At 34.9% G+C, this 66,637-nt stretch overlaps 6 protein-coding genes across 8 annotated transcripts; all 6 read right to left on the bottom strand.

Moving 5' to 3' along the window:
- Nucleotides 1-7,437: 7,437 nt before the first annotated feature.
- LOC132314451 (nematode resistance protein-like HSPRO2) lies at nt 7,438-7,743 on the bottom strand. Its single transcript, XM_059813315.1, has one exon. It carries the CDS (start codon nt 7,741-7,743, stop codon nt 7,438-7,440), a length of 306 nt encoding a protein of 101 aa, XP_059669298.1.
- A 1,408-nt stretch (nt 7,744-9,151) lies between these two features.
- LOC132312421 (uncharacterized) lies at nt 9,152-11,596 on the bottom strand. Of its 3 annotated transcripts, XM_059810789.1 has the most exons (5): nt 11,337-11,594; nt 11,079-11,234; nt 10,745-10,778; nt 9,349-9,424; nt 9,152-9,229 (listed from the first exon to the last, which is right to left on the bottom strand). In XM_059810789.1, the coding sequence occupies exons 1-5, from the start codon at nt 11,526-11,528 to the stop codon at nt 9,202-9,204; spliced, it is 486 nt and encodes a 161-aa protein (XP_059666772.1). In that variant the 5' UTR covers nt 11,529-11,594; the 3' UTR covers nt 9,152-9,201. The 3 variants fall into 3 exon arrangements, with proteins under 3 accessions (XP_059666772.1, XP_059666774.1, XP_059666773.1); XM_059810791.1 differs by lacking the exon at nt 10,745-10,778 and having other exon boundaries at nt 11,337-11,596; XM_059810790.1 differs by lacking the exon at nt 10,745-10,778 and having other exon boundaries at nt 9,152-9,424; nt 11,337-11,596.
- Nucleotides 11,597-29,568: 17,972 nt separating this feature from the next.
- Nucleotides 29,569-30,821, bottom strand: LOC132312418 (transcription factor MYB77-like). Its single transcript, XM_059810787.1, has one exon. The coding sequence runs from the start codon at nt 30,640-30,642 to the stop codon at nt 29,740-29,742; it is 903 nt and encodes a 300-aa protein (XP_059666770.1). The 5' UTR covers nt 30,643-30,821; the 3' UTR covers nt 29,569-29,739.
- Nucleotides 30,822-33,600: 2,779 nt separating this feature from the next.
- On the bottom strand, nt 33,601-35,702 carry LOC132312419 (transcription factor bHLH51-like). The gene is made up of 2 exons (XM_059810788.1): nt 35,312-35,702; nt 33,601-34,707 (listed from the first exon to the last, which is right to left on the bottom strand). Exons 1-2 carry the CDS (start codon nt 35,606-35,608, stop codon nt 34,228-34,230), a joined length of 777 nt encoding a protein of 258 aa, XP_059666771.1. The 5' UTR covers nt 35,609-35,702; the 3' UTR covers nt 33,601-34,227.
- A 4,406-nt stretch (nt 35,703-40,108) lies between these two features.
- LOC132312417 (PHD finger protein ALFIN-LIKE 1-like) lies at nt 40,109-48,476 on the bottom strand. Its single transcript, XM_059810786.1, has 5 exons — nt 48,212-48,476; nt 48,084-48,116; nt 47,723-47,945; nt 40,770-40,890; nt 40,109-40,682 (listed from the first exon to the last, which is right to left on the bottom strand). Exons 1-5 carry the CDS (start codon nt 48,309-48,311, stop codon nt 40,443-40,445), a joined length of 717 nt encoding a protein of 238 aa, XP_059666769.1. The 5' UTR covers nt 48,312-48,476; the 3' UTR covers nt 40,109-40,442.
- A 902-nt stretch (nt 48,477-49,378) lies between these two features.
- On the bottom strand, nt 49,379-56,785 carry LOC132312416 (protein SMAX1-LIKE 8). Its single transcript, XM_059810785.1, has 3 exons — nt 55,321-56,785; nt 53,583-53,727; nt 49,379-51,559 (listed from the first exon to the last, which is right to left on the bottom strand). Exons 1-3 carry the CDS (start codon nt 56,514-56,516, stop codon nt 49,634-49,636), a joined length of 3,267 nt encoding a protein of 1,088 aa, XP_059666768.1. The 5' UTR covers nt 56,517-56,785; the 3' UTR covers nt 49,379-49,633.
- Between the last annotated feature and the right edge of the window lie 9,852 nt (nt 56,786-66,637).

Genomic DNA, 66,637 nt, shown 5'->3' with positions numbered 1-66,637 from the left:
TGAAAGATCACAAAATTTACAACAATAAAATGCGAAGAGGGCTGATTCTTACTTTTATTTTTCTTTTCAAAAAATAAAAAATAAAAAAATAAACAACCCAATAAGATTATTGATAATTCACTAAACAAACAAGCTGTGTCGCAGTCAATCATTGACAATGCACGGTCCGTTGATGGCATCAACATGCAACAAGAGTACCCTTTTGCTCGATGCAAAGTCCTTCCAATTTTATTCCTTGTTGGTCATGTAAAATATGAAGAAAAATAAATGAATTTGAAGTTGAAATATTTAATGTTTGATGATTGGACATCTTAAGAAAACTGAAATTTGCTGCTTATTTGAAGGTAAAATGCAAGAAATACTTTGCCTCAATTTTGGGCAATTCAAGTAGATAAGGGACAAAATAAAAATAAAAATAAAAAGAAGATTCGCTATATAACAAACAATATTTTCCATCTATAAATCAAAATATATCTTAAATATGGAGAAAAATAAATGAATTTGAAGATGAATGGGCAGCCACATTTTCAAACAAATAATGCAAGCGGTACAATTACTCATTTAGGAACTCCCGAGTTTCCATAAACTTCCATTACTACTTTTCCATAACAATTCACTTCACCAACAAGTAATAACCATTTAGCTACAAACAAAGAAATCCAACTAGGATATCGAATATTCATAGGCAAGCCCCTAGGAAAAAGCCAATATTATGTATCAATAGTGAATCCCAACAATTAATTCATCCTATATTCATTCTTATTTAACAAGTGAGTATTGATAGTCTCGATTTGAGTGTCACATGTGTTATGAGGGTCATTTTGAATATTTCTTTTAGTTTAGAATTCTTAAAAATATATTTTAGTTTGTCTCTCCATTTTTAGGGTTTCGAACTCAGGAGGACTCGTGTTGGCCTGAGGCCCGGTTTCCGTGCTCAAAAAATTTTCGGTTTGGTAGGCATTCCATTATTTTCTTTTATTGGTGTAATTATATTGCATATATGTATGACTAGATATTTCATGACATGAATATGGATTTAGTTACCTTGGATGGGTATTCTAGTAAACTTGGTGATCAAGGTGGGGACCACCAAATTGAGCGCGTTCCAAGCTTCAACCGCAGATTTTGAGTTACTTCTAGTCGGATTAGGCCAAGAGCATCACTTTGGTACCAAACTTGAAGGCATTTGGACAGTTTCGAATTTGTGGAAGCTAGGGTTTTGATCTCCATTTGAGGTACGGGTGTCTAACTCACTTCTCTTTGTTTTTTTAGTGAGTATTATTGGTTTAAATGCATGTACAAGTATGTTTAAATTGAAGGTTTCCATGTGTTTGTTCTAGGTTAAATAGTGCAGTTATGAATGCCATGACCCGTGCTTGTTAAGTTTGTGAGTTTTGGTGCTTGGTAGTTTATTTGCTTCATTATGTGATTATATGCCAAACTTGAGCCAATATAATCGTTGTATTCATAGATGAAGAAATATATGCTTCAGTTGCTAGCTTTTAACGTTAACCATTCCATCCTTATTCAAATGCAATTGTTATCTACCATGCTCACCAATTGTTTAATGAATCAACTCCATGAAGGTGTGTATTGATTTTTGAATAGAAATGCCATGATCCTTTGGTCTACCATGTTTATACATGTATAATAAATTCATGCAAACACTCATTTTAAATCATTAGCATTGGCATTGACATTGTTGTGGGAAATTGAGTTGAATGGCCAAAGTTGAGAATTGATTTTCAAAAGTTTTGATATAAAAACCTTGTAAGAAAAGAAGGGCTAAAAGTCGCGATCCGGTGGCAAATTCAACCAAGAGGGAGCACATTGGACCTGTAAAATTGAACTAATGAGGCCCTAAATGGTCGTCGCTTTTAAAGTCGGGGATAATTAGTCAATTTCGTCTCGGTAAAGTTGATTAGCGATTTTCGGTGTGAGCAGTGCGGGCTTGGATTGTATTTCATTTTCATCTTTCCTTGAGTGTTGGGCTCACAAAGTCCAACGTATGTTTTAGACATTTCTTACTGAGCGATTTCACTTACCCCTTATATTAAATATTTTCAGGGTACGGGAAGGAGATAATGGAGGACGCTCCTCCACAAGCTTGATGAGGCACAGTGACCATTCTTTTGGACTCCATTTTTGTAACAAGGCAAACATAAATGGAAGACTGTTTTGTAAATGCCATTATTTTGCAATTTAACGTAAGGACATTGTATATAGAACTAAGTTGGTCTCATCTTTATAATCATACTCCTTGGATACTCTTGGAAATTTTGCGACATGTAGATGATGGCAACCGTGTCATTTTGTATAAGAAATGTGAAAAGGATGGGTTGGACGAACTCTATGAATGTAAACGCATCTACTGTGGTATTCTCATGTATATAGACGTATATTGGCATTTCATTTATTCATTGCAATGTTTGGGGACAAATTTTGAGCTAATACATGACCAGAACTGGGTCCAAATGATTAAATTAGCATTTTGTGCCATTCTGCCACATTTACGATCGATCCTGATCATTTGCGATCGATCAAAATTTTATGCTCGAACGTGGAGCTCATTATGCTACCTTTGCGATTGATCCTAATTATTTGCAATCGATCACACTCCCGTTCTTAGCACCTGTTTGTTTTGAACATCATATTTCAAAAGGCCATAACTTGCTCATTTTAAATTTAAATTAGGTCATTCTTGTGCTCAAATTTACCTCCTTGAAACCAACACTCCAATGATATCAACCCCATTTTATAAATTCCCAGATTCTCGATCGTAACAGCCAACTTAGCCAAGCACACAGAGTTATGCCCTTTTAGTGTGACCTACCCATGAATTCTTCTATACCAAGAATGAGTAATTATGGGAAACCATGACCATAGCCACCGAAACCTTATGGAATGGGTTTAATGGGCTAATGTGAATAGAATGAACTGGCTCATTTAGAGCCAACTCGTCCTCCATCCTCGGTATTAAATGATCGTTTTATCCTAGTATGACCTCGAATTCAAGTAAGGACACAGAATCAGAGCACTGCCCGTTAATGATCCGAATCGACCGAACTTGGGTCGTTACAATTTCAACCAAATTAAGGATTAAGCAAATGCCAGAAGTATCATCTAGATGAAGTTGTTTCTGAACATCTCTGCTACTGAAACAGAAGCTTCGAAGAGATTCACCCCTTTCTCGTATTAGTTAGCATTCTTTTTTTGGTTGATTGGTAGTTTTCGGTTTCAAGTATATTGATTTTAATTATGTAAGAGATTGTTATGGGGGACGTTATAGACCCATTGAAACAACTCTTTCTTATGTATATTCTTCTTCTGAAATAGGACAGATAACCTAATTTGGTCAATTATTCAACTACTCTTTTATACATTTAGCTTGTTTTTATGCCTATAATGGCAAATTGTAATAATTTTTATTTATATTAAGTATATAAAAACTTCAAATAAAAAAAGAAAAAGAAAAAATAATAAATTAATTCAATCTCAAAAATGTGTGATTGCTTAATTTGTTACAACTAATAATCAAAGCATAACAAACAATTTAGGTGAAATTTCACCAAATGAACAATCAAGTCATCTAATTAGTAACTTTGCATTGGATAAAACAAGAGAATTATTTTCAAATAAAAATTATGAACTAATATATTATATTAATATTTTAAATATTAAAAGGCTATTTTTATATTATTGTCCAAATCTATAATATTTATAATATTTATTAAAGAGGTACGAGGACTCGGCACGCATCAAAAACAGTACCGGACACTTGTGAAGCTCCAAAAATTGTTTGTTAAACATACTGTTTTAGGTGGCGTGTCAAACATGATTTAATGGGGAGCGTTCTTAGAATTGCATTTATAATAAGATTCGAATATCGGACCAGAAAGAGGTTCTGAAACAAACTCCGACGAGAGTGATCTATGAGTGATTTTGCTAATAAACGTGCACGCACTAATCCTGGCCACAACATTGTCTTCCTCCGGTGTTACCGGATACCAAATTGGATAGTTACTTAGGTAACTATGGGTGTATTGTGTACTAGTGTGTATGGTAGGTCTAAGAGTACGAATCCTGCTGTTTGTTTTCCTCTTCCTCCCGCACATCAACCTAGTCATTGTGTTGCTTCCTTCACCACCACACCTTCACTAGTCATTCTGTGCCATCAACTCAATTAGTGATTATGCGCCTTCCTAACCGTCACCTAGTCTTCCCTCCCATGTAAGTCCATGATATTCATCTAAGGGTAAGCTACGGTAAGGTAACCTTTCTTCTCTCTTACTATACTCTCAACTCCTATCCTCTTTATGTGCGCAGTTAGTCTAGAGTGTTGTCTTATCCGGGGTAGAGGTAGGGCTGCAAACAAGCCGAGCCATTCGCGAACGGCTCGGGCTCGGCTCGATAATTATTCAACTCGTTAATAAGTGAACCAAATTCGGCTCAGTTTATAAACGAGCCGAGTCTGAACATCAGTAAACTCGACTCGTTTGTTTGTGAACCGTTCACGAATTGAGCTCGATAATATGTTCGCAAACATACTCAATTATACATACTCAATTATAATATATACAAAAGTTGGGGCCAGATTATATTTGTATGTAGCACATTTATATGTAGATATATATTTATATTGGGGTCAGATTGTAATTGTATATATAGTTTGTGGTTATTATACAAATAGGTCTTTCTTGTCTTTGTATATAAACATTTTTATGTTTAGGAGTTAGGGTTGATGGAATAATGAGGAGTATCGCCTCCATCTATTCTCTCTCTCATGTAACAGCAACAATACCCACCAACAATACCCATCTCGTTTCTCATGTAAATTTTCTTTATATACAAAAGTATGTTCTCACTTTTCTATCTACTCACTTTCATTCTTGCCTGTTTGTACGCAACAGCACTCCTCACCTACTTCAATGGCCACCAATGGACTATTTTTCCAATCACATTTCTCTGTCTCCCAAAAACTTCTTCAATTAATCGTCTTTCATCCAAACTGATTTTTAATATAAATTTTGAGATTTACTATTAATCTATGCATCTCTCAACTTCTTCCATCAAAACTAACTCTGGTAAGTTCAATTTTTGACCAAATTTATCACTTTCTTTCTCTTTTTCTCTCAAACTTTTCTCTTTTTATTGCTACACATTTATTTCTCTCAAACTTTTTTTTATTTTTTCTTCCGGATCTGTTAGAACTTGCGAAGTACCACCAACCAAAAAAAAAATTAAACGAGAGCTCAAAGCTCGTCAAACATTGCTTGAGCCGAGCTCGAACTAAATTTTCTAGGCTCGACTTGAGCCGAGCTTGAGCAGCCTATTACCTGACCAAGCCGAGCTCAAGCACACCATGGCTCGGCTCAGCTCATTTACAATCCTAGATAGAGGGGGAACCTCGCCATCGGCCCTTCGAGGTTTCTTTGCCCGACCACCCTTCTCCGAGTAAACATTCCTTCTTTTCGCCTGCAGTAACACCCTAAGGAAGTCACTACCTAACGAGGGAACAATAGAACGAGATGTGGCTGTCGTTCCAAGCCAATAGTGGATTTGTTCGTCTTTTGTTGAATCTTTTTCATGACTCAATAGAGAATTTGATAAGTCAATGATTTTTTTCCGTGTTTCAGAATACATCTAACCAATTTCAGAATATGGTTAACCAACATGTCGATTACATACGGAAGATGAAAACTTACATTTAGAGGACAATCAACACAAGGTTACTTTACCCACTTTTATCTAATAAATTAGCTAAACCAAGGAAAAACCCAAAAAAAAAAATCCGCGTCCAAAAAAGTACCATTATCATCCATATAACCAATACTGTAATTGTGACCGACTCGTGAGATTTGAGATCCTATTTCTCATTTTTTCCTAGATCAGATTTTATTAAGCCACCAAACAATTCAACAAACTCCAAGCACCAGGCTTGGAGGATTATAAATCAACTCATTAAAACCACCAATTATAAAATACAAATAGAAAGAACTAATTTCAAAAATCATAAGCAAGAAACAAGAGCAAGAGATCTGAACTCTCCAACTTAACGGACAGAAGAACAAACCCTGTTCAGAGAGGACTGCATCCCCAAACTATCTCGATTTTTTTTTTTTTTCGATAATTAAAACTATCTCGAATTTCCTCCTCTTATAATTCTAGAAATCCAGCAGGTATACAACGTTGGAGAAATTGTGTAAAGCAATATATCTTCACATATGTGAACAAACTGATGGTTTTAAGTTGAAGACAAAATAAAAAATATAATAAAGCCTAAAATGAAGTGAAGCACATTGGATTGATTGGAACCTACCTTATAAAACAAACAATAAAGGTGGTAGAACCTACCCTTATAAATATGTACATATCTCACTTCAATAATGAATTATATTAATATAAGAAGTGTTTAGACTTTTGGGTGAGAAATAAAAACAAGAATCAATTGATTTCAGGATACCAAATTCAATATCCAAGCATCTCTCTCTCTCTCTCTCTCTCTCTCTCTATATATATATATATATATACATACAGAGTGGGAAGTCATTAGTGTGATTACTAAGCATACAATTGTATTGATTGCTTAGTCATTTGGCATATACAAATGTGGCCTAGTGGGCACCATGATTATATAATAAAACCATAATAGATGTCACATGCTAAAAAATTATTCTCCCGGACAACAGCAAACCCAATACAAAAACCGTGATGGAAAATAATAATATATAATTGCTCATTATCCATATAATGATGAATCAAATAACTAATAGGGTAATTTGCACCCTTCCAAAGTTTGCCTTAAAGACATAGACACCACTTAAGTTAGCCATTTTTTGGACAATGACACCCCTCAAGTTTGATAAACTGAACAAAGACACCCCAAACATGATAAAAATAAATATTTACCCTTTGACAGCCTAAAATGACCAAAATAGCCTCAGCCAATATATATACCTCACATGTAAACTTCTTTTCTCTCTCTACTCACCGGTCATTACAGCAACCTCCACTACCACCCCAACTTAGGGTGAAGCCATGTTTTTTCTGTCTCCAAACCTTCTATCTACCCCCGGACCACCACTGTCTCGGATCCACGATTTAAAATCAAATGTGTTGGGTAGAACGTTTAATTTTCATGATTGTCAAAATTCATCTGATCCGATGGGGTTTTCTTCCAAGAACGAAGCTCCGACGTTTGCAGATCAGATCGTAATTGAGATTCGACTTGCCGATGAGGTTCGGTTCGGCTAAACCTAACCAAACCGAACGTTTGCAGATCAAATCAACTCCAACGGTTTGCAGATTAGATCGTCGAGATTCGGCTTGCCGGTGAGGTCCAGTTCGGCTAAACCTAGCGTGTACAGACACCTCATCATCTCACCGCCGTCGTCTCTCTGTCAAGCTTCCACACCTCCGCCAAGCTCCAACCACGAGCTATAATGCCTCCGACGAGCTGAGATCAACGATGGGTGCAATTCCTCCTGACTCACCATCGTCGCAGATGAGAGCTATAAGATGAACCTGGGTCAGCGAGACAGACTCAAGCCTCCGATTCCACTCTTGTCGATTCGCGTACAGTCTCGGATCAAAAAAACGATGGAGACGAATCAAAACATGATTTCGAGAGCACATCGAATTAGACACCGGTGACAAATCGGTGGCACAAAACGGATATGGTGCTGAAATTCTCAGCTTATCCAAAAGTTTGGGTGATTTATTAGGCAAATCGGAGTGCACCATCTTTGGTTTTCAAATCTAAATCCACCATATTGTGGGTGATAGATACAAAGGATGTATGTATGTGTAACTATTGTTGGTGTGTTTAATTTGGAAAGTGAAGATGCACAGAGATATGCATACATACACCATTGAGACGTCGTCGGTGCAGTTCATCTTCATCGTTGCCGGTGCAGTTCAAACCGACGGCGATTGCAATTGCGATCGCACAAACACGATCGAACGACCACTGGGCTAACATGATTTCAATCAACAAATCTGACTCTGATACCAAATACCAACGGCGAGGCCTTCACCTTCTTCTCTCCCCGTGACGCCAATCTCTTCTCTAGAATGGCCTCTGAGTTCTCACTTCTCGTAATGTTTAGATTTTGAGGAGTTGGGTTTATGTGTGCAAATATTTGTGGTGTGTACGTATATGCGTGCGTGTAAATGTATCTCAGAGTGATGCAAGCGACGAATGAAGAGTTTGTGGTGCTATGAGGTGGCGGCTGCGGCATTGTGAACCGAGCTATGGAATAATTGGGCAACAGAATTGTTGGGTAACCACGACACGATGGAGAGAGATAGACAAAAAAGAGTAAAGTTTTGAGTATACAAAATGTATACATGTATATTACTGAGGGCTGTTTGGTCATTTTAGGTGAGGATGAAAAAAAGGGCATATTAGACAATTCATGTCTCTAAAGGATGTGTTTGGCTCCTTATTTATAAAATGTGGTATCATTGTTCAAGTTTGCAAATTGGAGGGGTTGTTCAAACTCTCCCCAAGTTATATCTACCTGCCTTTAAGGCAAACCTGGGAGGTCAGTGCAATTTACCCTAACTAATAAGAAACTAACTAAAAGCTAAATTTTCATTAATTTTGTTTTCTTAAATTTTATATATGTTTTTAGTTAATCCATAATGTATTTTAAAAATTATATTGAATCCCATTTTTCAATAAAAAAAGAAATAATTAAAAGATCACACCGCCCGTAGCCGTAGCCGTAACCAGAACACGCTTGTTCGCCGCCGACACATGAAGTATCCGTGCTTTCCTAGGAACTGACTAACCTGAAGCCTTATTAATGGAAAGTCCAACAAGACTATGAAGCACAAGTTTAAAATTTTAAAAATAGAGCACTGTGTTAAGAAAACTATTCCTAGAAACAAAAACACATTAGCATGGGGAAAACCGTTGAACTAGTTTTGATGTCGTAATAGAGCTGGAGAATACTAGGATTGAACAAAAGTTAATAAGCTGGTGGAGACACTAACTTCTTAGATGGACAAACCAACGTCTACTAGAAAGATCAATTGTTCTAATGTGTTTTGATATAAACATCTTAAATATCTCATTGAAAAAGTAATCTTGAGAAAAAGAACTGCTTATAAATAATATCAAAAACTACTGAACCCACCCACCATATTGAGAAACAAGCCAAGTATTAAACACGCTCTAACAGGCAAATTCTACAATCAACTTCGACGAATCACAACGCAGGTGCTGCATTAAAATATCACAAGTTATTTTTGCAATTAAAGAGCTCACAATCCACAAGTATAAAAACAAGGTCTAATGTGCCATAATCAGAGGACTTGTACTCCAACCAACTAAAATTTTACCCTTGTGGCTCCCCATCTTTAGTAGCTGCAACAGAAGAAGAGCTAGAAGCCACAACTCCAGAAGAAGCAATATTCCCTGTCACGAACAAACACAATTTTTTTTTTTCAATATACAAGTATATGAGATAGATACCCATGAAAAAACAGATGGTCTCCTTATTCTGCTTAATGAACATAGTAACTCATTTTCCAAAGAAGATAAGAATACCAAAATATAACTTCATGTGAAAGGAAGACCTTGATAAAGTAATAAAAGCGTACAAATAATTTAAGATACTTGACCCTCAATAAAATAATACCCAAACGGTATTGCAATAATGAATAATAACATTAATAATAACTAGTCACTAGAAAATGAGAACAAAGCTATGCATACCTATAGAATTAGAACAGAGTAATATATCATCACATTAGGACTCACTGATGGTTTTAAAGTTGAAGACAATAAATTATTGAATAAAGCCTAAAAATGCTTAATATTTTACTGGAAAATTGAAAAATTGACTAAGTTCTATCAGAAAATTGCAAAATCCTTGCCCCCAAGTATTTTGAGGAAATTCACTGCAACCTCATATCAAGATTAACATGAATGATGCAAGTCCAAATTAAAGTCGGGTTAACCAAAAGAGGTTAATTACATGGTAAAGTTATAAAATATTTGTGCAATGAATACATTTAAAAAATATATATATATATATATATATATATATATATTAAAGCCACACAATGATTCAAAATTAAAGGCTTTTCAGAAGCCACCTAGAATTGAACATCTAGGAGGACAATGATGGCTCTTAAGATTAATTCACTGGAAATAACAAGAAAGGATGAAAAACTTCTAACAAATGTAGTTTTATAAAACCATTACTCTTCTCAATTCCAAACATAGCTACAAGGAAGACACGTCCACCACATAATCTGCATTATTGTACATTTTACACATATCATCCTATAAACTTGAGTAGTTCAACGAATAATCCAACTCAATGGTTGCAGAAAAGGAGCCTACATAAAGCAGGATCAACTAAATAACAGCTCCCCCCATCAAATAAACTAGATGACCTTCCAACGTCCATTTTGTATACAACTCGATAAATAATGTCATAAAAACAAAAGTTCAAGAGACATTAAACGACGAATCTCACAATACCTGCCCATCTAAATTTAATGTTTTTATCAACTTAAGAGACCTGAACATGGAAGAGGTTAATGGGAAAAACACGATATCTCAAATTGAATTCTCAAAAATAAAATAGAATTCAAAAATCAATTAACAATATTCATGACGGCAGTAACACAATGTTAGATATCTTGGAAAAAATAGTTCCACAAAAATCTATATATAAAACAAGATAAAGAAAACTTTGCCAGTGTTAAATAAATAAGTGATACATACTTTGATAGTTGCGGGGCATACGCGAATCCAATTTCTACATCAAAATAATAAATAAAAAAATTATTGAAATTATATATATATATATATATATATATATATATATATATTGAAATATATTGAAATTCTAAACAAACAGGAGCTTAAAAAAATTGTAAAAAAAAGTGTAAAAAAACTTTATATAAAATTTGGGTGTTGAACGATGCAAAACAAGAAACAAGTTAGACATAGAACAGAAATACTACACTATGAATAGTATTCCTTGTACAGAAAGTTTAATGGCTGATACAAATATATATAAATTGTGTGTGTGGGCAAATGAACATGGTGTTTATACCTCATCCTCCGGCCGGAAATACGGAGTTGCACCAGACTCAACAACGATTTCCATGCCCTTACGCTTTATCGTGATCTCAGCTAAACAATTTGGATTTGTGCAATCATGGAGGATCTTGGTCCAAGTTAAACCTAAAGTATGATTCCGTTTCTGTGCCTGTTATATCCAAAACCAAATTAATTAATTATTTTACATATAGAGAGAGAGGGGGGGACGATAATAAAATGATCTAATGAATCTTGTCTATAACGAACGTACTAAGATTGAATCATCTAGTATGAAGGAAATCATAGACCATTTGGGCATGCGGTTGCCACAAGAGTCGCACATGAGACTCATCCAAAGTTTGCCGGACCTTAGGTGCTGATTGGGAGCAAGCCTTCCCCTAGGTCGATGGGGAGGAACTCGGCGTCGCGGTCCGAGGTTCGCATCGGAAGCGGAGTCTGCCATTAGATTCTCCCCTTAGGAGGCTTCGTATTTATTCCTTTCTCCATCAAAACCCTAATCTATATATAGATATCTATATACCGTAATCCCTAATATTTACCTTGGTCGGTGGATGTAATGTATAGAATTCTCTCCCAGAGGCTTATTGCGTACAAAAAGCCCAAAGTAGTTAGCCCACTGCTTACTTCAAAAACAAACAGGCCCAATGGGAAAATAAAGAGCATTATAGCCCAAAACAACCCAACAACAGTTGTGTATGATCAAATGCATTAACGTAGCAATCCGGTGCTCATGGAGGATGATTCCAACAATGCTATGCATAGCTAACTTCTGAGGACGAATCACAGACTCAAGCAGCTCCCATTCATGTCTGTAGTTTGTTTTGTGATAGTCCTATAAAAATGGTTTCTCATAAATACTCCATCTCATTTTAAATAATTTCCCGATATTGTCTTACTAAAATATAAATATCTTAGTATAGGAACATAAAAATAGCATTGAGATCATTGGAAAGCTGACGAAAAATTCTTAAATTTGAGCTCAAGAATTACTCAATTTAAATTTAAAATGACTGAGTTATGGCAATTCCAATTTCGTGTCACAAAACAGGCAAAACAATAAGCTGAGCTGCAAACCGGATTAGAAGACTAAGTGTCAGACACGTGGCATACTCTCATTGGAAGAGGTGGCGCAATACCATTAAGACACGTGGCGCGTTTCTGTTGGCCAGAGCTCACATGTCCGCGTCACATTGGATCATTATTAACTTCATCATTCGCATCAGTAGTTCTTATTCTGCACGCACCGTAACGAACTATACCGCACCGCACCACACCAGATTCTATAGCCCACCTTCTCCTGAATGGCGCAGAAATTCTAAAAAAAAAATTCTAAAAATTTCGGAAATCTTAAATAACATTCCTAGACCATAAATGAAGCATATAATTCACTAACAACATATACTACACATTTAAAATTAAAAATCCAAATTTACTTCATAATTTTTTAATTTTTTATAAAAAGTACACAATAATAGCATGGTTTGGATAGCACAATAATATATGCAAAGAGAAGTGAATAATTTATGAATTCAAAAACGGAAGAGAAGAGCAATGACTTGTCTTAAGAATTTGTAATAAACCCAAAATAAAACCTCGCCGGAAAATGCTTCCGACTCGGCCAACTTCCTTCTCTAACCCTCTGCTATCGGTTCCCTCTGTTGTCCTCTTCCTCTGTCTCTCTGGTCTCCCGTTCTTCAATCTACAGACCAACGTAAACATATAAATAAATGTATATATATATAAACCAACTCTCTCTCTCCCTCTCTTCATAAATACTCTTTCTCCGTCTAATAAATACTGTGTCTCTTTCCCTTAAGTACTCTTTATTTCCTTACTGCATTCCTTCTTTCTCACGCAAGACTTGTAAAAGGGCTACATAAAGTTGCAATTTGGGGGAAAAAAATAAACAAACTCACAGGAGACTCACCCAGCCTCATTCATATCATGCACTTAGATGTCATTCGTAACATGCAATAAAATTTTATTATTTTTTAAAGAATGATTTGTGAACTGAATTTGATACCTGATAGATCGATTTCGACTCATACGAGAGAGTCCCAGAGTGCCACTCCTGATTACATTATTGTGGAATTCAACTAAAAAATCACACTTTTTGCACAATACTATATGTAAAATTTATTTAAGAAATTGATGACATTATTGGGTTGGGTTGGGTTGTTGCCGCAAAAAGCAAGCCCAACAATATTAAAACTCGAAAATTAAAAAACAGCTAGCCGTTACAATTAGAACCAGAGAGCAAATTAAAAACTAGCTAACAACACAACTAAGCAAGAGAGAGGAGGAACCCAGCTCTGAAGCAGGAGAGGAGACCCAATCACGAACGAACCCGCGAGGGAGGACGAGCAAATTAAGCTCACAGGTGTTGCAGTTGGGAGCACCTTGGATTTGAAATTTTGAAATCGGAGGAAATTAATTAGTTCAAAAAATTAACTAATTTTCTTACAATTTCAAATTCAATGGACAAATTCGGTGCTCCCAACATGGGCAAATTAGATTTTGCATGCATTTGACTTTCATAGTTTTCTATCAGCTGCTGATTATTGATTGCTGAAGCCAACATTTTCTATGAATTCTAAAATTTCTCATTCGAGGAATTAACGTCATTTTTATATGGCACAACCTGGGAGAACGTACACAAACTAAGCTTTGTGTATGGAAGCATGAACAAATAAGTAGACTAACTACCATGGTGGAATTAAGAAGGAAGTACAAGGTTGGACTCAGCATTCAATTAATTAATGGTGGATTCAGGATCTACAAGCCCCAAACATGGTCCAAAACATACAAAAATAACAGTACCACCATTTTGTACCCCTCGCCCTCAGGTCCATATATATATATAATATGATGTAAAGTTTATAAGGTTAAAAAGGTGGTTTTCAGGTGGCTTCTATGTTGGTGCCTCTTGTGAAAGAATGTAGAAAGTTTTCAAGGTATTTCTGTATCTTTTACACGGCACTTCACTTTTTCCATTAAGTCTACAAGAAGACCTAGCCTCATGAAATTTTAGGAAGCTTATAATGTGGTATTTATAATGGATGGAGAGGGATGCATGTATGCTTTGATGAAACAAGTGTTATTTTGTGGTGGTTGGAGTCTTTTATGCATGGGAACGAGCCACCGGTCTGATCAGGTAACAAAGCCTCTCAAACCCCATGCTACTTCACTACAGACACACACACACATCAAGAGGCTAGGACTCCACCAATTAATGTGTCCAATACTTGAGTAGACCTTTTTTGGCAGTACTTAGAATCAAATTCAATTGTAGTACTTTTCCGAATATATACTACAAGGCAAAGAAGTCATGAGAACAAGGCGAAGAAGATCCATCATGTTCAAACTAAAATTTTGTTTAGGATTCAGTTTCTTTCTTAATTAATTCTTTTTTTAAGTGATCATAGTTACTTTTTCACTACAAGTGTAACAACCGTGATTTATCACTCCTATTAGTTTACTTGTGTTATATATATATAAAGGAGATAAAACTGCGATAATGAATGCTTAGGTTATTTGAGTAGTTTATCTGACGTAGGTTATTTCACGGAGATAACGCTATCATTTAGTTCAGTTTGGGTTTTAAAGAATTTTTATTGAACTCAACCACTAGTTGTATAACTGGACTTAGTGTATCGGCATTGCATTACCTACGTTAACATACCTACGATACTATTCTGGAAATTCGACATGGTCATTCAAAAAAGCGAAGAAGCTTTAGCAGACTTTATTTTTAGGCAAGTTAATTCTTGCTTTAAATTCTGTGTATATTTGTGTTTTGGATTTTAGATGATTATTCATGATTTATTAAGTTTGATGATAATTTATTTTAATTAGTGGGTTGGAGATTACGTACAGACTTATGAGGTAAGCTAGGCACATGTGATTATAGTTGATTTTGGAGGAAGTATTTAGTTGAATGAATTATGGATTCTAAATGATATTTTACATAATTCGCATGTTAAGATAGATACATAAATGATGGATATATATATATATATATATATATATATATATATATATAGCAGGTATCTATTTACATAAGTAGAGGTGGGTGTTCAATTATCATACCACTGGTTGTTGATTTTCGTACTTATATGGTATTTGGTTTTAATCAACATATTTGTTGGATATCAATAGCGTGACTACATTGATATATTTATGGCCTATGCAAATGGGTGTTGACTTTTAAGATTGGTTTGTTCAGTACTTGTGTGGCAATGAAATCCTAAGTATAGATGTGATGACCCTGTGGGCGGATGTGCCGTGGGTGGATGCGAGAGACACTGACAAGCTACCACACTGACGAGCTATGAGTACACAGTCCCACATCGCCTGGGAGAGAAAAGGTGAAATGCTTATATGTATAAGTGTGTCATCTCCAATTGGTATGAGGCCTTTTAGGGTGAAACTCAAGAGCAAAACCATGCGAGCTCAGGCCCAAAGCGGACAATATCATACCATGTAATGGAGTGGGTCGTTACAAGTAGTATCAGAGCTTAACCCAGCCGGAAGTGTGCCGACAGGGACGTCAGGCCTCCAAGGGGGTGGATTATGATGACCCTGTGGGCGGGTGCGAGAGATACTGATAGGCTACTACACTGGTGAGCTACGAGTATACAGTCCCACATAACCTGGGAGAGGAAAGGTGAAATGTTTATATGTAAGTGTGTTATCTCCAATTGGTATGAGGCCTTTTGGGGTGAAGCCCAAGAGCAAAACCGTGGCGGCTCAGGCCCAAAGCGGACAATATCAGACCATGTGGTGGAGTGGGTTGCTACAATAGACATGCAAATTGATTGGATAAAAATAAGGAGGAATAAGTCTTGGTGCAAGGCAATGGTTTATTTTGATTAAATGAATGGAAATTTTACCACCATAGAATGGGCTTACGGAATGGAGGAGAATAAGTTTTGGCAGAATAAGTTGAAATTTAGAATACAAGTTTGCAACTTATTGTAATTAGGACTATGAGTTAATACTGGTATGTTGGTATTAATTAAGGTATTTGATTAACTTATGATATTATGAGCAGGAGTTATTTAAATATATTTAGTGTTTAATTGAAGTGATTAAATAAGTTGGAACAGTAGTCTGGGACTTACCCAATGATGAGTTTGTTGTGCGCAGTCAAGGACTGTCTACGAGAGTGAATTACTCTTTTGTTATGGCCATAGGCTAAAGGTGCCCTTAGTATGTGAACGTGGTCAGGGGCCACCTGGGTTAGTAGACGTACAACCCAGCCACATGTGTGTATTTGGTAGTCAGGGACTGCAATTCACACCATGTGACGGCCCAAGTTTTTCAACCCGTTGCGTCAATGATGAACCGAAAGATGGGCCGATAACGGATCCGAAGTGCGGAAGCAAAAGACAAAACAACAGTCTCTAGAGATACAACATGGCTCTAAGACACCATTATGACCCTCAATGAGGTCACGGAACCGGAAGGAATCAAATGGGGAAGCAACGTTTCAAAAACAAACAAGATTGAACCTAGGGAAAAAATTGTCATTTCTAGCTTAAAAGTGGGTGCCACCGAGCACACCATTGGAAAGACAACGAAAAATCAATGAACTTAGACTCAAAAATCGCTTGATTTGGAGTCCGGATGAAGAAGATATGGCTAACGGAAGAAGAAGGGGCAAAACGGTCCAAAAGAGGCAACCCATGAACATCTAACCGGTTAGGAGACCTTCCTAACCGGTTAGGAGGCTAAAAACAGTGACAAAAACTCTGCCCACACTCATCTAACTGGTTACGAGATCCCATCCAACCGTTTAGATGTGAAGAGGCAGTAAGGGTGCGACCTAAAAACCTGGCAGCAGGGGTTTTTCTGGAAAAAATAGAAATTTGAGGGCCAAGATGATATTTTCTGAAAAAATACAAAGAAGAAACCCCCCTCAAAATCAAGTTTTCTATGCGACTCGCGATGTGAAATGCCCAAAATTCCCCTCCATGAAAACTGGTCCAAATGGTCCAAAAAGCTGCTAAATTTAAAAACTGAGAGCTGAACATTGGATTCGATTTCTGATACCAAGATAGCATTTTCTGGAAAAACACAAAGAAGAAACCCCCCCTAAAATCACATTTTCTAAGTGACCATATGAAGAACGGAATTTATTTCCTAAAGAAAATTTCCAAAATACCCTTAGGTCAGATTATGCAACAAAAGTGTAAAATGAGTCCGTAGGAGGCTCATTTCACAAAAGAAGTAGCTTTGCCCGGAAACGACTATGCACGCAAACGTAACATACCTATTTTGACGCGCTACAATGTTCCGTGGCTTAAAAATATAGCCGATGCAAAATTCGACCCCCCCCCCCCCCCCAACGGGCAAAAAGGCAAAAATGGGACTTTGAACGAAAACTCGGAATCCAAAAATACAAAACGGAGTCAATTGACCGTTTGGCCCTTGGCCACACTTCATACAAGATTAATGAGACGCTATGAAAGAATGAGAATGGAATTCCCATACCCAATGCAACCATGGTGAAGCAATGACTTGCGATTTTTCAAGATTTTCACAATATTCCACGAAATTAAAAAGTACATAGAATACAATATAATGGTCATTGGCCTCCGGCCTCATCTCATACATATCAAATGCATTGAAAGGAGTGTACTTAATTACACATTACATACATGGAATCAAATATACATATTTTGACATATAAGTCTACAAAATGACATTTCATGCTAACATTCGCATGAAATGGAAACTTGAAAGTTACACAACATCCAAGGAATGCTAGGCGTCACGAACCAAGTCTTCGTACCTGAAATATGCCCCAATATCGTAGGAGTGAGTAACATAAAGCTACTCGTAAGAGATGAGCATGCATCGATCTAGCATTTTACAAATTTATGACCTTAAGGTGAAACATGTTAAAGGGGTTCATGCCACCTAACGTCTATATCGAAATGAGACTCAGGGAGCATCCTAAGCTACCTTAGAGTGTTTCTAGCATAAATCACATCATCTATGCCATTTAAACAATATGGAAGCACGTTATACAAAGCAACAAGATATAGGTTCTTAAAAGTATTAACTTGCAATCTCGAATACAGAAACAACTAAAGTGATCATGTCACCTAACGTCTATGTTCTAAATAAGTCTAAGGAATCATCCTAGGCCATGCTGAACAATCTGAACACAAATTACAACTTCAATGCAGTCTAACCACATAAAAGCATATTATACAAGGCAATAAAATACAATTTCTTAAAGCTATCAGCTTGGAATCTAAAGCACGAAAACAACAGAAGTGTGTCATGCCACCTAACGTCTATGTTATAATTGAATCAATACGATCAATCCTGAGCTTTGTTAGAACGTCAAAACACAATTTTTAATATCGATGCAATTTAACCAACATTGGAACTTCCAATACAACGCATAAAGCACAATTTCGCAAAGTTAACATCATATAACTTAAAATGGAACGACAAATAAGAAACAACAAGTTACAACATCATCTAGTTATCAACTTGAAAATGAAATGTGAAATCAAACAAAGTGGATACTCGGACACCACGCCGGATCAGACCGACAACATAGTTACTTTAGGGTTACTAGCCCATGGGTAACCTCCCTATGTGCGTACTAGACTATATAGAGGGACTATCCTCCGTACTAGAACCACATCCTATCCATAGTCAAACAATGACATCTCCAAATTTTCAAAATCAACAAGTTGTGCAACAACACATATATCAACAGGAATATGCAAGATAATCAACTATCTACCAAGCACAACCAAATTTGGAAACCTATACAATACATGCTCTATATCCACAACTGATATGATATAATGAATGTCGAATCTTCAGTGTGGGATTCGTTACACGCTATGCATGAATGATGTTAAATATGAAGTGTGCAAATCATTACGCAAAATAAGAATATATTCAATGTTGAAAACATAAGCTCATGAGTTTAAATACAACAACAAGGTAGAACTTTAATTAAGTCATGCTAATTTAAATCCCAATGTTCTAAAACAACTTCAAATTGTCCCAAATTAATATATACTAGTAAACAAGTCATGGCCAATACAAATATCAAGTTAAAACCTTAATTAAGCTAATGGGACCACAAAATAGATTTTAATTAATTCTTTTAATTAAAATCTCTTGATTCTCAAACTTAACCAAATGCTCTCAAATTAAACTATGTTGGAAAACATGTCAAGAATTAATGTAATATCACATTACAAGTTTATTTCATTCAATTTAATACCATGTGAATTAAACTTTCACTAAAGTTAAATATAAATTAAAAGTTGCAATTCTCATGCAATTAATCCCAATTTAATATATGTGAACAACTATACCTAAACTTAATTTTCTAGCATGCCACAATACAATTCCAAATTGTATATCACCATGAGGATTAAATCTTAAATATGGAATTTAATTAAATAAAAGGTTTCAAAACCTAACCAAATATTCTAAATCAAATATATGTAAAGCTATATGTCATGTAAATCAACAATATTAAGTCGGAATTCAAATAAAGTGAATAGTGCACTCGGGACAAATTAATTAATAATTACTAATTTTCAAAATACCTCCAATCACTTTCAAATTCAACTATATTGGAGAGTTTGCTAAGGCCTAATTTAATATACTAACGCATATTGATTTTAAGTTAGTTAAGACCATATGATTTAATATTTTATTCAAGATAAATATTAAATAAAATCTTTATTACTCGTTCAATTTCCCTCAATTTAATATATGTCAATGACCATATTATAAAGCATTATATTGCCATGCTACATGTTTAAAACAAGTCATAAGAAATCGGGAAAATCAAATCCAATACAAGAAAATTAAATAATAAAATCTCTAAATTTCATATTTAAGCATGCAATCAAGTTGTATAAGTATCAATATCATGTTATATAACAAGAATTAAACCTATAACACCTCCTACCTCAATTTGAGATGAAAATCCCAAATCCCCACCGAATTGAAACGGCTCCGAATCTAACGAAACTCCTAGGTTTTGTCGGGGACAACACGATCTATATGAATCCCCAAGAAGCCCCATGAAAATCCAAACTTGACCTCAATCCTGAACTCAAATTTTGGTCAGAAATGGTTTCTAATAAGGGGTAATGGTAGAGCACGACGAGGCGAACAAAAATGTTAAGGCCGAAAACTTTTCATCAAAGAAAAGTGGATCAAAGGAGGAGAGAGAAAGTGGCAGCCATGGTAGGGAGCTTGGCCGGCCATGGGAGAGGAAGAAGAAGAAGAAATCTGATTTTTTTGTTCTTAAGTCCCATATTTATAGTAAGTCTCAAAAAGTGTCCCGAAAGGGGCAAACGTGCTCAAACGGCAAAACTCCATGAACAAAAAAGATTCAAAATGAGAAAATATGAATAACAGAAGAAACGGCGTCGAAAACCAAGTCCTGAGCAGAAAGTTATGCCCCAAACAAGTTCAGCGGCAACCGGGTCCAAAAACTCTGAAACTGGAGAAAAATGACCAGAAGGAAATTCTATGAATTTACGAGTCAACGAAAAGTGAAAATGAATCCCGTACGAGGATCCAGGCTCCAGACGAGACATTTTTGCAATAACTTTCGTTAATTGCACAATGGCCCATACAAAAAGGGTTAACTGCGAAATTGCCCCAAAATGAAAATATCTTTTGGAAAATATTTTCTTAGATGCCCCTGAAATAAAATATCTTCAAAAGATATTTACGAAAAACACCTCAATAAATGAAAAAGATTCTGAAGAATTGTGCATCTATGCCCCTGTGGACACTGGGAGCAACCAGAGTACTTTCTTGCAAAAGTAAAGATACCTATTTCAAGGAAACCATTCAAGATGAAGGCACGTGAAGTCAAAAACCAACTCCAAGCATGAGAAGTGAGGTTGTGCCAAAAACTGACAAACGGAGATAAGACGAAATAGGGAAAATGACAGAATAGGGAAAAGACGAAATAACGCATAATGTCCGAAAAACGAAAAATGCGAAAATGACTCGATCCTCAAAGGAAGTTGTCAATTCACATGAAAGAGTCTCAGAAACCAATTCTGAGCACTCGGGATGACACTAAGCGACACGAAACAGAGCTCAGAAAAGAAAATTAAACGAAAAAAATTCATTCGTAAAATTTCAGGAAAAATGAAAGGAAGGCAAATAACCGGGTCGTTACACACCATTTATTTCGAGTGGAGCCAGGTGCTCATGTGAGGTAATGGCATTAGAATGCCAACTGGTTGAGGAGAGTCAGGGGCTCATGTGAGGTAAATGGAATTTTAGTAATTTAAATTCTAGATGAGTTACAAGTTCACAGTTTGAGTTAATGTTATAGAATGACGATGATTAGTAGATACTTCATGGTCACTTATATATATATATATATATATATATATGAATTATAAGTAAGGATTAGCTTGCTGAACGATGATAGTGTTCAGCAATTTCTTGCTGAGCTTGTGAGCTCACCCTTTTATTACTTTCAGGTGCACATGGATTTACCTTGCAAAGGAGGCTCAATGGGAGATGGAGATTTTTTTTTTCAAATTTCCACATATTGATTTTATTATTATTTCTTAGCTAAAACTTTGTAATAAGATTCATTGTTGGTGGAATTTTTGTTTATTGGGGATGTAATAAATTTCCTTTGGATTGATGGATTATTAAATAAAATGTATTCTTACTGATTTAATCATGGATTGTAGTAGACAAATGAGATGAGTCACCGACCAGATTTTAGTATAAGACAAGGGTCTTGTGTTAGAATTTTTGGGGCGTGACAATAAGAGTTGTATATGGTTTATGCATGCCGTATATTTTCAATGACAGATCGATAATTTTCATGGCATCTTATAAGATTACGAAAAACTTTGACTAATTTATGCAAGTAAATATTAAGATAATGTCATTAATATTTTTTATGTCCCACGTACATAAAATTGTATAGTTTAATTATAAGTTAATCATATTAGAAAATATAATTATAAATCTATTTATTTTTTTTTCATTTTTATGATAATTTGATACTAATAATAAAATTAAGATAAATGGCATAATTATTATTAGATAAGAGAAAAATAATTAAAATAATTTAATAAGAAACGATAAATTTAACGAGAAAGGGTAAAATGGTCTTTTGTGATGGGTTTGTCCTTAAGTGCGACAAATCAATAGTTTAGGGGGGCAATTTTTAGATTAATAGGGTTATTTGCAAAAGGGCAATTGTTTTAGAGAGTGTTTTGCACTTTACCCTTCAAACAACAACCAACAAGAAAGAAAAAAAAATGACAAGGGGAAAGATAATCCAAAAAAGAGAAAGAAAATAAAAAATATAGTTTTTGCATTAATTATGTCTCAACTCTTTATAGTATCTCCAACAGTTTGTTAAAACACTCTTTTATATAAAATATACAATGTCACCTGTAATGTGTAAAAATAAATAAAGGAAGCAATTTTCTAAAATATTAGGATAAATTTGATCTATATGTTACCAATTATTCTCAACTTTTTACTATTTCGATGTATAAAATATGTTTGTAGAATAAGAAGAGACGAGGGATGGCTCCAAATTAATAAAGGTTGCATATTGTTTTCCTAGTAAAGTGTTTTTTTACACTTTACCCTTTTTAATATATTTATATTATCTAAAATCTTTGCAATTACAAGAGTACCCTTACCCTGCAAAATGAGGCAGTAAGTTCATGAAACACCATGCATTTTGGTTTCTTTAATTAATTCAAACAGAGTTGCTAGTAGTTATTACCATTGACATCAAGTTCAAAATTAGAATAGGCATGAACTTCTATTTTTTTTTTTTTTTTTTTCAATTAGTATCACAAAGAAAAGTTTATTTTTAGTTTGATTTTTTTCTTTTTTATCACAAAAAGTTATTTAGGCCCCAACTCACCTTATCAATTAAATTTTACTTTTGAGTAATGTTATTATGAAGTTGACTTATGACACTTTTCGTAAATTCTTTGTCTGTTTGTTCTGATCATGTACTGAGAGATGCGAATTTAATTATTTGAAGGAAGATTGTATGTCCAAATTACACTATTAACTTTGATAGCCTCATTCTATGATATTTTGAACTAATTTTTTATTTTTTATTTTACAAGGAGATCACTCTATTGCAAAACAACCAAATGCTCTTATACTGTTGTGGCGAAAATGCTAAACAACTAAGAGTAAATTAAACACACAAGCAAACAAAGAAGAAAAGCAATCACAAGATTAAGTAAACTCTTTTAAAATATCTTAATATTCTGACTTTAAATTACATAACTCTCTATAATTATAAAATCTTAATTTATCTAGATATTACTACAAACTATTTTCCTCATGAAGACTTACATATAACTTTTTTGCAGTAGTTAGTTACAAAGAGAACAAAAATTCTATTTTATTCTAAATCTAAGAGTAGAGATCTTTTGCAGTAGTTAATTACAAGGAGACCAAAAATTCTATTTTATTCTAAATCTAAGAGTAGAGATCTCTAGATTCATGTATCTAAATGTCTCTAGATTCATGTGTCTAAATATCCAATTCAATAAACTCTTCTAAAATATCTATAAGAAGGGTAGATGTATCTAAATATCCAATTCAATGACCTCTTCTAAAATATCTATAAGAAGAGTAGATGTGGGATTGGAAGTACTGTTTGTAATTTTATACACACTTTAATCCCCCATTCAAATGGGAACATTCTCTTCCATCTGCATTCGGGCAACACCCTCTTTATAATAGGGCTACCTTGCCTACCTGAGCCCAAACCTGGACACCATCCGAACCGGGCACTTAAGTAGGCGCTTAACTATTTACCCAAAAACTCGAGTTGTTGGGTAGTGTTGTATACCCACCCATTTATATACACTTCAACCCCAATCCAAATCCGATGTAGGTCAAGTTCCACTTGTAACAGTTGTACTCTAAGCTCAATTCAGTAGTCCTTGAGTTAGCATTAATCTTTGGTAAAGCCATTGTTTTAATTAATTTAGAGTTTTTTTTATTATTATTATTTTTTTTGCCTCTTCAATTAAGAAATGAATGATACAGTTATTCTTGAAAATACTCAAAAACCTCCGTAATTATTTTTAAAAGAGGAATCATTGACTTATTCATATATTTTAGGGAAAATTAGATTTTGATGATAAAACCAAAATAAAATTGCTGTCAAAGAGAACTTAAAAGTCAATAAAGAAGTAGTAATAATTGTGAGTGTGTAATTATTTTATACGAAGTAATTATCAACTACTAATTAAGAAGTGTAATAAATTACTGAATCCTTAGAACATCCTAGAGCAAGCTTCAGACTTCATTCTACACTTTGTATGAAGTGTAAGGCCACATCAGCTGTAAGACCCTAATATAAAATTAATTTCGTTAGTATAATTTAATTATAATTTGACATGATTTATATATGAATATTTTATGATGTGGACTGTTTTGTGAAGTTTTATTTTGTGTTAAATCTTATGAGTTAAAGTAGCATCAGCCAAGTGAATGAAAAAAGAAATGAAAAGAAAAATAAATAACGAAAATTGTTACATGTTGGTATGATGATGCCATATGTGATGGCTAGTTGATGATTATAAATAGTAAAATTGTCAGAATTGATGAATACATTTAGTATATATTATTATATTTAATACTTTTACATTTAAAACTTATGGTTTTTATGTTAGTGACTAAAGAAGAAGCTGCGAGCTGCCAACACTAACCCACACACACAACACGTAGCTACAGATTGATATGTATATATAGGATTGATAAGAATGAGGTGTGGTGGAACATTTTGTCTTTAAAGTTTCTTTTTAAAATAAAATATATATGTATATACATATCTGAGTCATGGAACATGTGTTGCTGCGGTGTGTGCAGTTGAAGGTGAGTTGGTGTGTGTTTAATTATTAATTTTTAAATACTTTTGATTGGAAGCTTTGGAATTAACCAGTAAAAAAAAAAGAAAATAAAATAAAAAAAAAAAAGAAGAAGAAGAAGAAGAAAAGAACAGTGGGATTTTCAGCTGTAGAAGAAGAAAAGACAGAGAAGAAGAGCAAAATAGAAAAGAGGGAAATGAGAATAATAAGAGAAGGAGATTAAGGAGAATTTTTTACCAGATTACATTAAAGGCAAGGAAAAGGAGCAAACAAATTCGACCATATCAAAGGATAAGTGAACAAATTGGGGGAGTAGCCAAGGTGAGTATACTCACTAGAAGTTTACACTTGGATGTGTTGAATTAAAGTATGGAAGCTGTTTATGTGAAATGAAGAAAAATATATATAACTTGATTATATTATATAAGGTCCATACTCTGGCCTGGAAGGAGAGTACTATATTAAATAAGGTCCAGGCTAAGAAGGAGAGTATTATATTTAAATAAGGTCCATACTCTGGCCTAGAAAGAAAGTACTATATTATATAAGGTCTATACTCTGACCTAAAAGGAGAGTACTAAATTTTAATGCCTGAAATATATTAATGAAGTTTAATTAAAGTTATCAGATAATTATGCTGATGTAGTAATATTGCATTCACTGAGTTTTAAGCTCACTCCTTTCATATCTATATTTTTTTCAGGTATCAGGTTGGGTTGCTACCGCCAGTTCTACAGTCTTGAGTGTGGTTGGGAAAAATAATAATGGAACGTCTTTTGTATAAAATGTAAATATCGTAGTAGAATTTTATATTGTGACTTGTAATTAACGGTTTAGTTTTCTTATAACTTGCAAGTGGTGGATTTATAGTTTATTTTAAATTGTAAACTTTTAATCAGACACTCTGATATATGATGACGTCATGTATGTATGAGATTAATGCAAATAGTTAGATACATTACAAATGTTTAATTTATTTACAAGTGTAAATTTGGTTGGGGTATGTCATCAGTACAATTGCTGATAGCGCTTGCACAATTGCTAACGTAACTCTACACTTGTTTTGAATATTCTAAATTGTTGTTATGTACCATTGTCTGCATTGTACACGTTATTATACACAATCAATTTTTTCATTTTATATACACAATCACACCACCACACACTATTATTTTTACATTTTATATACACAATGCCCACTTTTTTGCATCTCCGAGGCTACCCCATTGTACACATTTGGAAGCTCATTGAGGACTGCATCAGTTGCCGTTTGCTCTCCTTGAGGTTCAAATATTCGAGGATTTCTCGGACTATGCCTGCTGATTGGAGACTTTTGTGAAATATATATTTTGGAGAGATTGTGAAAAATATATATATTGTATATTGGTTAATTTCGTTGTCAAAGTAAGTTCGATCGAGTTGTAATTTTCCAGTTTAGAATTTCAAGATTGAAGATCGGATGCGGATTTGAAGAAGTTCAATTGTTCATGGTATACTACACTCCGAGATGATGAGAATAATGCTTTATGAAGTTTTGAGAGGTAGTAAGAACATTTAGAAAGGGTTTTGGAAGTTTTAAAGGAATATTTTACATTATATCCATCTTGAATTCGAGACTGACCATCTTGAATCGATTTAAGGGGGCTGAACCGGTTCAAGAAGTCCCAGTAATATCAGAACTTCCAGTTTTCTTTTTTCCTGATTGTTTTCTTTTTGAACCAAACTTCCTTCTAAGTCCTACGCATGAAATTTTCTATATTTTCAAAGGGATTAGGACATTCTAAACTCTATATAAACCTTGTCATACACATAGGTTTATTCACGGCTTTTGAATACAAAATTCAGATCTATTAGAGAGCCATCTTTGAGAGATATTTTTTTTATTCATTCAGAAAATTAATCTGATTTTATTTTTGAGAGCATACATATAAACACAAGAGTGATTTAGTAGTGTTGTTCTCTATCTCATCGGAATTGAAGCATAATTGAAGATTCAGAAATTCCGGAAAAGCAGAATTCATTCATTCTTCATCAAATTCAGATATAGAAGAAAAGGGGTGAAGCGATCACAATTTCACACCTGAGTCAAAGTTCGGTATATTTTGTTTCAAACATAATGGATTGTTTATCTTATGACTAAAAAGTCCAACGAGGTTTTTCCTGTTACAATTGGTCTATTCTACCAATTGGGGTTTCCTCGATAAAATCATGGTGTCATCTCTCAAACTCTATTTACTTTACTTGCATTTTATTTTTTGTTTGTGGTTTGATTTTAGTTTTATTTTGATAAAATTAAAATAATTAAAAATTGGATAAAATAACAAGTTGAATCTATTAACCATCCCTCTAGATTATTTATCCATATTATTCCACAACCATTTCGTTGCGCACACTCAACAACTTCCTAGCTTGGTTATTGAAAGCACCAATGCTTATAGCTGAGTGATGCTCTGTGTGTTGCTCTTGCTCCCTGTGTCTCTCTTTGGTTTTGCCTCTCTATTGTAATATAGAGGTGGTTGTGCCTTCGGGTTATTGTTGGGCTTCAGGGCCTTTTTTTCTTGTTGTTGTGTTGGGCCGCCTTTTGGTAGCCTGTTTTGTTTACAACAAGGACGTTGCTTCGCTACCGATTCAGATATTATCCAAACAGGGATGCGCTGAGATGCTCCTAGAAAGTTACTTGCGGTTTTTCAGTGAATTCTTAATTATGACATTCACTCATTATTCAATGGCATGGGGTGGATATTCTCACGTTTCCATGGAACCTATCCTTCCTTATTGCAGTATGTCGTTTTTTTAATGAAAAGAAAAAAAGGATTCCTTCCTTATTATAGTATCTCGTTTTTTTAATAAAAAGAAAAAAAGGATTGATCACTACCCATATGGTTAAAATAGATTTTCATCTACTCTAGTAGAAAAAGTGACCTGAACAGATCATTCAACCAGTTTAAATGGAAAATTAAGAATACAAGAGAAATATAAATTACCCTATACATCAGCAAATATATATTATCAAATTTGTAATATAAAGAATTATGTTGTTTTTTTTTTAATAAACCACATTGATCTCATTAACCCTATTATTAACGCGTCCCATGAAATTACAATAAGTCACGGTGAGGTTTATAAAGCAATTCTCTAAACACGTAGAATTCCATAACAAACAATATGTGCATAAGAGAATAGAAAAGTGTCGCAAAGAAAAACTGTCATTTAATTCGGTGATCACGTTTAGATTTTTGTCTGTATTCATGGTCAATATAAGCATGAATGTGCTTATAACTACAAATGAATCCGTTGGAATAACAAGAATACTTCACGCCAGAGTAATCAAACATGGCCACTACGTGGTTAAGTTGGTTCACATCGGAGATAGAAAGTTCACGATTTGAGAGAAAGAGTAAGTTATGAATAAGTTAATTGGACTTGGATGTTAAATATTATTTAAGTTATCTTAAGTTGAATTTACTACAGACTGACACATAATATTAAAAACCAATCTACTGTTGGTGTTAAACTACGTCAATTAATTTAAAGAAATTTTGAAAACTGTACCAAAGTTTAAAAACTGCACGATTCACCATACTCTAATGACCTAATATCACTACAAAATGTATTTTTGGAAAATGTATGACTAAAATCAATACAAGTGTAATCAAATCAAGGGCTTCTAAAATTACAGAATTGGGTTCTAGAATACTCTAAAGAAATATTTCTAATGCTTCTAGAGTAAGAAATTTCGTAAAATCTCTAAGAGGGGTGCAATATTTTTTTTAAACAGATATAGTGCTGTAGTACTGGAATTTGCATGGAGATGGGGGAAAATGAGGGATGCTGTGGTCCTATTTATTTAGGATAGCACATGGGAAAATGAGGGATGCTGTGGTCCTATTTATTTATAGGATAGCACATGGCTGATTTCAAACTCAACATCAAAACATTTCACTCCTTGATGGTGATTCCACTATGTTTTTGTACGTGATTGTGATTTGATTTGATTTTGTTTTTGAATGTAATTTCCATTGCATTTGATGGTACAAATTTCTCTTTTAATTGCATGGATTTGTCTATAAGAACACGAGGCCCTTTCCATTTAATGATGGGATTAATTCTTTCAATGGTTGGTTTCAGAAAATGTTACTTTGTTTGCTGGTGTTGGTGTGTCTGATTTGTATTAATCTGAATGTATGTAAGTAATCTAGTTTCATTTTGATGTTCTAGGTTTGAGGAAATGAAAAATGGAGGGCAAAGAGAGACAAGGAGGGATGGAAAGAGTTTCCATTCACTCCATTCTTACTCCTCGTTTGGCTGAGTGCAAAGGAAGAGTGCTGTCATTCTTACTCTAATTTACTAAATTTATGCTAGTATCACGGCTTATTATTTGGTGAGATTCGAATTGAAGACTAAGATGAGAATTTTCAAAAAGATTTTAATAGTTGAATTAGTATACACAATTGCTCACAAATCACCTGCATCGTATTATTTGTGAGTTTCGAATTCAACACCTAAGAGGAGAATAGGTCTTTTTTAAACAAAGATTGAATATGATGCTTGAAAAAATAGATGTCCGAAGGAAAAAAGAAAAAGACATTAAAGACTAAACATTCATTTATAAGTTGTACTGCTGCTACATTATGATGATGCTTGTGAACTTCTACTTCACATGAAAAAAGATTAGGAAAATTAAAACATTTTAAAAGGGAAAAAGAAAAATTAATTCCAACTCCGAATTCTCGTGGAGTTTAGTGTTAGGTATTGGAATTACGGATCCTTTCGGACCATGGACTCAAACCCGAGTCCGAACCCTTCTTTGGCTCTTATGCTGTCAATGTAACTCCGAACCTCCTGTGCTATCATACGATGCATCATCTTCACCAAACATGTCTCCTCCATCTCCACCGTCCATGTATCCTTATCCTTCTCCTCCATCGTGATCTGTGCCTCCTCTTCCCCCTCTCTCTCACCCCCGGGTGGCGTTTTCAACCCCTCCCCCGGCGGTGACAGCGTCAGCGACGTCTCAACCCCATCCCCACCGTTGATCTCCGGCACCGCCTCCTGAGATCGCACACGCTTCACCCCCGAGTCCAACTCGGACGAGTCAGCCGTCGAACCCGGCCGCTTCACCGCCGAGTTCGACTCGGTCGACGTCGATGAAACCTCGGAGTGGCGGCGTCGACGCAGCGTCGAGTTCCAGTGGTTCTTGATGGCGTTGTCGGTACGGCCGGGCAAGAGGCGCGCGATAGTGGCCCATCTGTTGCCGTGGACAGCGTGAGCCTGTATGATAGTGTTGTCCTCCGCCGGCGTAAAAGGGCGGTGTTGCACCGTCGGGCTAAGCTGGTTGCACCACCGTAGACGGCACGACTTCCCGGACCGTCCGGGGATGCCGGTGCTTATGAGGGCCCAGTTACGCGGGCCATGTTGCTCCACCAGCTTGATCAGAGTGGCATCTTCCTGTGGGCTCCACGAACCCTTGATCTTGTCATCACCACCGTCCGTAGCCATCATCTTATTGGTTTCTATGTGATTGCGATTGTGACTGGAAATGAATAGAAATGATGAAAATTTGTGTGGGTAGGGTTTATGTATGTGTATGTGAAGGGTAATGTTGAAGCTTAACCGTCTGAATAAGGAGTTGTTCGCATGTGCCGTGAACTGCTCGCACATCAAAACTACTCTCTCTATATATTATATACATATATACTAATATACGTATAGAGAGAGTGTGTGTTTGTTAGCTTTCTCTCTCTAGTGCATGGGGTTGATGATATGTGTTATAACTGCTCTTGTTAAACTGATTGAATGAATAACGGCTTTTCGTATTAAAGTCCAAATACGTTATTCAACTCCGAAACTGTGGCAGTTAGGTTTTTCTTTATGGTTTTTCCTTAATAATTCCAAAATCATACTAGTACACACATACATGTATGTATACTTATATATTGTGAGGGGAATAGTTGTGTTTTTCTATAAGTTTTAAAGGAGGCAAATTTAACATTTTAAAGGGATATAATTAAAAAAATTTATTTATTAGGTATATAATACAAATAGAAAAAAAAAAAATTAGTGGGGCAATTGCCCCTACTAAGCCTGAAGTGAAGAAAAGAAAAATAAATTTTATATAAGATTCATTTTGTTAGCATGGAAAATTTTTAAGAAAATTGTGAAAAAGTCTCATTTCATAGTTTTAATAGCACGGAAGTTGATAAAAAATATTATAATTTATCTGAATTGTTCATATTTTTATTAAATATGACAATAGGTCTAAATAAATTTATATTTAGTAATTTTTTTAAAAAATAAAAGCAATATAAGAATCTAATTTTTTATTTATTAATTTTTTTATTTAAGGACATACAGAGTTATAACTGTTATGTTATTCGTAGCAAAATTTATGCATAAGCATACATTATTCTAGAAAGTAAAAAAATATATAATTGAAATTTCATTTTTTTTATTTAAGAAAACAAAAATTTTCAGTTTTTTTGTAGCAAATTTTTTGGAAAATGTTGGGGGGTTATGAAAAGTAACAAAACTTTGTTAATTTTGGATCCATTCTTGTTAATTTTGGATTAGTTATTTCATGTGTGTGTATATATATATATATATATATATATTTTGTGGTGTGTGCATAAAGAATTTATTATAAGATCTGGGTGAATGAATAATCAATGAACACGTAAATAATTGTATGAAAAATTTATAAATTTAAAAAGAAAAAAAAAAATTATTTTATCTATACCAATGATCACAGACCAATTAAAAAATTTGTTGCGCGTGTGAGAGTAGGATTGTGCATCCGTATAGGATGTACATATTGTACAATTTAATCAGGTGTTACAGGAGTATTTAAATTTAGTTAGATGGACTTGGTGGGGTCAATAAGATGGTTGACCAGTAAGTTAGACGGTTGTGATTATTGTTGACTGATGTAACGGTTGTTTGGGTTGAAGGACATAAAAGTATTGTGACTTGTACCCCACCCAACTACTTGAACCAGAGGAAACAAATTAAACTGAATTTGGGGACATGTGACGTATCATATCCAAACGGTTATCGGTTTCATTCCCGCTAAAGGAGCTACTGGCAGTTAGGGAGAGAGATGGGTGAGATGGGTGTTGTATATGTTTATATATATACATATATATATATATAAATATATATATAGTGGTAAGTAAAAATAACAAGTTTCACTTGGACTGATTTAATTCCCACTCAATTGCATGGTGAACGTTCATTTACCATTACTCTTAAAACTAAATTTGTATGGTACACAACTGTTCATGTGCTATTATTGTTATTAAACTTATTATTATTTTTATGATAATTATACTAACTTTATTAGATCGGAATAAATTACACACAAGTAAACTATTCAAAATTTATTATTTTGACATGCCCTTATATTTTTATAATACATTATATTACACTTTATAAAAGGGAAATGTGAAATTGTCATTTTATAAAATTTGGTCATTATGTCTACCGGAAACAAAACGTTTGGAGGTGTCGTTAACCGCTAAATCTCAGGATGGTCAAAAGTAATAAAAGCTGAATATTCTATCCTAGTGTAATTTGTCCAAATCTAAGGGAGGTCATTGTTATCTATCCTTGTGCTTCTCTTTTTATCAAATACATCCCATTTCTAATGTTTAAAATAAAAAACACATAACCCTAGTCTCATATGTTTTTTATTCTATTATTTATGAAGGTAGGAATAATAATGTTATTTGCTTTTAAACTAGTAGAATTCAATAATTAAAAAGTGAAGTGTGAATAGCGCTCATTTTACAATCGTTGCATTTCCGTTCGAAGGAGACAATCGCTACTATATTTGCATACTATGTAAAGTTCAAACCAAACTTTATTTATGAATTCTGCTGAAGAACAATAATTACATGATTTCATATAAGGTCGTGAACACGTAAATATATATTTCATAATTAGATTGTTTACATACCATTTGCTTATAAATTGTTGATTCATAACTTCTCTTTTTTTAAAAAATCAATCTTAGTCTGAAACTCAAGTTTGAGCTCAAGCTCAAAAATGGAATTGAAATTGGCTAAACAAGTCAAACAACCAACTTGAACTTAACGAGTAATGTTGGAACCAAGCTTGATCACTTTTGTAGAGGCTCAACTTGAGTTTGAGTTTGAGTTGGAGTTCAAATTTGAGGCTCTATCACCCTATTGCAACCAGAATTGAAGCCTTTATAGCACCATTAAGCTGGCCCAACAAAACTCATTATGGGCAAAACCCATCCCACTACAACGATAGAGATGATCGCTATATTAAAGACTTCAGTTAAAAGTCTTTTCCCAATTTTAATTTAAATTTTTTTCTATTGATAAGAAATACAATCACGGACACTTTTTGTCGACCCCATAAGTTGAATCATTATTAAAAATTATATGATGGTTCAAATCATAAAAAATAATATTCCTATCTTTGTATCAAAAATAATGTTTCCTTTGAAAGATCGTAACTGAGAGTCATAGTTCTAAAAAACAAATTTTTTTTTTTTTGAAAAAAATATATATATATATACTAGTAAGTAATACACATATAAAAACACTAAAACACATATAAAAGCACTAAAATGTTGTCTAAACAATCGATAAATAAATACAAACAAAACATGGTTTTATAATAAAGGTAGGATCAATAAAAGTCCCAGGAATATGTAAGAATCAACCATGTTTAACTAAGACAAAGTATAGTAATTACTCAACCATCAAATTCAAATATTCTAGATCATCATGTTGGCCCATCTAGTTATAAAATGTAACCTCTTATCCCTTTTAAGCACGCAAAAATATAGTATCTCCGCTGATATTACCAAAAGCTATCCAAAAGTTCTAGCTGTTAGTCTTCTTCACTCCAACTCGAAACTTGCAACGCTCTTATTGCAGCTTGAGCCACCCTGCCTACCCGGATTGCAAATCCGGACTCCCTCTGGAATGGGTGCTTGGTGTGACACCAAATTAGGAACTGGGTCTGACTATGATACCAGCTGTAACGGGTGAGCGCTTGCCCATTTATCCAAAAGCTCAAACTGTTGGGTAGTGCTACATACCCACCCATTTATACCCAATCAATTTCTCATCTGGATCCGATGTGAGACAAATGACCCTTGTTACAACAACCATATAGACCAAGTAAGTCGTCGGGGAAAAAATTTGAGGATTGAAAAAAAAAATTATATGATTTTGATTGTGATGAGCCCTGAAAGTTTTTGCAAGAACATGATCAGCAATGAGAAGGCAAGAAGAACCTTTGCCTCTTGCTTTTAATGCGATAGTTCGAGACTGTGGAGGACAAAGCAATCCTACCCAGCACTACTTTGAGGGACTGTTTGAGATTGTTCATGCAAACACTCTCTTTACAATCCTTGGTGCATAGGATCAAAATGCTTCTAATTCTACCACCCAAACTGGACACATCTGCTTTCACTGTCCTCAGTTCTAGCCCCTTGAGGGCTTGAGTCAGCTCTGCAAACAGTTCCGGCCGATCATCGCAACAAACGGAAGCCCTGATGAAGATGTGCTGCTCATCATCATTGCTTGTTTCTCCATTGATGGAGGAGCTTCCACCTTTGTCAAATTCACAATCTACTGTTACTTCATCGACGTCCGACGGAATTGTGAAACCTTGGCTGACCTCCACTGCTTTTCTCTTTAGGTCCTTCACATGTTCAACCACACTACCCAACAGAGCTGCCTTGTCCATCTGCATTAACAAATTCAATTATAATCTATTTCACTTTCTTCTTTGTGGAGGATACAATATAAAGTGATAAGGCTGCAGCAATTTAGTGCAGTAAAAAGTTGTGGAATTTTTTTTCCCTTTTCCCTGTGGGGGTATGTGTGTGTTAAACTTAAAACCTCTTAGGTGAAATACTAGTGTTGCTCTACATGTTTGCCTAGTAATAGCAGTAGTTTTCTTTTATGAGTAGTGTAAGGAAAAATCTTTACCACAGCAGGAGGAGTCCACACACATCTAAGTGCCGACAACTTCGTCGGCCCATAGGCGGTTGAAACGTTGCAATGCGATATTGTCTATTTTTCACACTCTCTGTACTCACAGTTTTCTAAATCTGTATATTGTAAATCAAAACAGGATCATATAGATGTATATTTGTAAAGCACTTTCCGTTCAAGATATATACTTAATGTAGAATTTTTTTCCCTTTTCGATCCCTATGGGGTATGTGTGTGTTTGCACTTCTTAGGTCAAATACTAGTGTTGCTCTACATGTTTGCCTAGTACCACTATTCATGACTGATCGAGTCTTAATCAACAAATGAATGATAAAAGAGAGAGAAGCTTTTACCTTATCAGACTTGGGAATTAGTTTTCTTAGAGTTGCAAGCTGTGCATTAATCCTGTCTCTGCGCCGCTTCTCGGCTTGGCTATGGCTCTTTGAAGAGCTTGCAGCTCTATCTTCTGTACCACCTTCTTCAAAGGGTATTGGCCATGAAGGATGTCCATGGAATTGGAATTGAGTAGAGTCGCTAGAAGGAAGCCATGATGGAACTAGAAAAGAGGTGTCTTTGTTTATTGCAGATTGGGATTGAACACAACAATTACTTGCCTCTTCAGGCCAACCAGAGCAATAGCAATTTGCCATGTCCAACAAACAAACTTTTCTCAGGATCTACCTCACATTTATCTGTTTTTGTCATACACATCCACTACTACTGTGTTGTGCATTCATAATTCTGTGATCTTCAGATCCTGATTGTGATTGGTGTGATCCCCAGTACCCTTTAATTGGTCAAATGAAAATCATGTTTGGCCTTATCCACCAGTCACCTCAACAAGAAAATTTCACCACTAATACTGACAGTGAAAGCCATAAAGGGTCTTAAGGGACATCTTGAGGCTCACCACCATCAATTGACAAAAACATGTGACACACACATTTACACACACATAAATGCAATAAGCGCCAAGACATCCTGGTTTAAATTGACCTGCAAATCTGCAATGGATCTAGGGAATCATGAGTCTTGGCTTTTTGATAAACCTAATAGAGTAAATGTATTGATTTGATACCATATATATACATATAACAACTTGTTAGACCATGACATGATTGAAAAGCAACCCTTTCTTTAATTTGTACTGGTTTAAGATAAATCTATGTTACATGTATTCGGATACTATCCATGTGTGAGACGTATCAAATTTTTAAATAGAAGTACATATAGATACGTTTTTAAAGTAATATAAATGTTGACATTTCATTCATTTTGAAGCAATAATATAATAAAGTTGAACTATAGAATATGACTTTTAACCCGTGTCCGAGCATATTGTGTCCATGTGACATGGAATAGGAATAAACCCTCTTTAGTCTTTTACTCCATTCCACTTGCAGACCAATTATTATTTGATTCAATAAAAGCACCTCCTGGTGGGCTCTTGCCTTTGCAGTTTTAACTTTGTGTATATAGACATGTCAATGTCTGTCGGTATGTGGACACTTAATCCTCAGTTTGAACAGCACATCACTTCAACCAAACATGATACAATCTATGAATGGAAACAACATTCATTTTCCATTCACCTCTAATGTGTTATTCCTAGTTGATCTGTTTTGAGGCCACTCATTTGTATGGTATGTATGGTTTGATTGATCTTCTCTTCACCTCCATTTACTACTCAGCCTTTGAAAAAGATAGTTTAGTCTCACACAAGAAAACAAAACAAGTTGAATTACAATCACCCCAAAGTCACCAGGTAGGCCCCCAAATCACATTCATTGGATCACACCATAAAGAGGGATCTAAATCATTGATACGACCACTGATCTACCACTCAATTTGTAGGTTATATTTCTCTGCAATTTGTGGCACTTGTGAGTGTGTCCCCTATACTACTATAGTATGTCTGTGCAGATATTATTCGCTTTTCACACTGTTTGTGTTCAAGGCTTTCTTCAAGGACACGTCTATTAAAAAATGTCCACACAATTAAGTGTCCTCAGAAACGATGCGGGTCGTTACACACTCTCTCTCTCTCTGTATTAATTAACTAGGAATTGTCAAGCTCAAGTTCTCCGTCTCTTTAATTTTCTGGTCCCATTTGATCCTCAAAATGTGCAAAAATCTTTTACGGAGTCTGTGTCATGATGAAAATACGCCAAAATAGGGTGGCATAATTGTCGCTGGATTTACACAAGTTTGGCAGCCAATGCACTATGAGAAACTAGATGGGGGAGATGAACATGCCAGGTCATTGTGGAAGAAACATGATAAACGCAACTTCCATGATAAGTTTGTCCATGTATGTTCAAAGGAAGCCCTATATCAAACAACTAATGCTATCATCATTTCATGTTACATAACTATTTGATCTACAAATGGCTTGTCATGGATGGAACATAAACCAAAGAAAGTAATATTTGATACCAATTACAATTGTATAGTACTTCTTGTCACATAATGCATGAGTCAATTTGGTATCCAATTTTGTTCTTTTCATACAAACTTGGTAATTGCGCTATATTGTTAATATTATTAGGGTAAAGTGCGAAAAACCTCTCTTATATCAAAAATTTTGCTTTTTATAAAGTACATATAAATTTCTGGAAATTGAAAATTTGTAGCAAATTATTCCCTTGTCGTCAATTTTGACCCTTTTTTTATTTAAAAGTAAATAACCAAAATACCCTTAAGTGAAGTTTAAGTATTTTTTAAAAAATAAAAAATAAAAAACGAAATTATTGGTGAGGGATAATTTGGAACTACTAGTGTAAAGTTGTCATATTTTGCAATACACCAACAAGTATGTGGCCTAACAGTACAAGGCTCCTACTTCCCAAAGGGAGGTTAGGGGTTCGAACCTCAGTAAAAGCAGTGTGTGTGAGTTTCCTAACTAGGAAAAAAAAAAAGAAAAAAAAAAAAAGTGACACTTTTCATACATTCGTTACGAGAACTCCAAACAAGAAAATTCTCAAAATTATGTTGATTATCACTGCACCAAGTAATTGTATATTGTTATAGAGGAACAAAAAATAACTAAATAATTGTTGGATAAACAGGAGGGAAAAGAAAAGAAAAGAAAAGATATCATCCATTACGAAATAAAAAAAAAAAAAGAAAAGATTACCTAGTCCACTAAAGCGGACATTCTCTGGGTGCAGTGGTTCAAAGGAAAGTATATTCAAAGAAGTAATTTGGCTCTGTCCAGCTGAGCTATTGTCCATTCCGTAGGTGTTATGAGTTTTTTGTATTGATGCTCCTACATTTCCTTGCTTATTTCAGTTGGTCCACTGGTTCTTAGATCATGTTGGGGGGTCTTCGTAAATTGCTTCATTGTCTCATGCTTCGATCATGTTGGGGGGTCTTCCTAAATTGCTTCATTGAAAAAAAGAAAAAAAAAAAAAAATACTATTTTAATCAATTTATTATCATATATATCTTAATGTTAAGATATGACTCAAATGTCTTCTAAATCTTCTTCTCTAAAATGTTAAAGTTATTTTCAGTATTATGAAAGTTACATTTAAATTGTTATAACATTACTTTTTGTATAACACGAAAAAAAGAATTCTAGCTTCAATTTACAAGAAATCATCATAAATATAATTATTATTATTTATAAAAACAGACAAATCAACTTGTCAAATAATTGAAACAAAGACTAGGCAAATAAAATTGTCAAGCAGGTTTTAAAGGTCCTTGTCATCACTAAAAAAATAACGAAATTTTCTAAGATATATAATGATCACGTTTGAATCGAGAAGAAAAGGGATCTTATGAATCTGAAACATTGACTAAGAACATTAAATATATATTATGTTCCTGAAATTTTTAGCTACGTAAATTTGATTTTTTATTTTTTATTTTTTTTTGTTGATCTGCCCTACATGATCATTTTTCCCTCCTTACCTTAAGTCAGACCACCACCGACCGACTCACCCACCCAACATATATACTTTAAGAAAATGATCACAAACTACTTCAACCTTTCATCATGACCACCAAGATTTTCACAATTCCCCTCATTTTTTATTTCCCATGGAAGAGATTTTTTCAGTCCCTAAAAGTTTGCAAGTGAGAAATGTAGATGATGACCAAAAGCCACATCCAGGCTCCAAACCCTTAAATCTAGAGAATCTGAAACCAACAGCCTTTTGGATGGATAAAATTTTCAGTCACAAGTACATAAAATTTATCAAAAAGTTTTTCAAGGGATAAAATTTTCAGCCACAAGTACATAAAATTTATCAAAAAAAAATATGTACAAATTGCCCCCTATTATATGCACATGCTAAAAAGCAAAAATATGTTTTTCTTACAATATTTTTTTTTTTTTTTTTTTTTTTTTTTTTTTGTTCACTTTACCCAATATCAATAGTTAGACCATCAAGGGTGAATTGCGAACCTCTACTTGTAATCCTTCAAAGTACATGTTCATTTGTTGTTACTCTAGATGTGAGAGAGGAGCAAACAAATGTTGCAAGGGGAAGTGGGATTCATAAGTAGCAACAGTCACTCTCAGAGAACCAATTAGAGTCCATATTCTTTAAAGAAACAAACCACACATTAATGTAAGTTCATGTATGGTCAATATGTTGATGCTACGTGTCAAGTCATGATTAAAGGATTACAAATTATTGCCTCCTCCACCAACCAAGTACATGGCTGGTTCATCAACATCAATAATAACCACATCAATTCCCCAACTATTCCCACCAATTTAAGCTATCGATGGGACATTGCCCACCCTTCCTAAATTTTTTTTTTTTCGGAAAGTCACCCTTCCTTAATTTCCTTCAAAGGTAACATCTATCTTTTCAATTGCAGTAAGGGCAAAAGGGGGCTTTTCTGGTTTATTATTATTATATATATACATATATATATCACTTGACCAGACAACAATTCGCTACCCAACACATTTATATTAACCAATTAAATCCAACAAGCTCAATTTAACCTTATCACTTATCAATCTAAATGCAACTACTTAATAATAATTTCAAACTAGTGAAGCTTTCTATTTTTGGTAAGCTTCAAACTAAAACAACCTAATTACTAATGTGAATTTTTCTCATAATTGGCAAATGGAAAGATTATTTCCACCACATTTTAACTAGATTACTGTCAATTGGAGGCCAAAATAATTAAATGTCAAAAGCTTTCAAGATGGTGTAGGAAACAGGGTCTCACAGAATACAATGTCATAAACAACAATTACAATCAGCATCTTATGAAACAGAAACTATAGAATCATACAGAGACAGAAACAATGTAAGCTTGGAAAAAGCCGAACTTCGACTATTTGGAAATGGATCTATTATGTATAATTACGACAACTAAAAGAGCCCATAAAAAAAAATAATAATAAAAATAAAAATACATCCTAATAGGCTTATATAATATTTGCTTTAACACAACACCAGTCAGCTAAAGCAATGAGGTTAACCTTCCAGAAAGTTTCTTCTTCAGCCACTACTACTGCCTGCCCCTCTTTGTGCTGCAAGAAGGGCATTTGTATTGCTTGATACTTTCCGCTTTGGCTGGCGTTATTTTTACGCACTTTCCATGGAACCACCTCTCACAAATGTCACAGCCAATCCAAAACTCGTCCGCATTGTAGTTTCCCCCACAGCTCCCACAGAGGGTTTCACCATGTTCATCTTCGTGCTCCTCATAAGCCGCATTATATAGCTTCGACTGTCCATCATTTGATCTCTGCAAAGCAGGGTCAAGTTTATAAAACCAAAATACAGAAAAGGTAAAGAGTGAAGACAGATACTCTATATAAATTTGAACCTGCACCTTTATACTGATCCTGGATTTGCTTCCACTATCCACACTGGGCTTATCCTTAGTGGGCTTCCTCTCAGTTACGACTTCAAAGACGGTGGGGAGATCATTTATCAGGCTAAACAGACGCTTCCTGTTGAGTGGGATGCACAAATGCTTTAGTAATATTGTTTCCTAAAGACAAACATTAACTGCAAAACATCATATGCCCAAACAACAAAAAAGAAGGCAACCAAAAACTTAGCACTGTAAGCAGTGGATGTGAGGTACTCAGGAGAAGGAATGGTAACATGACAGGTAGAGAAAAGGTAACTACCATCCAGACCCTGCCTAGCAAAAGGGTACTTTTACCACGTCCCATGCCCATAACAGGTTTCCACAGGTCTACCCCATCTCATGCGCAAACGCCATAGTTGTTAAAGGCTCAAAGTGCACTAAGGCGCCAAAGGCCTTCTGGAGCCTAAGCACAAGGCGCAGTATAAGGCGCGAGCCTGATTGAAGTAAGGCGCGTGTATATAATAATGCATATTTAACAATATATTATTATATATATTCATAATCAAGCAATAATTACCGTTAATGTTAGTAGTGAACAATAAATTTATGAATTTCGTCAAATATTTCACAAGGTTAAACAATACGATTTATGCTATAGAACCTTTTAATTTAGTAGCCATTAAGTAAAAAAGGAAAATGATACGAATAAATGATTAGAAAATACAAGGCGCGCCTTTTCTGAGACTGGAGCCTACTAAAAAGTGTGAGCCTGAGGGCTTTATGTGAGCCTGATTGAAGGACCTGGCCGATAGTAGGTTGAGGCGCTTTAGCTGAGCCTTGACGAGCCTGGGGCTTTTTTGGAGCCTAGGCACGCCTTTAACAACTATGCAAATGAGATCTCCAAAACCCTTCCATAAGGGTCAATCATTCAGCATCTTACATGTAAGATTTAAAAAAATTATGCTTCTTTTTTGGTGTCCTTAACTTTCTAGGTGACTAAACAAATTCCGGAAAAGGAAAGAAACAAACAATACAGAAGTAAATAATACCAAAATATTAATTCAAAAGTATAAATTATAAGTTTCTAACACAAAGTTGGAGCAAATCTGGTTAACTCAACTATTATACTAGTTCCAAATGAAAAAGGAAAAAGAACCAAAAACTAAACTTAAAATCTATGCCTCTATGGTAGGAAGCCACAACAGCCTGAGCAAGTAAGATGGCAGGTAAAGGCAATGGCAATGATGCCTGACCACATAGGCAACAAGGACATGAAAGTACTGGAAACATTTAGCAGCGCTAAATGACGATGAGAATACTTCGTATTGGGGGTCAGCTGAATGAACTGATGAGAAAACTTAAAAAGAATTTTATATTCTAGGTGTTATTTTAAGCTCGAGGGGCATTTTAATGAGTCACTATAGTATCAGGGCGGGCAAGGGCTCAGTCACCTAACTTTCCATGTCCCTACCTCAAACTAGAGTTGGGTGTAGATCCTCCATCCAAACCCACCCAAACCAGCCCTCCCCAAACCCATTCCATAGGGGCAGGGTATGCTACCAAATTATCAGGTATATGGCTATCCTTGCCAAGAGAGGCACATTTTTGGTTTCCTAGACATGTGCTAAGGAGAAAAGAAAAAGAAGAAATTGTATGCTCTTCAATACGCATATAACAATACAACGCATGCCCAGACATGCCAATTGTTCAAGTATGAATGCCTACAAATGCATTAATTTTAAATATTAATTCAAAAATTGATTCTCACTGGCTGGCCAAATATATTCGTCTCATCGTCTAAAAAATTGTGTGACCATACTAATGTTAAAAGAATAAAGAAAAAACTTAAATGTAGTGGCAGGTGATATTTCAACCACCAGATCAAAGGGGGAGGGGAGGGGAGGGGGAAAGAAAACCCTCTTCACCCATGCAATGGTGTTCATTCTAATTTAAATCATAAAATCAGCTGAAAAACCTATACTTAAACACAAAGAAGTAGTTAGATAAATGTTTAGGGCTGGTTAAGGATCAACAATTCTAGGGGAAACTTTTAGAAAAAGAAAAAGCACCACCCTATTGTAGGATGAAACTCCATTCCTTTGTGATCGTAGATAATGGATATTACTAAATAATTTTCACAAAATGAGATGAGGCTGGAATTAGTAAGTCATACGACCAGAATCTTCTTTAATTTTCTATGAACAAAGAAACCATATTTGTATGGAATAAGCACAGCACGTTAACATTTATTGTTGGGGAAGGGGTTCAAATACATACTATGAATTACTTATCAAAAAGGAAAAAATATATTAATTTCGATGAAGAAAACATGATTACACAACATCATATCTTTTATGTACTGGCAGTAGGTTTTGATGGAAATTATAAAATCTCAAATGGATTAGGACCTGCAAATCAACCACTCAGCTGAATTGGGTTTACAAACTACAAGGGATCAGCAATCATAGATACAAGTTACCAGTCATAATTGTAGAACTCCTAGAAAATGGGAGCAATACCAAGAATTCATACCAAAGATACAGTGAGTCCCCATTAGCCTTGCTACTCCTTTTCTGTTGATAATGGAAAGGAAAAAAGAAAGCAATGAAAGACAGTAGCTGAGCCATCATTGTCCAAGTTGTCATTGCCGACAGAGCCACTACCATCCATGTTGCTGCCGGTTAGTTGATCACCTCATCAGTTTTTTTCATTCATTGTCCAGAACGTACCGCTCTAGTCAATTAAAAAATGGAGCATAATGGCATAAGCTCTGCTTCACTACAAAATCTGGCTTATTTAAGCAACTTCTGATTGTTTTATCTAATTTCATTCATTTCGGATAAAAATAATAGAATTTTCAATATAATGAAAGCAAGACAAGCGACATGATTTTCAAGATCTTGCAAAATTCACACTCAGGAAATTTTCTGTGAGTTTTCTGATAAATAAACAAGGTAAATACTCAACACAACCATTTAGCTTTTAAATAGACCATGGCTCTCAACATAGATCTCTTCACCTTTAATCACAACATGGGGCCTCCTTAAGGAACTAGACTAAACCTTTGATGGACGTCAAGATCAGCTAGCAATCAGACCTAGGGTTATGCAATAGGTGGATTAATCTGCTATTTGCTCTTCCTCTTCTTACTCTCCAACTAAATCACCGGATCTACCATCATCAAACTAACAGATGACTTGAATGTTTGAGTATTCAATGAGGAGAAAAAATGCTTATCTTACAAATAATACAAGTCAAAGTTCCTGAGTCAATGATCCTAGAGGTAGCATTAGAAGATGCAAAACAAGTAACAGTACTTAGACAAGCAAATGTGGCAAATGTGAAACAGACATCTGCTATTCCTGCTTAACTCAGGAATTATTATACTCTTAAAAAAATGAAATAGATCACCAGCAGAGGTACTAGCATTGTGTGTTAGATTACCTCATTTTGATGAGAAGTAGAGGTACTTAAAGATAACATCACTCGATTAGTCTGATTAGCCCATAACTTACCTAGAGTGTTGTAATACACATCCATTGTATGAATCTCTCCTTCGCAATTAATGACTGTGATCATGACTTTGTATACGACCTCTACCACAACCTTTGGAACAACCAAAAACATCAATTTGAACTTTGAAGCAAATATAGGATTGTGGGCCCCTTCTACAAGTACCATGACCCCCAATAGAACCCCTTTTACCACCTAATTCCAATAGAGACTGAAGAATAAGTTAATGCATGTAGTAATCATGCATAAACTTTACTCAGGGGAGATGTATTACTATCACCAACTAAAAATCTGCCTTATTTGAAGAAAGAAACTTAACCCAGAAAGAAGTTTGAACATAAAAAACTCCTCATGATGTCTTCAGAACCTAAATATCATTGGCGAAGGTGTTAGGACTTGGTGTCAATCTGTTAATAATTTTTGTGGTAAAAAAGATGATGTAATTTCTTTAGTCAAATGAAAGATTGGGTCAGTCTGTTCCTGTCGGTCAAGTCGATTTGCATGTTGATATATTTGGGAAGACAGTACTGAAGATTATAATTAAAATTTACTTGAAGATCATAAAAAGTAAGTTCGACTTAGAGGCCCTTTGGAATATAATGGAATAAAGTTCACATGATTGATTTAATGGATTGATCATCTCACAGAAGAGTTGAAGAGTTCAAATACGATTATAACTATAAAAATGTGTTTTTATTGAATAGACACTATAATTGACTCCGGAAAGGTAAAGGATCAATCCCAGTGAAATCAGAGGCTGAGAATCACTAGGACTAAAGATATAAAGAAAAAACCCACCAAAGTGATGCAAATTATTTTTGGTACACATTGGGAAATAGGAACTCAGACGTTGCAACATGATGAAAAGACACACAGACAAATCCTCTATGCATGAATTTCTCCTGCTTTTGGAACACAGCATCAACTCACTCTCAATCTTGAACAAAAGATATCTACTTCCCTTGGAAAGATTCAAATATATAGTTGGAGCTTGAACGGCTGAGATATTGAAATAAGACCAAGTTGGGTTATTGCAGTAAGACCAACTTAGCTAAGGATTGACTATAATTAAATTTATCGAAAGTGGCTACCTGAATCAATTTTCCACAAAAGCAAAGTGGATCAGTGCCACGAAATCCTTCACGATATTTTCTTTTCTTCTGAATTTTCTGAAATACTCAAGAATTTCCACACACACACACACACTCCCAACAACTTATAAAATCAAATAACCAGCCAATTGATGGAATAAAGGATCCCTAGCCCAACTTGGTCTTATTTAAATATCTCAGCCGTTCAAGCTTCTCCCTTTTTGTGTTGTGTGTTGGCGTTTGGCTAAGACTTGGTGTGACCAAGTGCCATTACAAAGGCAAAAAGTTATAGGTGGGTCTACTCATTTGGTTTTTGCGTCCATCTGTCCAAGAATCAACATTCATGGAACACAGCATCAACTCACTCTCAATCTTGAACAAAAGATATCTACTTCCCTTGGTACAATTCAAATATATAGTTGGAGCTTGAACGGATGAGATATTGAAATAAGACCAAGTTGGGTTACTGCAGTAAGACCAACTTAGCTAAGGATTGACTATAATTAAATTTGTCAAAAGTGGCTACCTGGATCAATTTTCCACAAAAGCAAAGTGGATCAGTGCCACAAAATCCTTCACGATATTTTCTTTTCTTCTGAATTTTCTGAAATACTCAAGAATTTCCACACACACACACTCCCAACAACCTATACAATCAAATAACCAACCGATTGGTGGAATAAAGGATCCCTAGCCATCCCCCCATGAATGTTGATTCTTGGACAGATGGATGCAAAAACCAAATCAGTAGACCCACCTATAACTTTTTGCCTTTGTAATGGCACTTGGTCACACCAAGTCTAAGCCAAACGCCAGCACACAACACAAAAAGGGAGAAGCTTGAACTGCTGAGATATTTAAATAAGACCAAGTTGGGTTTACTGCAGTGAGACCAACTTAGCTAAGGATTGACTATAATTAAATTTGTCAAAAGTGGCTATCTGGATCAATTTTCCACAAAAGCAAAGTGGATCAGTGCCATGAAATCCTTCACGATATTTTCTTTTCTTCTGAATTTTCTGAAATACTCAAGAATTTCCACACACACACACACACAGAGAACACACACACTCCCATCAACTTATAAAATCAAATAATCACCTGATTGGTGGAATAAAGGATCCCTAGCCATCCCCCATGAATGTTGATTCTTGGACAGATGGATGCAAAAACCAAAATGAGTAGACCAACCTATAACTTTTTGCCTTTGTAATGGCACTTGGTCACACCAAGTCTCAGCCAAACGCCAGCACACAACACAAAAAGGGAGAAAAGCGCATGAGTTGCAAGACGAGTTCAAACTTTATATTACTTCTCTTACATAAAGTACAAAGGAACTGGCTTAGGGTTTAGGCAACACACTACACGCTTGATGGTCCGCCTCACAAGCCCCATCATGGCCTACTTAGAGGCTACAAGAAAATTGCCTACAACAGCCAATTGTAAGTCTTCTAAATGACACTGGCCAGAAAACTTCTGTTTCTCAAATCTTTTAAATAATTTATGTTTTTCCTTCCCTTCATACTATAACAACTCTCCAAGGAAGGTTTTCCAACTATGCTGATCCTCATGTCACATCCCATGCAAATTATGAGTTAGTTGGGTCATCTAGTTGTCAGTGTCACACAAGCATTTCTCGGACAAGATATCTTTTTAGAGAATTATAAAAGAATCCTTGAGAAAGTAGGAATATTCTGGAGCCTCGATCTTGTCCGCTGGTTTATGGTCTGCTTCGATCTCAACCATGAGATGATGCACTATAAATAGGTCTCTCTAATACAATGATAAAATCCTTAGTTGTAAAGGCTTTGGAAAGTCTTTATCCAGCAAGTATGTGCGTGTGTGGACGAAGAGGATGAACTTTGTTCCAAAAGAGAAATGAATGCTAAAATTTGTCAAGCAAGCCAGGACCGCCAGGTCGAATTGGCTATTATGCAGAACAACCCCCAAGTATAAAGGAGATTCAAAAAAGCTCTAGGTATAAAGAAAATACTAGAGGATCAATGTGTCAAGCGAACAACCCCAACTGGTCAAGGTCCAAAGGAGGAGGAGTAAAAGTTGAACTGGCCATTATGCACAATTCCAATGGAGCTTTGGTGATACCTTCAAACATCCATCATTCCACAGTATATCTAAGATAAACTAACAGCAGTAAATTTTGACCAACTTAAATCCAACAATTAGGTAAGTAAAAGGAAACTGATAAAACATATACATATTTAGAAGTTTATTGAAATTTTAACTCACTACTATACAATAGTATTAATATCTGGATCTGAAATGAATGCTATGTACCCCTATAATTTAAACATCAATATACCAAGCAAAACCCAATACATAAAATTAATTGGAAGAAAAATATACCTTTCGTTGCGATTAAGGCGTGCTCCGAAATAAAAAGCAACAGAGAGCAACCAAGAATCAGTATGCACAGCTACCAACGAAAGCCAGTCTCTACGTTTCATCCCATCTCTGGCGAAATTGATACCTAACGCTGGCTCTGGAAGCTCCGGCGGAACCTCCTCAGCCGGCAGAGTCACTTCCCAACTCTCATTCGAGTGTCCGTACAAACACAAATTCTCCTTTTCTAGAGATTAAGAAAATCATAACTAATCCAATCCAAATCTAAGAAAGCTAAAAAAAAAAATCACACCCACACATAAATACATATATATATACAAAATTTATATATAGAGAGAGCGGAACAAAAAACTTTGAGATTAACCTGGATCGCAGAGTGTATAGAACTCGTCGACATCTGAGATGTGAAAGAAGTGATTCGTTAGGTTAAATCAACACATGTGTACATTGAAATCAGGGATTGTAAGGATACATGTGTGTGTGAAAAAGTACCGTAGGTGAGGGCACGAATGACGCCAGCACGACGACCGCTGTAATCTTTGAAGATCTCTTCGACAGTTCGAGGGCTCGAAGAAATTGAAGGCATTTCCATGGTGACTGAGATCTCAAAGGGATCGGATGGATTCAAGTGTTTTGAAACATATGCGGATTCGAGATTCGGGTGGGTGTAGAAAGAGAAGAGAAGAGAAGAGAGAGAAAGAGGGACTGTTTGTCCGTTAGGTCTGCGCGTCAAAAAGGAGATGAATGCCCTTGGCCTATTTGAAGTATCAAAAACTAGGGCATGTTTATGATTTTCAAAGGAAAAAGGTACTTCACTTGCAATTTTCAAAATATATATATCATAAAAAGTGAAAAGAAAAAAAAAAAAAAAGTTTATTTAGTTCATTTTCTGAGAATAATTTTAAAATGAAAGATTAAAAGAAGTCGAAAATTGTTCAAAAGTTTGTTTGGTAGTTAGTGTTTTGAAAACTTTTCTTTCCTTTTTCTTTTTCTTTTTCTTTTTTTCCCCTCTTTTCTCTTTTCTTTTTTTTTTTAAAAAAAAAATTTAATTAAAAAAATGCATGAATATAAATATTGTCTTTTGTAGAACTCTAAAACTGTTCGGAGTATTATTTTTTCATGATTATTTTCAAGAACTTAACCAAGCAAATTCAAATTAATCGTAATTTTAGATAAAATTTGTTAGTCGGGCAACAATAAGTTTCTTAACAACTTTTAGATGGATTAAGAGGGTCATTTAGCATAAATTTTAGTTCAAGAGTTAGTTCCAAAAATCTAATTGTAGGTGAGGTCTTTTTGCAATTAACAAAGTGTTTTATGATAATTAAAAATCTGTTTCAAATTCTCTAGACATCTAATAAATGAATTAAAATTTGTATAATGTCCAAATTTCTTGACCCAACTTGTTGTGACGTCTCATTCCATGGCCTTGCCAAGAGCATGAAGAGTGCAAAGCTGACAGTATTTACACCTGCTTGTGGGAGGCCACATTAGTGTGTAAATGCATCACAACAACTTCGTTCCCAATTCATATTGAACCAAGTTCTACATGTACTCTTCTCTTGGAACCATGTTTGATCTAGGTCAATGGAGATCAAGAGAACCATTTCACAATTTTTATTTTTTTTCCTGAATGAGATTTCACAAATTTCAACCACGTTTATGAGCGTGTACACCAGCACAAGCAAATTATGTTATTGAACATGAATCAGCTGATTCAGCTACAACTAAGAAGACAATTGGCGCAGACCTATGAAGAAAATCACACATCATGTAATGCAGTCTATACTATATTACACAAATACAACCTGAAAAAATCCAACAAAACATGGGATTGACAGGCTAAACAAGGTTTATCCATGCTAAAATTCTAATTATACATCTAAATACAAGAGAAAACTATATATAAGTACATCAGTTCATAATAATTCTAGCTGGGAGGCAAACTCCTGGTTCTTGTTCTTCCAAGAACATGCCCTCGCAAATAACGAGTTTCACGACAGAGGAAGCTGTGAGGTTGTACCTCTTCTGGGCTTCTAGAAATCCTCTGCTAAGGACCTGCTTGACCCAATCTTTCACTTTGTTATTGTCTGATACACAAGCAGCTGCAAGAAACTGCTCCATGACTTTCGAGTCGATTTCTAGCAAGCACTCAGAACCAACGATCTTGTGAAAGCACTCACTAATCTCCTTTAGTATTTTCTCAGCAAGTGCATCAAAATCAAATGGCTTGAAAACCACTGCTCCATCCACCTGTTCAATAAAATCCTCCAACCATGCATTTGAGTTTTCACAGATGGAATCGGTTCTACAGTTGCAATTATCATTGTTGCACAACTCAATCTCCTCGGCAGGGATGTTCAAGTCCAGATACGAGTTTGACATTTTGTGCCCCCTTTTGGCTGTTTCTGAGGTTTCATGCTCTTCCGCGGTCTCACTAGTACCAATTAACTTCCTTTTATTCAGAAAGATCGGGTTTGAGATGCCTTTTCTTGTACTATTCAACACACTCGAGTCATGGCTGATGGTGATTTCCCCAAGAGCACGACCGACTAAAATCCGAATTGGCCATCCTTTCGTTTTTAATATTCTTTCTTCAGAATAGGTGCTGGTTTCCTTTGCAAAAGAGAGAATTTTATTACCTTTAGTGAATCTCGAGGTTGTCACAAAAACCGCATTGTTGATGCTCACTTCTCTTCCATGTGAGTCTGAAATTCTACCGGTCCTCATTGCCTGGGATAAACTATTCTGAGCCTGCAGATCAGCCTTGTCTATATTTTCAAGGAAAACAACAGACCAAGGTTTCCTACTCAATTCTCCACTAATGTAATCAACAACAGTCTTCCCTCTGAACTTTACATCATAACCATTCATCTCTCTGCAATCATATATGGTGTTTGTATGGATTGTTCCATCTTGGGAACTTAGATCCACACAGAAAAAGTTGTTGCTGCTTCCATATAATGTTTCAGCAAGAGCAATGGCAGCTCTCTTCTTACCAAAATCATCAGGTCCAAGGAAACTGAACCATATATCTCCTCTTAGACTTGCCCCATAGTGCTTTTCATTTCTTGTTCTGCAGCGAGCTACTGTTTGGCAAATAACACTTGCAGCTTCCTCTTGCCCGCTGATCAATTCACTGAGTGCCCTGTGAAGAGTCTTGAAATCACTTTGATCAAGCTGCCAGTTCAAATCAGGACATGAGAAGCCTGAAGATTGAGCTGGATTGTTCAAGGTACTTGGAGTAACCAAATCAACACCGACTGAACAGCAACCTGATAAATTTTGTAGAAAATCTATGCGACTCTGATTCGTAGGTTTGTTCAATTCCCTGCTGATAGATGTAGAGCATATTCCCAAACCTAAATCAGTAGTTACAGATGTTGCAGAGGTTGGAGATGCGTGATCATAACCAACACTTGAATTGGACAAACTCAAAGGGGAACAACTGAGATCACCCAACTCAAGGTTTTCAGTTATTGAATTTTTTTTGCAAAGTTTAAATGTGAAATTCTCATCCGTAGTCTTTGAAACCTCAGGCAACTGAAGGCTAGGTTTTGAGCTAGAATTTTTTTGCAAATCTGCTGATAGGCATGAATTTACATTTTTCTGCTCACTTGCATTTGAAGATGCATTTCTATTATTGTTGTTGTGATTATCAGCATTTTCCTTTTTGTCATCAACAACATGAAAGTTTGTAACAGTAGGAACTTGAAAACCCACTTGATAAGTATCTGCCTTTGGTATTCGTTGAGTATGATGAAGAAGCTGGTAGCTATTGTCCCATTTCTTTCGCAGCCCTGCGGCTTTAGCGCTCAATCCCAAGCCATTATCTTCGGCCTGCACTGGAGAGGGGGAAACCAGTTTTTAATGAATATCATAAAGTATTTTTTTGTTTTTAAATTTAGTGGATATGCTGCTACATAATTCATGGTTACCTACAAAAAGATTCATCTAGGTTTAAAAGGTAAATTATATAGATTTACCCACCTTGCAATTTAATATTCAACTCAAACTCGACAAACCCTCTTTCCCAACTACTTGGGGTCAGCTATATCAATCATATGTTTTCACTCCAATCTATCTAATGTCAAAACCTCAGTCTTGTCAAATGTTACCATTACTTTTTTTTACCAACTCTACACGTATTAATCTTGGTCTTTTCCTTCCCCTAACATCAGGGTTAATGCGGACAATGTCACTCTTCCGAATTGGTGCACTTAATGACTTTCTTTACATATTTGAAACATTCTAAATGATTTTCTCACTTTATCTCCAATTGGTGCAACTTCAACCACCTCACAAATGTGTCCATTTCTAACTCAGCATTTTCTTGTATTGCCGCACATCCATCTCAACATTTGCATTTTTGTCGCATGCACATGTTAGTCCTTAGTCATCCAACATTTTGTGCCATAAATAATGGATGGTCAAATAGTTAATTTAAAAAAAAAAAAAAAAAAAATTCATTTCAATCTTTGGAAATACGCCAATCACATAATATATTACACCGTCCATTTAACACATCGTGCCATCTCCAATATCTCCTTCATTTCAATAGTTGAGCCTAAATTGCCAAAACTTTCACCTTTTTGTATCTCTTGATCCTCAATCTCCAGTTCGTCCCTATTTGTATTTCTAGATTTACTAAAGTTACACTTTATATAAACAACATCAACAACCAAGCCTTTTCCCAACTAAAATTACACTTTATATATTCACTTTTATTCTTGCTTATCTTAAAGCCTTTTTAATTCTAGAGCTTCCTTCCAAACCTGCAATTTAGCACTTCCTCGTTCTCTAGTTTCCGTCGATTAAAAAAAAATAGCATCAGCAAATCACACACACCATGGGATCATCGTGAATGCATCTTGAGAGTTCATCAATAATAAAAGGCAAAAAGATATGGGTTTCATGTTAAACCTTGATGTAAGCATATAATAATTTGAGATTTATCTATTTCCTCCAGACATTTTAACTATAGTTACACTTCCATCATATATCCTTTAGGTACCCCGTCATACGCTTTCTCTAAATCAATAAAATCATATGAAGATCTTTTTTCTTCCTTCTTCTCTCTATATATTTCCATTAGAATCCTCAATAACTAAATAGACCCATCGTTGACCTCCCCGGCATGAATCCAGATTGATTTTTCAGTTTCTAGTCTTAGTTGTTCAATCACTCTCTCTCGAAGTTATAGTTTGACTCATTAAATTTAATACCACAATAATTATGACAACTTTGTATCTCCCCTTTATTTTTTATATATAGGTATTATAATATTTTTGCAGCACTCATCAGGCATTCTCTTAGTTGTTATTATCTTATGAAACAATTTTGTTAGCCAAGATATGCCACCATCCGCCAAACACTTAAGAATGTCATATGATCCTAAAACCCTTCCTAATTTCATCTTACTTAGTACATTTTTAACCTCGCACTCTTTGATCTTAGTTGTCCCTAAGGTTATCATATTCTTCTAAGCCTAAACTTCCTAGATGTTTTCATTTAACAATTTTTCAAAGTAACTTTTCCATTAAAACCCTTCAGTTTTCACTCCACCTTACAATTTAATATATTATTAGAAAATCATAATTTCAAATGGCGTTTATGGGCAAACAATAAGACCAGAAGCTCACCCAATCAAATCTGTGTCTCCCTGCTTTTAGAAGCACGAATAGCAATATCTCACATTGAGACATCTACTTTTCGGAAATGTGATATATTTTACAACTAGAGTTGATCTTTAAAGGCACAGTTGAGGTCATCATCAGAGCCAACAAGCATAAGCAAATATTTCTTGGGTCAAGGGGAAAGTGACCCCAGATCAGATAACCGAAATAACTTTATGACAACACACCTTCGTATCTAATCCCCTGCTTGCGCCGAGTTCAGCCATCTGCAACCAGGAAGGCAAGCTAGATTGATTTGAGCTGCTTAATGGGCTCTTCAAATCAGAAGGTGCAGAAAAGAGCCCACCGAAAGGAACGAAGGACTCCATCAAACTGCAAGTATATCATGAGCATGGAACCGTGAGATCCAATGGGCACAGGATGGTCATAAGTCAAAATGAACACTGGCAGAGAGTATATATGGCTGGTCCAAAAGTATTCATAAAAAGAACTAAAGAGAAATTTCATAAAACTAAATCAATGAGAGAAGAATTTATAATATCACAGGGAAAGCACTATGATGGTTAATCAATAGTTGGATGAATTAAACTTATTCTCAACCCTCTCTTAACCTGAAGGATGAAATGGTAGTTGTCTTAACAAATTGTTGATGCCTCTTGTGCAAAAAAAGCACGTAACAGTTCCGCAGAAATCAAATTTCCTACAAGTGCATATGGTCAAAACCGAGGGTATATGGTTATGTTCATCATGAAGTTACAATATGTCACAGAGCTACACTCGAGGCTCGCTCTTCCCACTCTCTTCCCTCTCCTTTCCATCCACTTTACCAAGCTTGAATTAATTATACAGGATCCAACGTTTTCATTTTAAAATAATATAGTGCTGGTCAGTGAAATACAATCTATTAAATACATACTTTATGTGGTGGTAAGTATATGTTGATTTACAAGCTTCTGACACAAAAAATACGGCTGTTAAAACACATGATAGGTAATATGTAATGGAAAAAGTGTATTTTTTGTGCCTTAACAGACTAGTATATTGGCATTAAAGAGAGAGTATGGATGCCCAATCATGCTTAAAAAAAAAAGGGGAATGCCTAGGTCAAACTGATGCATTATGTACTGATGAGGGTAAAAACAGAGTAGTCATGGAGAACTTCATGAAAATCATTAATTTTTTAGTGAAGCTTCAAGAAATCCTATGATATGTCAACTGCAAATATCAATATACACGTGTATATGTATTCTTGCATATAAATACACAAGCAGACAAATATATACACGTATGTACATATTCAAACTTGGGTATGTATATAATTATAAGATACCTTCAAATGAACCACAGTATTAATATTTTTTTCTTATCATTGAAAACTTGAATTCGATTTTTCATAATTTAATCATTTTTTAAAAACTTAATGACAACAATTCTTTATGTAAAAGAAAAAAATTCAAGTCAAACATCAAGTGATCAAATTGATGAGTATGAAAGGTTTCTCTTTTTAACAATCACCAGCCCTTTTGACATAATTTAAATCTGCTCACGCACTACACATTTAAAAGGTTACACAAAAGCATTCATTGACCACGAAAAATCCCAACCAAAAGTAATGTTAAATCTGTGACAAAATTAATACACATGATAACTAAAGATAAATTCACCTCAAATAATCAAAAGACGCACCTTATTTTACCTTTGTGGTTGTTGATATATGACATCCTACCAAAAGATCGGAACAGAGCAGGATACTTCTAATCATGCATTTACAAACGCAATCGGCTAAAATTTACAATTATTCATAGTTCAAGTTAAAAACTATAGAACACAGAGATGAATATGACAATGAAAAGTTTTGATTCACAAAATAAATTATTATAACTTAATGAAACACACACATACACACACCAAGCTTGACACTGCAATGCATAACTAATAACACCAAACAGCACAATGGACACTTGCCTGGATCTGGGGTATGATTCTCCCATGGAAGGCCTAAGAGAAGTGATGGGTAGAAGCTGCAAATCCCAAGCTTTCTCAATGGAGGGAAACACATTCGAAAACTTCAAATACGTTTCGTAACTAGCTGCAGCTCCAATCAACCACACCTTCTCACCATGAACATCCAGTAACCTCGTCAATTCACCAACAACACAGCTCACAGTAGAAACTGAAGCATTGTCACCAATCAATGCATTCAAATCTCCATAAGTTACAATCACACCAGCTCCTACACAGTGTTCCACCATTCGACCCACCTCCTCGAATCTCAGCTTCACTACCCACTCCTCAGAATTCTCAGTCACAAACTTTGAAATGTCGTTTTCGACGCAAATCGAATTCAATCCAGAGATTTCTATGGGCAGTACACCTCTTTTTCTCTCAATAATCTCCAGGAAACGATGCAGGGCATCGTTGGAGCAAACACCGACGAGTAGAGGATTCCTCCCCTTCTTCCTCACAAGGATTTCCCCAATTCTTCTGCAATTCTCATCTCCGCCGAAAAACCCAGAAGAACCCAGGAACGGAAAGCTAAAACCCCGACGACCTAGATCGGAATCGTCAGTCAAATTACAGAGAAACATAGGTGGACCCTTGTAACGTGAATAACGGAGAAGTTGATGAACGGGTCGAAGAATAGCTAGCTTGATGTCACAACTCCGAAAGCCCGCTTCGGCGAAGACCCGGCTTACGACCGGGTCGTCGAGAATCGATAGAATCAGATTCTGAAGCTCAACCTTCACCATCGAAATCGCCGACGTCGACGACTGTTGTTGTTGTTGTTGCTGCTGATGATACAACTGAAAATTCTCCGGCTGTCGTCTCTGGTTCGCCTGAGACCTCTTTATGGCCGCCATGAGCGAGTTCGACACCGGAGGCTCGTCGACCCGTTGCGGCGACGAAGGAAGGCGGTCCAGAGAAACCCCTAACGAGAGCTCGAGAGCTTTGAACTGAATCTTACACGAGTACGCACTGTTCCGAGCTCGACCACACGCCTCCCGCAACGCCGAGGACGGAAGCGAGAGAAGCGCGGACACCGCGTGGAGCGACGTGGTCTGAGCGTGTCCACGGCGGCGCGCGACGGTGACGGCGTCGTCGAGGGCTTGCGCCGCCTCCGTGGTCAAGCATTGCCTGGCTGTAGTAACCGGCGTTGGCATCGCCGGCGAACACAAGTGTATACTATATATAAGTTATAATAATATTATTACCCTTCAAAACTTTCTCAAATAGAATAAAAAAATGGAATTGAGTAATATATTTATGTGGGTGTGTATATGAATATGAATATGTATATATAATATCCATGGGATTTAAGTAGAGAAGTCGCTGTTGGTTTGTTGTTGCTGGTACTGGGAGTGGTACGCCGTTGGTAGTGGTGGTGTTGGTGTTGGGTGGGCCCGAAAATGGGGGCATTGGAAGGAACAGCGAATAGGTGATGAGTATAGATTCTATACATTTGAGATCTTGCTGTTTCACTCTCACTCCTTGGAGCTTTTGCAATCATGCTTTTGTTAGACAGAGAAAGGTATGGAGTGAAGTGAGAGAGAGAGATGCCGTGTCCACTTGCTTTGAGTGGGCCAACAACGACACCTAGCTGTCACTATCTGCTTGCTTGTAAAATGACCCATTCTTGAGCATGTAACAGTTATCAAGATTTGGTTAATTCAATCAAATATTGAGCTAACTCAGATCAATTTATGTGCAAAGACTTCGTTGTTTTTATGTAAAAATTTTATTATTATTATTATTATTTGTGTTTAATTGTCCAAAATTTAAGTAAAATAAATATTCTATCAAAATCTAATAAAAGTAGTTTGTACTTTTGTAAAGCAATGAAAAATAAAATAATAAATATTTTACCTGAAAATATTATATATAAAAAATATTTTTTTGAAGAAGATATTTTATGTGGATATAGACAGAGTCTTAGAGTAAAAAGTAATCTTGTTAGGGCCCAATTTGGTTCGCTTTTTGTTTGAATAAGAATGGCCAACCACATCAAATTCGATATTAATTTGGTGATTCATTTTCGGTTCCCCTATCATTACTTTTTGTTTTTGACGTTTTGCTTTAACCAAAGCAAAATATAGAGTGTTTTGAATAGTGATCTGGTAGTACGTTTGGTAATGTTAATTTGTTGTAAGATTTTTTTAAATAAAAACATAAAAATATGTTTGGTAAAAAAGTGGCAATAAGTTTAAAAAATATAATAATTATTTTTAAAATGTCATTTAAGAAAATATATATATACACACTTATTGTTCATTATTGTTTTACTTGTTCTTGTAGTGCTGAAACACGTAAAACAGTGTCGAAACGTTTCGTGAATAATGACCAAAAATTAAAACACCACGCTTCGTGAATAATTGACCAACAACCAAAACACCAATTTGAGATTTTAATTTTTTGTCATTATTCACTAAATGTTTTAACACGGTACAAAATAAAACATATTTTACCAAACATAATTTTTCATTATTCACAGACAAAAACAAAAATACCAAAACAAAACCCATACCTAATTCCACTACAATCTCAAACGAGTTCTAAATTTATTTATTTATAAATAGTAGAGATTATACCAACCAGATCAAACATTAAGGATTCAAATTAATCCTTTCCTTTTAAATACCAAAACAAAACCCATACCTAATTCCACTACAATCTCAAACGAGTTCTAAATTTATTTATTTATAAATAGTAGAGATTATACCAACCAGATCAAACATTAAGGATTCAAATTAATCCTTTCCTTTTAATTTTTCTTTAAATTATACTATTTCACAGTTGATAAATCACAAGTGAGAAGTGGGGTCGCTTCAATTTGTAAAGGTTGAATGTGACGGGAAGAATACCCTCATGGCACCCACCACCACACACATACCATTCATCATCAACTTAGGGTTTGGAATCTTAAAGCATTGGAGGTAAGTCATTGTGATGATGGGCCCTCCCATCATCGAAAGGTTTACATCTCTCCTAATTATTCATAACACACAGGTTAAAAAGTTGTTTGATTTGATATGATGTTTTGTTTCCACCCTCCTTGTTCACTTTCTGCAACCTTTTCATCCACTTTTTCTCAAATACCAAACAGGGCCTCTTTGTTCTGTTCACACATGATCCTTCCTATACTATTGGAGGACCCTAAAAGTGGTTGACCCCATGAGTCACAAACCGTATTTCTACTATTAAATTTTTAATGGGGCAACCCTACATAGTACTGAGTTTTCAAGAAGCTCTATCATTTACAATTTATTTATTATTATTATTTTTTATCATTTGATTGGACAATGGACACTACCTTTACATTGACTGTCACATTTGACTTGTTTAAATTTTAAGAGTTGAAAATGAGTGAGAAGTTTATTCTGTTGAATTGAGTTGTATATACATATGTATTTTTTTCAATAAGGTGCGAGCTTGAGACTAAAACAGGTTATATTTGGTTTGGGTTGTCTTTACTCCACTATGGTAAAACCAAATTTGGGGTAATATCCCTTTAAATTCATCAATAGGGTTAAGGATGGAAATTCAAATCGTCTTTCGCGTCGCGAACACTTAGGCCACAATTTTACATTATTATATCGTTTATGTAATAATTTTTTTAATGTATTTGTTGCACTATAATATAATGCATTACACTAACAATATACACGCGACACAAAATACGCTCCGTAAAATAATTAGAAATATGAACAAAACTAGATTTTAAGTTTTAGAAAGGTGGAAACATGAATGATTGGTACATGTAAGGTTTCATTTTTCAAGTTCACATTTTGCGTTAAGGTGTCTCCACCTTATGTTGGGGTCGTTCATTGAATTTTTCGGCTATTTTGTTTGAAAATGATGAGGAAGTTGAAGTTGAGGCCATGGATGGAGATCACAGCTATTTTATGGATATTTTCTCGATCATCTAACGTCAAGGCTGATTTGGATGCTTTCTCATGGCTATCGGTTGGATGCTTTCTCATGGCTATCGGTCTCTTCTATTTTACACCAGGTAATCGTGTGGCTCATGCTCTGGTGTCCCTTTCGCGCGTGGCAACATGGTCTTGGATATGGCTCTGTCATATATTTTGTTTGATATTTTAGTTGTAGCAGAGAAAGAATAATGTAACGGTTTTTTTTATTATGAATTGTTGGGTAGGAAGGAAGGAAGGACAAAATTCATTTGTTTAGTAAAGAAGAGACAAAAAAAGAAATGATAATAAAATAGATGAGTGATCTTTCTTCCTTTATAAATTTTCATCCTTTTAATTATGGGAGGAAGAGAGGAGGGAAGACAAGTGGGGCCATGATAATTTATAAGCTTATTCTCTTAGCTTTCATCCGACCGAACAAAAAGAAGAAATGACACAATTAGGGACGAGAGACAAAAAATAAGGTGAGGGGAGACAATAATGAAATTTTTTAGTAATTTCATGGGGGCAATGAAAAAATCAAATTAACAAGGCTAAATTACAAAAAAAGAAAAAAATTCAGGGGGGGACAAATTAGGACAAATGCTCACATCACATGCGCAATATATCATAAAATTCCCTGAAAAATTCGGAGTCACATCTAATTCACAAGGCATTATCTTGTCCAACTTAACTAGTGGAGGTTATGTTTATCAAAGTTTGTTGCAAGCCAAGATTCCAAGGCGAGTGCAAGATGATGAAGAGAGGAGGAATGGTTTGACACGTGTAACAGTGTGTCTGCATTTGTTGTTTGTTCCGGAATGGAATGGACTCCTAGAGTTATATGTTTATAGCAAAATAGAATGGGTTTCAACTGCCCCCTCTGAGTCATTTTCGCATAATTATTTTGTTGCCCTCTCAATGCCCTAAGAGACACATGTGGACCTCCTCCACAAGAGAGCAAAGGGACCACAATGAGAAAATCCACTTTGGCGCACAGTTGGAGCACAAGCACACTCGAGAGAGGGTTTTTGGTTCATGGTGTGTACATGGAAGTAAAATATCTAGTACTATTTCTTTTAGATCTTTGAATCCAAACGCTTCCTCATCTTCCATCAAATTTTGTGTCATTTTCTCAAAATGGAATAGCTTTTAGTTGCACTCGTATGTTAATTATATACCATGCTTTTGGAATTTAGATTTTACGTTGTTTACATCATTTGCGATCATTCACAGAAAATGGAGTTCACTCTGTCGGTAAAATTCACTCTTTTTCTGATATCCATTCATGTCAATTAGTGAGCACGCTACTTTCTTTCTAGTCATCCTTCACAACGAACCGAACTGGAAGCATTTGCATCGGCCCCACATGAACCCATGTACGGTTGGCCAAAAAGTCTCGTATTTTAAAGAATGTACGTAAAATTCAGTCACTCTACCGATCTCCATCCTCTCTTGTACGTTGAACGGTCTAGTGTACAAGAGATGAGCCAAATTCATATTTTTGATCCTAGTCACGAAGCCCAAAAATCCATCATTGTTTCTTTACCATAGTTGCTTTGTGTAATACCATCTACTTGCACCAAGAGGTTTGCTAGCAAGACAGTCACCCATCTGATTCCACGATTCAACCATGACGAGTTGTTGGCCTTTTTTAAAAAAAAAAAAATTAAAAATCAATCCTATCACATGTTGGATTGGTGAGTCCTGCTTCTTATACCATTTCAACATATGGAGTGCTATTGAATCTAAAATCATTTTCCTTGCACCAATGCAAGGTTGCAAGCAGGAACTACTTCTTCTTTATATTGATGTGTGTGTATATATCAATATATGGTGTATGTATAAATATGAAGAAAGATCAAATTCAATGGTAAATGTGTTGTTATTCAGTTGGCACATAGTATTATATATAGGGTGGTCTTTGGTATCATGTCACTAATGTTGTCTCATTGATTTTAAAAGTGATTAGTGACCACTTTCTTTAAGGTGAAGCACTTTCTCTTGTGCCTGCATTATGGGTGCATAAATGCCAATGCCATAGTGCCCTGAAGGATTGGCAATTGTTTGATGATGTTCTTCACAGAAAGTCAATCAAGATTTGGCAGAAAGAAAAAGAAATAACATAAATCTTTTTGAAAAGTGAAGAGTCCATCTATTAGGGGACCAACACCAATAGCAATAATAAATTCCAGTTTGATAGATTGCCACTTCTAAATTCAGAGAATTTATTCAACTTTCACTTTTGCAGTTGAAAATTGCTTGCCCCATTAGTGAACAAGTTTTTTTCTTATAGAGTGATGCCATTTGACTTCATTTTTATTTTTTTTATGTTGCAATATCTTTTTGTGTGCGCGTGTCAATCTTTCTCTTCAATCTTTCTCCACTAAACAACTATTAGATTGGTGCCTTTTCAATGGGCATTTTAATTATTTTTTAACCATCTTTTGAGTGAGAATTAATAATTTTCTCTAAACATATGGCAGGCCCTAATGCTACGTTTTAATTTTGGACAACTCTTTTTGAGACGTCCTCAAGGGATAAGAATCGAAATCAAGATCATCTCCGTCTTATTAGTGTATGTTTCTAACCAAGTTTTCCACTTTCTTGACGCAAATGCATTCTTTGCGTGAGAATAATTTCATGTGTAACTTTAAGGGAGGAGAATTGAATTCAAAACTCTGACCCTAGCAGGACTTGAACATTCAACCTCTCTTTTAAAAAAGATAGATCGTACCAACTGACCTAATTTCCATTAAAACTAGCCTTATTGCTTCTAATATCTTCCTTTTTTTCTTTTTCTTTTTAAGTACTGTATCTAATTAATTATCAAAATACCCCTCCCAATGAACAAGTCTCTGTCATAAAGGGCTGACCATGTGGAATACATATAGTGTTGCTTTAAACCTTATGGACATATATAAGGCTGTATTGAATTATAGGACCTTGTACATGTTATTTATTCACTATATTCGCCAAACACTTTGAAGACACTAGTTATACACACACACACACACACACTATATGCTTCAGTACTCACCAAGAGGATTGATGCTATTGCCTTTGGTTCTTGGCAGTTAAAAGGAGTACAATAATGAAATGGTATTTCCTTTAAAGGGAATCAAAACATGAAAGGCAAAAAAGAAACATCCTAAAAGGCAAAGCTCAAGCCACTTTGGGGACCAACAACTATATCATGAAATGAAGTTTCATCTGTAATGGATTTTGACTGATTGTAAGATTGATTTCTATTAAGTGGGATGTGAATATATTCAAACATTACTTTCATTTCACAGTTGAAAATTACTTCCCACCATAACTCAACATGCTTGTCGCATAAAGGGTGATGAGATATGACCACACTCTTTCATTTCTTTTTCTTTTTTTTTTTGTTTTTTTTTCCTATTATTTTTCTTTTATGTCATTTTTTCCTTGTGGTTTATTAAGGGAGCTTGATGCAACCGCAACAATAAAATTGTTTCATTATGACACTTGAAGGTCAGAAGTTTTCGAATCAAAAAAACAGTCTCTCTTAAGATTACGTAAACTCTCTTTAAACCCTGCAATAACAGAAATCTCGGACTCACCTTTTTCTTCCTCGTGATTTGTTATTTCTTTTAAAGGGTGATGAGATATGACCACACTTTTTCATTTCTTGTTTTTTTTTTCCTAATATTTTTCTTTTATCATCATTTTTTTTTTTTTTTTGTGATTTTTTGAGGAGGCTTGATGCAACCATGAAGATAAAGTTATTTCATTATAACAGTTTGAAGGTTTCAGGTTTTTGAATCAAATAAACATTTGTAAATTCTTTTTAAACCCTGTAATAGCGGAAGCAGCCTCAAACTAGCCATTTTCTTCTTGTTATTCCTTTTCATTGTTTTGTTGTTATTTCTTAAGAACTAATTTCCTAGTTTATTCTATAGGTTGAGAGATGGTGATAAATTCTTTTTAGGGATATATTTTTGGAGCCCCTCTACTTTTTGTGATTTTATTAGTTTATATTTAAAATAAAAATTGGAAAGTAGTTTATATAAAATTGAAAGGCATTTACTAGGTTGCTCTTTTTCGGTATATGTAATTTACATTTTTTAAAGAGAAAAAAAAAATACTGATAATTGATCGACCAAGTTTGGTCCTATCAACTCCTTTTTGTTACAAAAAACTAGAACATGATCATTATTACGCTTGCTTTATTACATATATTCCAAATGCGTCTACCTTATTTTAATTTTGAGTGTCATGAATCATGATTCAAAAGAAATGTTAGTTTCAAATGTTTGCAAAATATAGAACATGGAAAAGATGACTTTTGAGAGATTTATACAATCTATTAATTAAACCATTTTATTTCCGAAAAAGAAAGGATTGTTAGTCAACTTTCAAAAGTCCGAAATGATACAGTGTGGCATGTTTTTTTATATCTGAAAAATGATAAATGCCCTACATTTTTATTATAAATGCACAATTTTTTTTTCTTTCATAAAGTAATTTATGTAAATACCTTTTATACTTGATTTGTCCTGAATTGAATTGAGAAAAATAATGTTATTTTACATTAAAATTGAATTTATCACCTCTCTATATTTTTCAAAATGCACTCACTATATGAAAAAAAAGAAGAAAAAAAAAAGGCATCAAATCAGTGGGCTTTAAATTATTTATGGTAGATAGCTAGTGCAATCCACCAGTGACCACCACACACAACTTGTTGGTAATCTTCAGATAATATCTTCTATGGAGTATTCCATTTTTGCATGGTACCACTAAACTATACATACTACTGTAGTAGCAATTTCAAATGATATCATCCGCACATGTGGGATTCGAATCTCTCCAATGTATTTTTGTATAATTCAATCCAATTAAATCCAGAATATAATGTCATTAAATTAAAGTTCTCGATCTAATAATGTTACAATGTCACAACTTAATATAATATGTGCAGCAGTCTTGAGCACTAGTATCATTAATTAATAAATATATATATATATATATATATATATATATATATAAATTACACTGACTAATTTTTGAGATTTGTCCTGATCATACGCCATGGTTGCATATTACATTGACCTCTTTTATGGACCCTAAGCAGCCTAGAAGCATAAAAATGAGGTAAAATGTCATTTATACCCCTGGCTTTATAAGATTAAAATATTAAAAAATAATAATAATAATAAATAAAGATCTTATAAACTAAATTGCTATATTATCCAACCAAACCAACCCTCAAAAAACAATTACACTAGGTTCTATTTATTTCTTAATTGACTTAATGTCGTGGGTCAGTTGTGGTTTTGCATGCCCTCAATCCAAACACCCCTTAAACATGTTTTATACTGGGACGGACATATCAATTAAGAGCAGAGCATAGTGGGGGTGTCCACCTTGACTGATATTTTTTTAATTTAAATTACGACCTATAATTTTGTTAAAAATTTTAAGATGGTCATACTAAATATTTTAAAGTACTCTACGACATATTATGTGCCCCACTGATATTTTTGAGTCTTAGAGAGAATAAAGGAATCTCAACTTTTCATTTTCTCACTCTACCTTACATCATTCATGATAATCCTCTCTCTCCCTCTCGTTTTATCCATCTCGTTTTCTCTCTTTAACATCTACCAGAACATTTTTGCTGAGCAATTAATTACGCAATCCAATAAGAGATTAACGAATGAGTCGTAACTTGAGTATATATTGTGAAAAAGAGATATTTGATAGCATAAATAATGAAGTTATATATAGCATTTTCAAAATATAAAAGTTTGTCAAAAACAATTGTAAATGTTTTCGTGATGTCAATAAATATTAACTTTTTTTATTTACTATAATAGATTTAGAAAGAAAAAAATAAAAATACTTATCGTGGCTCAAGGCCACCTGCCCAATAATTTTCTGGGCCTTTTCAAACCAGTGTGTGTGTGTGTGTGTGTTCTGACGGGTTGCTTGATATTAAAAGCATGTTAAACACCTTTTTATCAAGAGAAAGGGTAAATCAGTCATAATATCAAATATATAAATACTATATAGTATTTGATAGTTCTAAGGAATGGTGGATGAGTCAAACTAAAAGGAGAAGTGTGTAATTTCAATCACCGTGTATAATTTAGAACGTCAGTATAATATACTTCATGTGGTCGTGTGTATATATAATTATATATATGTGCGTGGATATGTGGTTTTGGTGGGTTGGGTGGGGGGATTCCTGTTGCTTGGAAGGAGTTGCGTGTGAGGATGTCGAATCGAGGTAATGATCCATGAACTGTGGAAAAAGTTTTTCTTTTACACGTAAAAAAAGCAATAATAGAGACGTGGAAAAGAAAAAGGTGATGATGAATGCACATTCAGAGTGCGCTACCTACAACTTGTTTCTTCTGCCTTGAATCTTACCCCAAATAGGACTTTTATAGCCTTCTGCCTAAGTGGGGAACCTAGTTCTTCCATCTCCCATTCCCATTACCCTTTCATTTTGACATAAGACTTCACTTTCTCCCCATTACCTATGGTGACCATCACACACACACACACACACACACATTATTTACCGAAAATATATACACACGTATATTTTGTCCCACATCTCGCGTCTATAATTCCATAATCTGATATATATATATATATATATATATATATATATATATATCTATGTTTATGTGGGATCCACAATAATTTAAGTCATCCATGATGACACCCTTGACTTAAAGAGAAAGATCGCAACTAAGACTTATAGTGAAAGCTTCATAAGGCTTGCAGTGGAAGTTTCATATTAAGGCTTCCAATAAAAGCTTCATATTAAGGCTTACAGTGGAAGCTTCACTTTGAATCTTATAAAGGAAGCCTTATTTTGAACTTATAAATAGGCATATATGTATTGATTTGAAAAAACTATTACAGAAAGCATATAAATGAATTCATCTTGATTTCATTTCTCTTGTTTTCTTTACCTCTCTTAATCCTACTATATATATTTATTATACGTTATCAGCACGAGTTCTATCCATCTCAGATTTGAAGAAAAAGCTTTCTCTCCATCTTTCTATCTCAATTATATGTCTCTTTTGTGATATTAGTTTTGATAGATTGTTGAGTTTGTTTATTTTTTCGAAGAAAATTATATTTCTGACTTTAAAGGGTAGGAAAATTTTAATTATTGGTTATTGTTCATAAAATAAATTTGTTCACTTAAATAATATATGTGCTCACACTATAGTCGGTTCTTCCACCTTTATTATTTAATGATTTACTAATTATGGTCGATTTTACAACCTTTATTATCTAATGATTTATAACCAATTTTACCGCCTTTATTATTTAATGATTTATGGCCGGTTTTACTGTCTTTATTGTTTAATAATTTATTCACT

Source organism: Cornus florida, unplaced genomic scaffold (assembly GCF_030987335.1).
Source record: "Cornus florida cultivar Cherokee Brave unplaced genomic scaffold, ASM3098733v1 CherokeeBrave_3.0.0_Hap2_Chr06, whole genome shotgun sequence".
Lineage (NCBI taxonomy): Eukaryota > Viridiplantae > Streptophyta > Magnoliopsida > Cornales > Cornaceae > Cornus > Cornus florida.
This window is presented reverse-complemented; position numbering and strand designations above follow the sequence as displayed.

Excerpts from the sequence above, each read along its gene's own strand:
- LOC132312416 (XM_059810785.1), bottom strand. The coding sequence starts at position 56,516 with ATGCCAACGCCGGTTACTACAGCCAGGCAATGCTTGACCACGGAGGCG. Across the intron at positions 53,728-55,320 it reads GAATCATACCCCAGATCCAG|TTTGATGGAGTCCTTCGTTC; the intron begins GCAAGTGTCCAT and ends ATATACTTGCAG. Across the intron at positions 51,560-53,582 it reads GCAGGGGATTAGATACGAAG|GCCGAAGATAATGGCTTGGG; the intron begins GTGTGTTGTCAT and ends TCTCCAGTGCAG.
- LOC132312418 (XM_059810787.1), bottom strand. The coding sequence starts at position 30,642 with ATGTGCGAGCAGTTCACGGCACATGCGAACAACTCCTTATTCAGACGG.
- LOC132312419 (XM_059810788.1), bottom strand. The coding sequence starts at position 35,608 with ATGGCAAATTGCTATTGCTCTGGTTGGCCTGAAGAGGCAAGTAATTGT. Across the intron at positions 34,708-35,311 it reads TAATTCCCAAGTCTGATAAG|ATGGACAAGGCAGCTCTGTT; the intron begins GTAAAAGCTTCT and ends TTGTTAATGCAG.
- LOC132314451 (XM_059813315.1), bottom strand. The coding sequence starts at position 7,743 with ATGGTGCACTCCGATTTGCCTAATAAATCACCCAAACTTTTGGATAAG.
- LOC132312417 (XM_059810786.1), bottom strand. The coding sequence starts at position 48,311 with ATGGAAATGCCTTCAATTTCTTCGAGCCCTCGAACTGTCGAAGAGATC. Across the intron at positions 48,117-48,211 it reads CATTCGTGCCCTCACCTACG|ATGTCGACGAGTTCTATACA; the intron begins GTACTTTTTCAC and ends TTCACATCTCAG. Across the intron at positions 40,683-40,769 it reads AATCCAGGATCAGTATAAAG|AGATCAAATGATGGACAGTC; the intron begins GTGCAGGTTCAA and ends CCTGCTTTGCAG.
- LOC132312421 (XM_059810789.1), bottom strand. The coding sequence starts at position 11,528 with ATGGCAGACTCCGCTTCCGATGCGAACCTCGGACCGCGACGCCGAGTT. Across the intron at positions 11,235-11,336 it reads TACTAGATGATTCAATCTTA|GCACAGAAACGGAATCATAC; the intron begins GTACGTTCGTTA and ends TGGATATAACAG. Across the intron at positions 9,230-9,348 it reads AAAGATGGGGAGCCACAAGG|CACCTGCGTTGTGATTCGTC; the intron begins GTAAAATTTTAG and ends ATTTTAATGCAG.